Source organism: Lissotriton helveticus, chromosome 1_1, assembly GCF_964261635.1.
Source record: "Lissotriton helveticus chromosome 1_1, aLisHel1.1, whole genome shotgun sequence".
In the NCBI taxonomy this organism is placed as follows: Eukaryota; Metazoa; Chordata; class Amphibia; order Caudata; family Salamandridae; genus Lissotriton; species Lissotriton helveticus.
In genome coordinates, this window is record NC_136057.1 from 125,106,891 (window position 1) to 125,178,979 (window position 72,089).

At 46.7% G+C, this 72,089-nt stretch overlaps 1 protein-coding gene across 1 annotated transcript; it reads right to left on the bottom strand.

Annotated features, from left to right (window-relative positions):
- Positions 1-36,222: 36,222 nt before the first annotated feature.
- LOC144759789 (uncharacterized) lies at positions 36,223-46,205 on the bottom strand. Its single transcript, XM_078646501.1, has 3 exons — positions 45,622-46,205; positions 44,588-45,333; positions 36,223-37,747 (listed from the first exon to the last, which is right to left on the bottom strand). The coding sequence occupies exons 1-3, from the start codon at positions 46,203-46,205 to the stop codon at positions 36,660-36,662; spliced, it is 2,418 nt and encodes an 805-aa protein (XP_078502627.1). The 3' UTR covers positions 36,223-36,659.
- Between the last annotated feature and the right edge of the window lie 25,884 nt (positions 46,206-72,089).

Below are 72,089 nucleotides of genomic sequence, written 5' to 3' on the forward strand. Positions count from 1 at the left end.
TTTACAGTAATTGCATGTCCCTTTAACGGGAGCTGCAGAATGACTGGCTTGATTCGGACCCCTCTTCTGACTGCCTTGCGGAACAGACTGTGCAACTAGTACTTTCATTTTCGTGTCTTTCATACGTCTCCTTTCGTGTTCCTGCTCTTCCCTGATTCTGTTCTGGTGGTACTGTAGCATCTGGAGCATCTGTGACGGAGTATTAGCTTGCCAGGTACTTTTGACTTTCAGTACTCGATTTTTAACTTGTGGACTTGAATTCTCAACTAGTTTGGTGACAAAAAGATGGGGATACGATTCACTACTCGTTTTCATACCACTATTAATAATGAAACATTTCTCAAATCTAGAATAAAAATCACTAGTGTCTTCGTCTTGTTTCTGTTTACAGGCTGAGATGGCATCCCAATCTTCCTTTTTCGTGGCTAGTAATCTTGGCAAGACTTGTATTAATAACTCGGGCAATGCTTTAGCTTTATCCCCAAGACCGGTACCTGGAACTCGTGTGTTATCTTCAGTTTCTAATGCGGTCCAATCTATCTTTTTCTCTCCCACCTCCCATTCTTTTTCTTTGAGTTTTTCATATATGCCCGCAGGCAACAGGACCTTTAACATTTTAATGATATCAGGATACGTGTATTCTCCCATACGGAGCATGTCCTTTAATTCACGGTGGAACCCTGCTGGGTCTTTATCGTGACAGGGTATTAACTTCTTCATTTCCAAGAGTTCTATTTTTGTGATAGGGGTGTAAACAAATACTCGTTCTAGGCCACCCCCTCTACCTTAACTGGATGTACTTCTCATAACGGATTCTGTCTATCTATGTAGAATGATTTTCTTTCTGGGAGTGGAACAGGAACAAAATGTGAATTCAGGAACGTTCGGTATTTGTGGCGCTGTTCTAATATGACACTAATTAAATCGGTACCTAGACCTTTCCATCTGTTTAGGAGTAACTCGTTTAATACATCATGTAAAGGACCTGGATCAGAATGCTGATCCTCATACAGTGTAATGAGGTGCTGGATCATATATGTACCCACCAGACGCTGCTCGGCTGGGGGCAGTTTCAGAAACATTTGGGCCACTATTTCATCTGGAAACGTGGTAGAATCACTAGTCCATCGGACTGCTGATCGGGCTAGTTCTTGTTCATGCATTGTACTAAGCTCGCTATAACCTATTCGTGATTTCAGAATTTGATCGGTGGCCTGGAATATTTGTTCAAGAGAACACTGTTCTGGTACTGGAGGAGGAAAAGCTTTCTTGTAATCTAGGCGTGAATGTCGGTCGGAAAATCTAGTTCTACCTACATACGCTATTCTGGAGGGATTCTCACTGTCTACCTCTTCACTAGAAGAGTCATACTCTTTCTCGGTTGCTCTTTTTGCTTCCTCTTTCTGGTGTATACTTATGATTTCCTTACGAATTTTCTTGTACATACTTTCTACACTACCTTGTGTCTTGTGTTTTCCCTCGGCTATATTGTCACTCCACTTAGTCAGACCTTTCATCTCGTCTTTATCTTTATCAGGATAATCTTGTTCTCTTATTAAACAGTTAATCAAGAACTGTAAAATCATATGTTGAGTCTCGACTTTTCTGTGTGCCATAGCTTCGTGAATACTTCCTGGATTCTCTCCTGTACGGATAAAACGATATATTCTGTCTAGATGTTCCTTCATGTCGGGCAGGGTGGCCAGAAAGTTGGCAACCCGTCTTAAACGTAATGAATATATTACCATGTGATCTTCGCCTGGAACTGGATCATATATACAGTCAGTAAGAAGTCGCTTAAGGTCTGCGTGTGTAGCCAGTTTTGGCGTACGCTGTAACGCTGCGTCGTGCGGCGTCAGTCGTCTTACTTGAGGCGGGGTGATAGGAGCACTTCCCCCCACTGCTCCTGAACTAGAATCGTCAGTTAATACTGTACGTGCTGGTAAAGTGACGGGCAAAGCGGGTACATTTACTGTGGGCTGGTCCGGGGGTACTGGCACATTAACTTGACCCCCGGGACCAGTGGCTGGAAGAACAGGAATTACATTATTAATAGGGGCTGAGGGTGAGCGGGCGGAATAGGATTTGCATATGCTGGGACTGTGTCGTCCAAGTAGGACGAGAGAAAAATTTCAGCTGCGGTTGGTTTATGACGTAGCTTAATCGGGACCAATGGTGGCGGTAAATTACAGGATGCTTCCGGGGTTGCCTTCGGCAAGCCCTCGGCAAGAAGAGGATACATACCTTTAATAAGGGCATTTCTCTGTCTGTCTGACTGTTCTGCTCTAACTCGTTCACCTTCTTCGATTAACTCCCTTTCTTGGGCTTTTTCTGAGGATTCCCTACTTAATTCTGTTTTTCTGAATTCTTTTTCGGTTCTTTTATGAGATTCTTTGCGCCATAACTCGATGGCATCTTTCTGGGACTGTCTGGCTTTCTTTTTCCATAATGCTTCTTCTACTCGCATGATGCACTCGGCATCCCATGTACCTGATACAGGCCATCTATATTTCTCTTCAAGATCTTTCGTATAATCCGCCCATAAGTCTAGATATAATATGGCATCTAAGCCATGCTTGTGATACATGAAATGTCCAGGACTGTCCCTAGGGGGGACAGGAACTGCTTCTTCGAGTAACCCTTTTCTGGTTTTTATCTGACGTAATTTCGAGAACAGAGGCATGGCTGAGTTATACTTGGAACACAATACACAATAATCACAGTAATGAAATGGCAAACAAATCACTCATACCACGACATAGAAATACATTAATACCAGTTCGAACAGAATACTACCTGATACACTGAAAACATAACACTTGAATTTCTCGAGAACGGACTTACTAGAATTACTGGATGCACTGCTAAAACAGTACAGAACATACCGGTCTCATAAAGAGACACGTCATACCGTATCCACCTAGGTGAATACTTCGGACTGGATCTGTGTACCCAAACCCATCGGACCAGGAACAAACTAATGAACCTGTCTAGATACTTCCCCCGCAACGGTTCTCACCAGGAAGCAGAAACTGAAGGCCTCGGACTGGACCAGACTGCTACGACGTCTGGACTACGAACTTCGGACTTCAGAAACCGGTGGGCCTCCGGATACCTCGGACCTTGCTCTCTCGGCTTGGGCTCTGGTCGGGACGAACCGCATTCCACACCGCCTCGTCTGGATGCCGGACCGCAGTTCCCGTCTCCTCCGTGGGCCTGAGGGAGACTTGAAGCAGAAATATCTGCACGTGCACGGTAGAGTTCCGTCACGGCTGTAGAAGGGTCAGGGGGCCTGCGTTACATCGCCGGCGCGTGGGGAAAGAGCTCGTACCTATTCGGGCGCCATTTATGTGGTAAATAAATAATTAATTACCGGTACTATTTTTGAATACTTTAATAATAACAGATAGCTCAATAAATAAGAGGCAGGATCCGATGTATCCGAGTCGAACGGGCTTTATTCAGGCACAAGGGAAGGGACAGGATCGGGACAGCCTGAAATAAAATAGAGAGGCAGCTGCAACGTCTCATTAACAGTACAAGGTATATATAGTAAAACATCACAATTACATTACATACAGTAGGCGTAACAAGTGACAAGCGTAAGATAAGAACACATGGGCGGGAAAAGAAGGCGTGCACAGGGCGTGCACGTAGACATGTGATGAGAACGTCAAAGAAGTGTCATAAAGTGGGTGGAAACATGGAGGGGGCTACCTGAGCAGCTGGGACCTTTAACCTAGTGGTGCGCGCAAACGGGCAATGACGTGTTACCGGGGAGAACTGGGGGCTATGACTTCTGCACTAGGAGAAGAGACTAAAGTCTGCGGTGTCAGGACGACATGTACCTATAGCATATCTGGTATCTGGTGTTTGGAGTACATGTTGATAGAATCTAAAAGTTATCAGGGCAAAGGCTACTCGACACTAAGGCTGGTGCATGCATATATTCTACATGTATTGCGTGTGCTATGAATCTTCCATGAATATTAATACAGTAATTCTCTTGCATGGAGACAGAAAGACTAGACTATGACTGAAACTGTTTATACTGTTCGCTAACTTAGGAATGTGAAGACGGAGAGCTGAACTGATAACTAGAGGCATAACATATTCTTGGCAGACAGGCAGGCAGAGCCAGGCCGGGCACCGCGCTGCTTGGCAGGAAGTAAGTGAAGGGTCAGGGATGCAGGTGGGGGCTGCTTCGCTCCTCGGAGTGGGTTCAGGAGACTGGAGCTTGAATCTGGTGTCCGGGCCCTTTTGAGGCCTAGAAACGGGGACAATGCGGGGAATATAACGTGCACACTGTAAAACGTGGCAACATAGGCCTGATACTTGTTGCTTTCACGAGAACTGGATACTGGCATACTAGAGTTGGACACAACTATAATTGCGTCTTTAATCGATCATAGGGGGATATATGCATATCGATCATGCACATATAACATAGGATGGGGAACACGTAGGCACACATGACAAGGCAAAATTCAATTTTCCTCATCCTGATTAACTAGGATGTGCCAATGAATGGCATGGCATATGCAGGATTTGAAAACATAAATTAAGTTAATAAGCACCATAGACAAGGAGAAAAATGATTCTTTCCGCATAACATTCACATAATGCAGAAATGTAAAGTGCTACACATCACAGACACAGGACTGTTTTTCAGCAAAAATAATAGTAATAAACATAAATCAGTACCATACGAAAAATGTGGTCACATAAAAAGTAATACCACATAACAAACAATTGACAATATACAAGAAAAAAAATCACTTAATAGCCTGTCCATTTAGAACTCTTTAGTCTGTTCAAACTTATCCTAATTTCTTGGCAGTACATATGTACGGTTTTGGTATGGAACACCTATTTGTATCATTGACGTTTCGACCACCTGAAATAGGTTTGTTCATAAACATCACAACTGGTCATCCTCAGGACTAGAAAACATGAATACAACCTGGTCAAAGTACGAACATCGTGTTGCTTGATGTTCTCATCAAAGTATGAACTGGGAAGTATCCCTCCACTTAATGAAGAGGTGGACAAAGGATCAAGTGATACAAGTTCTGTAAGGGTCCTAAAAAGGAACCATTGAAGAAGAAATCGAATGAGGTCAGATTTATTGAGACAATACGTTTTTCTAAGTCTGTGGTGCTTATTAATTTCATTTGCTGTTTTTAAAAATCATTTTTCTGTCACACCATTATTTGGCACGTCCTAGTTAATCAGGACCAGAATACTCTAGCTTGAAATAAATTGTTCTCTTCCCTAAAGAACCAGTTGTTGTTGCATAGCAACTTTTTAAAAGTGGCATTTCCAGAATTATGTCTTATAATCTGACTTTACCACTACAGAGAGTTTTAAAATACAATTATTCACACACCAAACATGCCATTACTACCCTCTCCCAAACAAACCTTATCTCTTATTAAAGGTCAAAAGGTAATCCAATCTTATACTTTGTGAGAGGTAGGCCTCATTGTGGTGAAAAAATGAATTTGTGGGTTTTTTAATACCAGGAAATGTAAATCTTTAAAGAACATCTCCAACTATGTAAATACACTGCGCCCTGTCCTATGTTCTGTTCATGATTAGTTTGACAAGATAATACTGTATTGAGGTATTCCAATGGAATTAAGAGGTAATTGTATTGCATCCCATATCAGCATTCCAAAAGAGTTAGCGTTAGATAGTTAGTGTAAGAGTTAGCGTTAGATAATTAGTGTAATTGTTATCGTTAGATAGTGTAAGATTTAACATTAGATAGTTAGTGGAAGAGTTAGGGTTAGATAGTTAGTGTAAGAGTTAGGGTTAGACAGTTATTGTAAGTCGTTAGATAGTGTAAGAGTTAGGATGAGATAGTGTAAGAGTTAGGATTAGATAGTTAGTGTAAGAGTTAGGGTTAGATAGTTAGCGTAAGTTAGTGTTAGATAGTGTAAGAGTTAGGGTTAGATAGTTAGTGTTAGATTTAGGGTTAGATAGTTAGCGTAATAGTTTGCGTTAGATACATAGTCTAAGAGTTAGGGTTAGATAGTTAGCGTAAGTTAGTGTTAGATAGTGTACGAGTTAGGGTTAGATAGTTAGTGTTAGATTTAGGGTTAGACAGTTATTGTAAGTCGTTAGATAGTGTAAGAGTTAGGATGAGATAGTGTAAGAGTTAGGATTAGATAGTTAGTGTAAGAGTTAGGGTTAGATAGTTAGCGTAAGTTAGTGTTAGATAGTGTAAGAGTTAGGGTTAGATAGTTAGTGTTAGATTTAGGGTTAGATAGTTAGCGTAATAGTTTGCGTTAGATACATAGTCTAAGAGTTACCATTAGATAGTTAGTGTAAGAGTTAGGATGAGATAGTGTAAGAGTTAGGATTAGATAGTTAGTGTAAGAGTTAGGGTTAGATAGTTAGCGTAAGTTAGTGTTAGATAGTGTAAGAGTTAGGGTTAGATAGTTAGTGTTAGATTTAGGGTTAGATAGTTAGCGTAATAGTTTGCGTTAGATACATAGTCTAAGAGTTACCATTAGATAGTTAGTGTAAGAGTTAGGATGAGATAGTGTAAGAGTTAGGATTAGATAGTTAGTGTAAGAGTTAGGGTTAGATAGTTAGTGTAAGAGTTAGGGTTAGATAGTGTAAGAATTAGGGTTAGAGGGTGTAAGAGTTAGGGTTAGATAGTTAGTGTAAGATTTAGGGTTAGTGTAAGAGTTAGGGTCAGATAGTTAGTGTAAGAGTTAGGGTTAGATAGTTAGTGTAATAGTTTGCATAAGATACATAGTCTAAGAGTTACTATTAGATAGTTAGTGTAAGAGTTTACGTTAGATAGTTACTGTAAGTGTTAGCGTTAGATAATTAGTGTAAGTTTGCGCTAGATAGTTAGTGTAAGAGTGAGGGTTAGATAGTGTAAGAGATAATGTTAGATACTTAGTGTAAGGGTTAGGGTTAGATAGTTAGTGTAAGTTAGCGTTAATCAATCAATCAGGGTTTTGTAAAGCGTGCTACTCACCTGCGTAGGACTCTAGGCGCTGAGATGGAGGGGTGCAGCTCCGGATCAGTCGGAATGGCAGGTCTTGAGGCTCTTCCTGAAAGTGTGCAGAGTAGGGGACCACCTGATGTTGACTCAGAGCTCGTTCCAGGTTATTGCAGCGACGTAGGAGAAGGCTCTTCTACCTTCTCGAGTTCTGCGGATGCGTGGGTCACTGTTAGGGCAAGGTCATCGGAGTGGAGGTTCCTTTTGGGTACGTGGAAGGTGGCTCTCTCTTTGAGGTATTTGGTCCGATGTTGTGGAGGGATTTGTAAGCATGGGTGAGTAGTTTAAAGGTTACTCTCTTCTTCCCACAGAGCCAGTAGAGGTCTCGTTGGTGCTGGGTCATGTGCTCGTGTCGAGGGGTTCAGAGGACGAGTCTGGCTGCGGTGTTTTGGATGGTTTGGAGCTTGTGAAGCAGGTTTCCGTTTATTCCAGCCTAGAGGGCATTGCTGTAGTTCAGTCTGCTGGCTACAAGTGTATTGGAGATGGACTTTCTGCATTCAGGGGGGATTCACTTGAAGGTCTTGCGGAGTATGCGGAGGGAGTTGAAGCAGGTGGAGGTGACGGCGTTGATCTGACGGGTCATGGAGAGGGAGGAGTCTAGAATGATGCGTAGGTTACGGGCAAGGTCTGATGGAGTGGGTGGGTTTCCGAGGGCGGGAGGCCACCAGGTTTTGTCTGAGGCAGTGGAGGAGGGTGTACGATGTGAGTCCAGCAACTCACCTGAAAACCAGGTCCGTCTGCAAGGGTGATGACTATTCCTCAACCCACCATGAGCACCTCTCAGTGCTGCTGATAAAAACAGAATCCCTGGCAGGTGTCCAAAGAGGGAAGGGGATTTGGGATGAGAGACAAAGAGAGAGAGACTGCGACGCTTCGTGCTTCACCAAAAGGAGGATGTGCTGTCTGGGCCAGCCAGGTTCTGGAAGGTAACTCGGCAAGCATACTTGAGATATATCCTAAAAAATAAACAAAGCGCATAAGCATTGGATTCCCCAATTTCGTTGGACTACATGTAAAACATACACATGGATTAATGTTCACATTACCTTTCCTTGTGTGATGCCTTGTCAACTAGTTTGTCTCTCAGTAAAGACTATGGTATATACAGTTTGCTTCTATAACATAAACAGGCATTGTATTAGGTTGAGTAATCTAGATCATTACATGAGATTTTATGCAATACATTTATTTCACCCTATGATCTCACCTTAATGTATGCAAGAAGTTTCCTAATGTCAATCATATAATGCTTTGGCCAAAGTGTCCTTAATACGCTGCCAGGATTCTCCAACAACTTGGGGATGGCGCACCTTTAGAGGGGGTTACTTGCACCTTTAAATAATGTCACTTTTAAAACAAACAAAAAATATGTATGCCTAAATCAGGTGACCTGTACAAGGTCTGTTCTCTGCGCACACGCTGCCAAATACGTGTACAAACAGGGTTACACACTTTACAAGAAAAAGAATAATGATTGCCTATTCTCAGCCCAGTAACATGTGCTTTTACCTTAGGCAATAGTAATAAAAACTAAATCATTATTGTCCTCATAAAGGATAGTATTAACAAGATCAATATTGTCCCAAAATGTCCGCTCATCAAAAGTGCATGTAAAGTCCCAAGCAATTAACACAGAGATAACTGAAGTGGAAAGGAGACGAAGTTAAAATAAACAATGATTGAAAACGCAGCTCTTCTGAGTGATTCACGGGCTCTGCAATGTCCTTGAACTCTGCCTGAACTTGAAGTTGGGAGAAATACCTGCAGGCTGCGTCACAGTGCTTGCTGAAGAGGAGAAGGCTCTGGGGAATTCTTCCTTGAAGGCTTGAATGACGCAGGGCTCTGTGTAATCCTTTCACGACGTGCAGGAATCAAAAAAGCAGAGCAACCAGTGCTTTGAAGAGCAAGGCTCTTTATAGTCTGGATACTGGGCTTTGTCTGGGCGTGTTCTGGCAACGTGTCAATTCAGTTACCAAGCACATGTTTAAGCTGCAAAGAGCAGCTGTCTTATTTAAATGCACGTGCTCTCCTATCTCCTTACTTTCAACAAGCATTGGCAAAAACAAATGTTAAAATGGAAAGCAATATACAAATAAGCATTGGTCACAGAAAACAGCAACAAATGAATAATGAAAAAAACACTGGTCACAGTTAATTCATTGTTGGATTACTGCGACATGATTAATCTTTTGACTACATGTATGTTGGAAAATAACACATTGCGAGCCAAGGATAGTGTGACAGAATTTCCTGATAGAGGGTCCAAGGACGAGGACCTTTGTCTTCGCCAAGTTGAGCTTCAAGCAGCTGTTGTTCATCCAGGCTGCAACGTCCTTCATTCCTTCCTGGAAGCAGAGTCTGGTGTCTTAGGGGTTCTTCATGAGGGAGAGGATGAGCTGGGTGTCGTCGGGGTAAGATACTATGCTGAGTCCATGCTGTCTGACAATGGTGGTGTGGAGGGCCATGTAGATGTGGAAAAGCGTAGGGCTGAGCGAGGATCCTTGGGGTATTCTGCAGCTGACCTCTGTGGGTTCCGAGCGGACGGGTGGGAGTTTGATCCTTTGGGTTTTGCCACAGAGAAAGGAGCGGATGCAGTCCAGGGAGGTTCTTTGTATACTGGCGCCGTGGAGTCTGGTTGCGAGAGTGCGGTGAGAGACGGAGTCGAAGGCTACAGAGAGGTCTAGTAGGATGAGGGGCGCAGTGTGGCCTTGGTCGAGTAGCATGCGGATGTTGCCGGTGGTGCCAAAAGGGCGGTCTTGTGCTGTGGTTGCTGCAGATTCCAGACTGGGAGGGGTGGAGGATGGCGTTCTCTTCGATGAAGGTGGTCAGCTGGGCATTGATGGATCTCTCTGTGATTTTGGCTGCAAAGGGAAGGAGAGAGATAAGCCAGTAGTTCTTTAGGTCCGACGGGTCGTCCAAGGGTGTCTTGAGGAGGGGCTTGTCCTTTGCCCGATTCCAGATGTTTGGTAAGATGCTGGATTTGAAGGAGGCATTAATGGTCCGGCCTAGCTCGGGTGCCATGGTGGCGGCTGCTCTGTGGTAGATATACGGTGGGGAGAGGTCTGTGGAGCTCCTGAGTGAGTGTTCTTCATGGTCATGGCGGTGTCTTCGGTGGTGACAGGTTTCCAGGTGGTGATGGTGGGCTGTTTGTTGGTCGTGGGGAGCGGGGTGGTGTCTGGAGTCTGTTCGCTGATGTTGTCGTAGAGGGCCTTGATTTTAAGGTGGAATTAGGAGCTGAGCTTGTTGCAGAGGTCCTGGGGTGGTGAGACGTCCGTGGCTTCGCAGGGGGGTTTGGTAAACTGCTATATAATGTTGAAGAGTTCTTTTGCGTTACTTGCGTTGGTGTGGATTTTGTTCTTGATAAAGGTCCACTTGGTGGCTTTATATGCTGGTGGTATTCAGTCATGGCATTCCTGTAGGTGTTCTGATCTTTGGTGGTTTTCCTGTTCCTCCAGAGTTTTGTGGAAAAGTAAATTTTGCCATGTTCTGTGTCCCTACGTGTTCCCCATCTTATGTTGCATGTGCATGATTAATATGCATATGTATTCCCCATGTTCGATTAAAGACGCAATTACAGTTGTGTCCATCTCTAGTATGCCAGTTTCCAGTTCTCGTGAAAGCTACGAGTATCAGGCCTATGTAAAGTTACGTTGCCACGTTTCTCAGTGTGCACGTTATTTCATTGAAAAGTCCCCGTTTCTAGGCCTCAAAAGGGCCCGGACACCAGATTCAGCTCCTGTCTCCTGAGCCCTCGCTGAGGAGCGATACAGCCCCCACCTGTATTCCTGACCCTTCACTTACTTCCTGTCTCACAGTGCCCGGCTCGGCCTGGCTCTGCCTGCTAGTCTGCCAAGAGTATGTTATGATTCTAGTTATCAGTCCAGCCCTCCTTCTCTGCATTCCTAGGCTACTGAATCGCATCAATAGTTTCAGCCATCGTCTAGCCTTTACGTCTCCATGTAAGAGAAATACTGTATTAATGGTCATTTAATATTCTTCAACACGCACTACATGTAGAATAATGCATGCACCAGTCTTAGAATCTGTTAGCCTTTACCCCGATAACTTTTAGTTTATATCAACATGTTCTCTAAACATCAGATACTAGATAATGTCTAGGTACATGTCGCCCTGACTCTCCAGACTTCAGTCTCTGCTCCTAGCGCAGAAGTCATAGCCCCCAGCTTCTCCTAGTAACACGTCATTGTCAGTTTGCGCGCACCACTAGGTTAGAGGTCCCGGCTCCTTAGGTAGCCCCCTCCATGTTTCCGCCCCATTTATGACATATTCTGTTACGTTTACATCACATGTCTATGTATACGCCTCCTGTTACACCTACTTTCACCCTTATCTTTCGCGACTGTTACTGACCCCACCCACTGCTCCGCCTATCGTATGTATTGTAATGAAACTGTTTTAGTATATATACTTGTGTACTGTTATTAAAAGCTACGCCGTCGTCCCGATTCCGATCCTGCCCCCGGCAGCGCTGCCATCCTATTCCTGTGCAGGTTGTCTTGTTCCTGTCCTTATGCTGTATTAAACCTGCAAACTCCTACTACCTCGAATCTTGACTCCTATTTATTGAGCTATCTGTTATTACTATATCCAGTCAAAAATAGATCCGGTATTATTTATTTATATACCACATAATGGCGCCCGAATAGGGACTTGCCCTTTCCCCACGCGCCGGTGAAGCCACGTATGCCCCCTGACCCTCTGCAGCCGTGACGGAACCATACCGTGCACGTGCAGATATTTCTGCTTCAAGTATCCCTCAGGCCCACGGAGGAGACGGAGGTTGCGGTCCAGCATCCAGACGAGGCGGTGGAGGAACGCGGCGAGTCCCGACCAGAGCCCAAGCCGAGAGTCCAAGGTCCGAGGTATCCGGAGGCCCACCCGTAACAGAAGTCCGAAGTGTGTCCGTCCGGCGTCGAAGCAGTCCAGTCCGAGGCCTTCCGTTCTTGCTGCCCGGTGAGTACCGTTGCTGGGGTAGTATCTAGACAGGGTCAATCTAATTGACTCTGGTCCGTGGGTTTGGTGGTACACAGACCCAACACGAAGTGTCCACTCCGGTGGATGCGGGTCCTGACGTGTCTCTTTATGAGACCGGTAAGTTTCGTACTGTTTTAGCAGTGCATCTATTTCTGTTCTAGTCAGTTCTGTTCTCGAGAAAATTCATGTATTCTGTTTTCAGTATTCCAGGTAGTATTCTGTTCGAACTGTTATTTTAAATGTTCTTCATGTATTTTAATGTCGTGGTATGAAAGCGGTGTAATTATCGTGTTCATTGTGTATTGTATTGTGTCTAGATTACAGTTCAGTCATGCCTTTGTTTTCCAAACTACGTCAGTTAAGAACAAGAAAAGGTCTGTTAGAAGAAGCAGTTCCTGTCCCGCCTAGGGACAGTCCAGGTCATTTTATGTATCAGAAGCATGGCATAAGTGCCATATTATATCTAGATTTATGGGTGGAGTACACCAAAGAGTTAGAAGAAAAGTATAGATGGCCCGTATCAGGTACGTGGGATGCCGAGTGCATCATGCGAGTAGAAGAAGCATTATGGAAAAAGAAAGCCAGACAGTCACAGAAAGATGCCATCGAGTTATGGCGCAAAGAATCTCATAAAAGAACCGAAAAAGAAATCAGAAAGTCAGAATTAAGTAGAGAATCCTCAGAAAGAGTCCAAGAAAGGGAATTAATCGAGATAGGTGAACGAGTTAAAACCGAACAGTCAGACAGACAGAGGAATGCCCTCATTAAGGGTATGTATCCTCTTCTTGCCGAGGGCTTGCCAAAAGCGACCCCGGAGGCATCCAGTAATTTTCCGCCACCATTAGTTCCGACCAAGCTACGTCACAAACCGACCGCAGCTGATATTTTTCTCTCGTCCTATTTGGACGACACAGTCCCAGAATATGCAAATCCTGTTCCGCCAGTTCCTGTAAATCATATAATTCCTGCTCCTCCAGACACCGGGGCACCTTTTGCAGTACCTGCTACGGTACCCCCGGTCCAGCCCATAGTACAACTTCCCGCCACATCAGTCACTCTGCCAGCACGAAGAGTATCAGTCGACGATTCTAGTTTAGGGGCTGCAGGAGGAGGTCCTCCTGGTACCCCGCCGCCACACCAACGTGTAACGTTAGTCGAGTTACATGAACGTGCGTTACAGCGTACGCCCAAATATAAGTCCGTTGCAGACATCCGACGAGCTCTTACTGAATGCCGCTATGATCCAGTCACAGGCGATGATAGTACGGTTATATATTCCATACGTGTAAGACGGGTGACCGGGTATTTGGACACCCTACCGGATATGAAAGAAGATCTAGACAGAATATATCGTTTCATCCGTACAGGGGATGATCCAGAAAGTATTGGCGAAGCCATGTCTCAAAGGAAAGCTGAGATCCAGCTCATGATATTAAAGTTTCTGATTAATTGTTTAATAAGGGAACAAGATTATCCGACCAAAGATCCGGCCGAAATGAGAACTCTGACAAGGTGGAGTGATAATATAGCCGAGGGTAAGCACAGAACCATCAGTAGTATAGAGAGTATGTACAAGAAAATTCGTAAGGATATAATAAGGTTACACGAACAACGTAAAACAGCACAAGTAAGCGAGAAAGAGAATGACTCTTTTACTGAAGAGGTAGAGGACGAGAATACCGCCAGAATAGCGTATGTAGGTAGAACTAGACTTTCCGACCGACATTTACGCCTGGAACACAAGAAAATCTTTCATCATCCAGCACCGGAGCAAGGCTCTTTAGAACAAGTATTTCAAGCTACCGATCACATTTTGAAATCACGAATCGGTTATAGTGAATTAAGTACTATGCATGAACAAGAACTAGCCCGATCAGCAGTCCGATGGGCTACTGATTCTACCACTTTTCCAGACGAAATAGTGGCACAAATGTTTCTGAAACTGCCCCCAGCCGAGCAGCGACTGGTGGGTATGTATATGATCCAGCACCTCATTACACTCTATGAGGGTCAACATTCTGATCCAGGTCCGTTACATGATATCCTGAACGAGTTACTCCAGTATAGATGGAAAGGTTTAGGTACCGATTTAATTAGTGTCATTCTAGAACAGCGCCACAAATATAGAACGTTCCTGAACCCGCATTTTGTTCATGTCTCACCTCCAGAAAGTAAACCATTTTACATAGATAGACAGAATCCGCTACGAGAAGTGCACCCAGTCAGGACAGCAGATGGTGAAATGCAACGAGTATTTGTCTACACCCCGATTACAAAGATGGAACTCTTAGAGATGAAGAAATTAATTCCCTGTCACGACAAAGATCCCGCAGGGTTCCACCGAGAGTTAAAAGACATGCTCTGTATGGGAGAATATACGTATCCAGATATTATTAAAATGCTAAAGGTCCTGTTGCCCGCAGGGGTATACGAAAAACTCAAGGAAAAAGAATGGGAGGTGGGAGAGAAAAAGATCGATTGGGCAGTTCTAGAAGCTGAAGATAAGATACGAGTACCAGGTACCGGTCTTGGAGAGAAATGTAAAGAATTACCAGAACTGTTAATACAAGTTTTGCCCAGATTGTTAGCCACTAAAAAGGAAGACTGGGATGCAATCTCAGCCTGTAAACAGAAACAAGATGAAGACACTAGTGATTTTTATTCTAGGTTTGAGAAATGCTTCATTATAAACAGTGGATTGAAGACGAGTAGCGAGTCATACCCTCATCTTTTTGTTACTAAACTAGTCGAGAATTCAAGTCCACAAGTTAAGAATCGAGTTTTGAAAGTCGAAAGTACATGGCAAGCTAGTACCCCGTCCCAGATGTTACAGATGCTCCAGTACCACCAGAATAGAATCAGAGAAGAGCAAGAACACGAGAGAAGACGTATGAAAGACACGAAAATGAAAGTACTAGTTGCACAATCTATTCCTCAAGACAGTCAGAAGAGGGGTCCGAATCAAGCCAGTCATCCTGCAGCTCCCGTTAAAGGGACATGCAATTATTGTAAACAGCCAGGTCATTTCATAAACGAGTGTGCAGTTCTGAAACATAATATAGCTACCGGTAAGACTAAAGAAAGACCACGTCCGCCTAGACAAGAACAAGTTTCACAGACTTCTCAGTCACAGAATGCACAACAGACAGTTCCAGCACCGCAGCCTATTGCTGCAACACAGCATGTTACACAGCAGATGTATCAGTATGCTCAGACAGAGTATCCAGAGTACCAACAGTATTCATGAAACAGCCTAGAGAGGGAGGTGGGCTTGCCTCTCATCGAGATTCCTGTAGATCAAGAAGGTCCCTATGTTCATAGTCAAGTATTAGGGAAAGACAGAAAGTTTCTGATTGATACAGGGGCAAGTAGGACTACCATAAGTCACGCCGAAGTTCCAGGGGCTCCGCTCTCAGGATCTAGAAATGTTTCCCTTGGATTTTCAGGAAAGCCTATTGTAAACGAGATTTCAAAGCCAGTTACTCTAGAAGTAGGTCCATTGTCCCGCACTACTGATCTATTACTTACGAAGTCATGTCCAGAAAATTTGTTAGGCATTAAGACACTGAAAGAATTAGGTGCAGTTATTTGCTGTTCCCCAGAGGGAATACGTTTGTTTTTACGTGACTTCAAGGGTCACTATGTATTACGAGATTTTGATCCAAGATTGTCTAACGTTCCGCAGCATCTATGGGCGCAAGGTCCAACTGATGTTGGCTTCATGCAAATCACACCCCATCGTGTGACTCTCAAGCAAGGTATAGTCCTGCCACGAATCAGACAGTACAGATTACCACCTGAGGCTGTAACAGCCTTATCCAAAATAATTGACGAGCTCATGGCTCAAGGAGTAGTTGTAGAAACTGACTCCAATGTATGTAATTCTCCGATCATTCCAGTCATGAAACGTACTGATCCAAATGCACCCCCAGTATATCGATTAGTGATTGACCTTCGAGAACTCAATAAATGTATTATTCCCCAGTACCCAGTTGTCCCAGATATCTCTTCCCTATTGACAGCCATTGATTCCGAAGCCTCATTTTTCACAGTCATAGACCTCAAGAACGCGTTTTTCAGTGTCCCCATTCATCCAGACAGCCAGGTTCTTTTCGGATTTTGTTTAAATGGAAGGAGCTATAAATTCACACGAGCTCCTCAAGGTTTCACAGAAAGCCCTAGTATTTACAGTCAAGCACTTAAGAGACAACTAGACAACATTCACATGCCAACAGACACTGCCCTGCTCCAGTATGTCGATGATCTACTGATCACAGCCCGTTCTGAATGTGCTTGCGAGCGAGCATCACTTACAGTCTTGTATTTCCTTGCCGAGATGGGGCACAAGGTGTCCCCTTCGAAGCTTCAATTCTGTGTCCAGCAAGTGATCTACTTAGGCCACTTACTGTCCAAGTGGGGTAGGCAGTTGACACCTGACCGTATCCAGTTAATAGCGAGTCTTCCTCAGCCCAAGACCCAGAAGGAGGTACGTGCTTTTATCGGCCTTACTTCTTATTGCAGACAATGGATTCCTCAGTATGCATTTCTGGCCAAGCCACTGATACAGTTAACGACACAGGAGGCAGCCGTATCGACTGTTCTCCCTTGGACATCTGAACATACACTTAGTTTCAATGAGTTAAAGAAAGCTCTATGCCAAGCTCCTGTTCTAGCTACACCGAACTACAGTAAGCCTTTTACACTTTTTGTCACAGAACGTGATGGTACAGCATTATCTGTTCTCACACAAGATCAAGCAGGACAATACAAGCCCTGTGCTTATTTTTCGAGCACATTAGATCCTGTAGCCCAGGCTCTGCCTGCGTGCCTCAAGTCAGTTGCAGCCACAGCACTAGCTATTAGACAAAGTGATTCCATAGTATTAGGACATTCGTTGACAGTACAAGTTCCACACTCTGTGGAAGTTCTTTTAAACCGAACCCAGACTCAGCACTTGACAATCGCACGTTTGACAGGTTATGAACTGACACTGTTCCAGCCACACATAGAAATCAGACGCTGCAACGTTCTAAATCCCGCTACACTGTTACCGTCAGTTAATTCAAATCCTGCCACACACGACTGTGTGGAAGTAGTTAACACTATGACTACGCCAAGACAAGATCTGACAGATATTCCATTACCAGATCCTGACCTGACACTTTATGTGGACGGTTCATGTATGAGAACAAGTACAGGAGAACTTGTAGCCGCGTATGCAGTGACTACTGACACTGAAGTTATAGAAACACACCGTATTGACACCCTGTCTGCTCAAGCAGCAGAGCTAGTTGCTCTGACTCAAGCCTGCATACACGCCAAGAACCTGAAAGTCAATGTTTACACAGATTCACGCTACGCATTTGGAGTCGTACACGACTTTGGAGTGCTCTGGCAGGAGAGAGGTTTCATGACTTCTCATGGAACCAAGATTCAGCATGGTCTCCTTATTCAAGCTCTGTTAGATGCTATCCATTTACCGACATCTATTGCTATCATGAAATGCAAAGCACATACGAAAGTTACAGACATTGTTTCCCAAGGTAATGATCTAGCAGATCGCACAGCCAACCTTACAGCACAGACTCCAGACATGTCAGTTAATCCGACACAGACACATACTCCAGATCCGACTACTTGTACGACAGTTAAGGACCCTACTCAAGATGTCATAGATATCCAGTTACATGCTACTCCCGATGAAATTAAGAAATGGTCCGAACAAGGAGGGGTCCAGACAGATCAGGGATGGGTAACGAAGGGAAAAGCCATATGGTTTCTCCCCGACTCTATGGTTCAAGTCATTATCAATACCGCACATAGTCCAGCACACTTAGGAGAAAAAGCCATGTTAGACAGTATCCAGAACATTTGGTTTAACAAGCATTTACGAGCTGCAGCCAAGCAGAAAGTCCGTACCTGTATGATATGTTGCCAATTTAATCCAGGTAAAAGTGTCCCGGTGGAACAAGGTGGATTCCAGCCCCCTGACCACCCTTTTGAAGTCCTCCAGATGGATTATATTCAGATGGAGCGATGTCGAGGTTTCAAGTATGTCCTTGTAGTTGTATGCGCTTTGTCCAGGTGGACAGAAGCATATCCAGTCCCAGATTACACAGCCGCGACCACTGCCAAGCAGTTGGTTCGTGAATACTTCCCCCGCTACGGACTCCCTAGGGTCGTATATTCTGATAACGGCCAGCCATTCTCATCTGAACTGATGAAACACGTTTCCCTGTTGTTAGGATACCAGTGGAAGTTCCATTGTGTACGCCATCCTGAAGCAGCCGGTCTAGTAGAGAGACATAATCAAACCCTGAAAATCCGTATTGCTAAAATCTGTCAAGAAAAAGGTATAGACTGGTTAGTAGCTCTGCCAGTCGCTCTGTTTTATATGCGCATGGTCGCACATTCCAGATCAGGTCTGTCCCCGTATGAGGTCGTTTTTGGCCGCCCCCCCAATATGTGGGGTACACCTAGACCCCGAAGTATTACAGATGTTTCAAGTAATATGCTGACAGATTACCTAGCTTCCTTGATGTCTGCCCTACACTCTTGTCGTTCACAGGTTGCCGCCGCATTTCCAGACAATACCGAGGTGGCACCGCATGAAATCGTTCCCGGAAGTCTGGTCCTCGTAAGGAACTTTGATCGTTCAAGTCCGCTGGAACCCCGCTGGAAGGAGCCCAAGCAAGTTCTCCTGGCCACCCGTACTGCCGTCAAGCTGGAAGGCAGGAAGGGCTGGGTGCATTTGTCGCATGTGAAAAAGTTTTATGGACTAAAGACTGTTTCCAAGAACATTTCCGAGGATTTTAAAGACTGCCAAAATACTATTCTCAAGGACTGTCCCGCAAAAGACATTAAACCCTCCCTGTTAGAGGAAACTCCGCAGCAGGAGTATAAGTTAAAATTAAGGTCTAGTAAAATAAGTCAGCCAGTTTGATTGTCTAAGTCCTCCCCTAGGTGAAACGGTTAGACCGGTTTCTGACATGTATAAAATAGACCCCCATAGAGAGAGAGTTAGTGAGAACTCTAAAAGTTGCATTATTATTTTATGTTTTCTGCTATATCTCAGCCTTATGATTACCTGCACGAGTTATGCATTGCATTTATGTTTTCCAGTTTCTCATGTAAATAAGTCTTCTAATACTACAGTAGAGCATACGTTTAGTGATCTGCCTCCTCATGAACTATCTTATCGTCTTGCTATGCGAAATAATTCCTTTATCCGCATGTTACATTATTCACACCAGACCAGCAATGCCACTAATTGTTGGGTGTGTGGTCGACTCCCCCCTTTCCAGACACCGAAGGGAGTTCTGCCACTCTTTCCTTATCCATTTTCACATAACGGTTCGTGTGGAGCATGGTCCACGTTAACGTCATCCTCAAATGATATGTCCTTTCTTAACAGTACATGTTTTCCAGACATGCAAGGTCTTCCCCAACAGAACAGGGTTAGATCTAGAAAATGAAGTTTATAATTTGGGTAATTATTCTTCGAATTTTATGGTCCTGAATGTTCAGTCTGATTCTACTCCAGACTTACCTGCTATGTCAGTATTACCAGTCAAAGGCGAATTATGTGTCAGAAATAATGGTTCCGTACATGTAGGACATAGTGATTGTACTACTATTGTCAAGTATAGTGACAGTGGGAAATCTATTTTCAAAGCTTCACGTCATTCTTATTTTGTTTGTGGTCAGACCGCATATGTTCGTCTGCCCCTCGATTGGGAGGGAACCTGTTACATTGCATTCCTACTGCCACCAGTTTTTCTAGCCCCACCTGACTATCATAGGAACTCCCACCTAGTACATACTAGACACAAGAGAGACCTCCCGATTGTCGATTATACTGAAACTGCTCTAGAACAATACATAGACATCAATAAAGGTGTCTTTCCCTACTTAGGTACTGTCGTGAATAGTAAACTGATACGTAGATTAACCAGAACACTTGAAGCAGTAGTGATTGAGACTACCTCTGCTCTAGGTAACTTAACCGAAGAGCAATCTTTTATGAGAATTGTCGTGCTCCAGAATCGTCTTGTCCTTGACGTCATACTGGCTGATAGGGGCGGGGCATGTAGAGTCATCGGATCTAGTTGCTGCATTTTCATTCCTAATAACGTGCCGTCTGTTTATTCAGCTATAACCAGACTCCATAAAATTGCCCATCTGTTACACCAAAATCCAGGCACCTGGACATGGTCCGGTTGGTTCTGGAATATAATTTCCGCCTGGGGATGGAAAGTATTGTTCTTCTTAGGTATTGCAGTAGCGATCATATTCAGTTGCTGCCTCTGTATACAATGTGGCCCTGCGATTTGCGGCATTTGTGCTACCTCTTGTATTCCTAGTCCCAAGTCCCGTTCTAAATCCAGTTCCAAGACAATTCGAGACGAGCAAATGATACTGTATGACATGATAGATGGTATCATGAATATTGATGTTTCCTGATGGAAACGTAGTGACAAGGAGGGAATGTGGAAAAGTAAATTTTGCCATGTTCTGTGTCCCTACGTGTTCCCCATCTTATGTTGCATGTGCATGATTAATATGCATATGTATTCCCCATGTTCGATTAAAGACGCAATTACAGTTGTGTCCATCTCTAGTATGCCAGTTTCCAGTTCTCGTGAAAGCTACGAGTATCAGGCCTATGTAAAGTTACGTTGCCACGTTTCTCAGTGTGCACGTTATTTCATTGAAAAGTCCCCGTTTCTAGGCCTCAAAAGGGCCCGGACACCAGATTCAGCTCCTGTCTCCTGAGCCCTCGCTGAGGAGCGATACAGCCCCCACCTGTATTCCTGACCCTTCACTTACTTCCTGTCTCACAGTGCCCGGCTCGGCCTGGCTCTGCCTGCTAGTCTGCCAAGAGTATGTTATGATTCTAGTTATCAGTCCAGCCCTCCTTCTCTGCATTCCTAAGCTACTGAATCGCATCAATAGTTTCAGTCATCGTCTAGCCTTTACGTCTCCATGTAAGAGAAATACTGTATTAATGGTCATTTAATATTCTTCAACACGCACTACATGTAGAATAATGCATGCACCAGTCTTAGAATCTGTTAGCCTTTACCCCGATAACTTTTAGTTTATATCAACATGTTCTCTAAACATCAGATACTAGATAATGTCTAGGTACATGTCGCCCTGACTCTCCAGACTTCAGTCTCTGCTCCTAGCGCAGAAGTCATAGCCCCCAGCTTCTCCTAGTAACACGTCATTGTCAGTTTGCGCGCACCACTAGGTTAGAGGTCCCGGCTCCTTAGGTAGCCCCCTCCATGTTTCCGCCCCATTTATGACATATTCTGTTACGTTTACATCACATGTCTATGTATACGCCTCCTGTTACACCTACTTTCACCCTTATCTTTCGCGACTGTTACTGACCCCACCCACTGCTCCGCCTATCGTATGTATTGTAATGAAACTGTTTTAGTATATATACTTGTGTACTGTTATTAAAAGCTACGCCGTCGTCCCGATTCCGATCCTGCCCCCGGCAGCGCTGCCATCCTATTCCTGTGCAGGTTGTCTTGTTCCTGTCCTTATGCTGTATTAAACCTGCAAACTCCTACTACCTCGAATCTTGACTCTTATTTATTGAGCTATCTGTTATTACTATATCCAGTCAAAAATAGATCCGGTATTATTTATTTATATACCACAGTTTCTCGAGGCATCTGCAGGAGTGCCTGGCTTTTTGGTGGTCAGAGGTGAACCAGGCGATCTTCAGGGGGCATTCTTTGACAGGGTGGCGGTGGGGTGCGAGCTTGTCTGCGCAGCTTGAGATCCAGCGGTGTAGTTATTTGACTGCGGAGTTGGCGTTGGTTGTGGCGAGGGGGGTCGTGGAGGAGGTTGGTGCTGAGGTGTTCCTCTGTGATCTTACTCCAGTTCCTGCGTGGCAGGCACAGGGCGGGTTTGGTGGCGGTGGTGGTGTTGAAGGTTAAGTGTATACAGTAGTGGTCTGCCTGGAGGGGCTGTGTGGTGTGGCTGAAGTGGATGTTTGTCCCTCCTGCGAAGATGGGGTTGAGGATGTGTCCGGCTCTGTGGGTGGGCGTGTTGACCAGCTGCTTCAGTCCGAGGTTGGCGATGTTGTCAAGGAGGGTGGTGGAATCGTGGTCGCTGTGGTTGTCGACTTGGAAGTTCAGGTCTCCGATGAGCATGTAGTCCATGTAGGCGATGGTGTGGGGTGCGAGGAGGTCAGCAGTAGTGGTGGTAGAAGAGGCATGAGACCCGGGCGGTCTGTAGACGAGGGTCCCGTTCAGCGTGGTTCTGGGGCTGTTCTGGATCTCTTGTGTGCGATGGCGAGTCCTCCGTCTGGGCGTTGGGGGAGGTCCTTTCTCTGATTCTTCAATCCGTCAGGGATGCCGGTGGCGATGTCAGGGGCAGAGGAGGCATTGGTCAGTGTTTCTGTGAAGAAGGCGACTTCTGGCGAGAGGGTGGTGAGCAGGTCCCTGATCTCTATGGTGTGTCTGTGTATAGAGCACAGTTAGTGTAAGAGTTAGGGTTAGATAGTTAGTGTAAGTTAATGTTAGATAATGTAAGAGTTAGGGTCAGATAGTTAGTGTAAGAGTTAGTGTTTGAAATGTTCTAAAATGATAATTTTGAACCTGAGAGCAATATTGTATGTGAGGCCCGGGGCTCAGATTATGCTTCTTTTTTTTTTACTGAATTTTCACAGCTACCAATCATAAAGGAGTAATCTCAAAAACAAGATTTATCCATACTAATATTATAAAGAGAGAGCCCAAACCTTTGAGGTGGGTAATCTCAGTAACCACAGCACCAATCACAACACCCAATACAGCGTTGGAAAGGGCAGTTGCAGCAGAAGGACATAGGCTATGTAGACGGCCACCATATACATTTTTTTTAAATTGTTTTTATTAACTTTTCAAGAAACAGTGGTGTTCATCACAATTATACAGTGCAAGACATACAATTGTACCGTAGGACACCATATACATTTAAAAGGTAAAAGAACCGTGCCAGCAAAGTAGTCCCTTGTGGGCGTGTCTGCATTGTGCTGTGGGCGTGGGCTGGGGGCGTGACTAACGCTGGGGGCGTGTGGCATGGCCATCACATTGTGGGCTGTGGGCGTGTGCTGGGGGCGTGACAAACGCTGGGGCCGTGACAAATGCTGGTGGCGTGTGTCCGCCCTTCATGCCATGTGAGTCGTAAATACAAGAGCCAATTACGTTGCTGCGCAGCATCAAGGGGCACGCTGGGGGCGTGACATGCTGGGGGTGTGAGAAACGCTGGGGGCGTGTGTCCGGCCTTCATGCCATGTGAACGCAATTGCGCCGCATCAAGGGGCACGCTGGGGGCGTGAGAAACGCTGGGGGCGTGTGCTACGTTCCGCCCTTCATGCCATGTGGGTCGTACATTAATCAGAAGATCTTCTGCTGTGGCCGTGTGCTGGGGGCATGACAAATGCGTTCAGCTGGAGGCCTGGTAAGTAACATTACTGCAGCCTCTCCTGCGCACTGTTACTGAACTCTCTCATTCAACGAAATTAGAGGTGCCAGCTACCATCAACCAGGGCTCTAGCCGGGCTCAGGCGGAAGATCAGTACACTAATTACACGTGCCTGATAACATCAACCAGGGCTGCAGCTAGGCCTCAAGCGGGGGAACACGCGCCTGCTAACATCAAACAGGCGTGCATCTGTGCCTCAAGCGGGGGAACACACAAATGAGCGTGTCTGCGGGGACAATTACTGCAGGCTCTCCTACTCGCTGTCACTGAACTCTCTCATTAAAAGGATTTACCCGCGGCTGATAACTCTCTCATTCAACGACATTACACGCGCCTGCTAACATCAACTAGGGCTGTAGCCAGGCTCAGGCGGCGGATCACTACACCAATTACACGCGCCTGCTAAAATCAACCAGGGCTGCAGCTGGCCCTTCTCCGTCCCTATTCTAATGAAACAAAAAATGTTGTCTACCGCGAGATTTTAAAATAAATTGCCCTTGCCAAATACACACATTCCATTTCATACCCGGACAACGTCGGGACGGGCTGCTATTATACTATATATCACTAACCACTGCCTACCAATCACTGCCCTTTATTCTTCTCAAATATGGCCGGCATCATCTTGACTACCTCTTTTTTTGCTGCTCAGCAGCCAAAATAAATGTGGAATTATTTGAGTGCAGAAGTTATTGAAGGAATGAGAGCCTTTTTGACATGGTCACCCCTACTTTATCTAGTATTTGATGCGATTTTGACTGGAAGTGCATTGGGTTCCTGCTAACCAGGTTCCCATTGCCAGATCCCTTTCCCAAACTGTTCTATTGGTTCCACAAATGGCAATACCTTTAGCACCTTCTGTAAGTCCTTAGTAAATGGTACCCCTGGTACCTAGGGCAAGGAGGCTAAAGAGGGTACCCAAGGGCTGCAGCATATATTGTGCACCCTAAGGGACCCCTCAGCAAAAACATATGCACTGCCACTGCAGGCTGCATGTCTTGGTGCAGACAAAAGTGAAAACACCACATCGCTCACCTCCCTGCCTGCCATGCCAGCATACCCTGCATGCAGTGTGGGCAAGTCACCCCTACAGCGGGACTTAGAGCCCTAAGGCAGGGTGCACTATGCTACACGTGTGGACATATCTGCATGAGCAGATATGGCACTATGTTGGTCAGTTCAATTACTGCCTCTAAAAGTGAACAGGGAAGCCGTTTAAGTGCATGTGCAGAACACTGGTGAAAACGAGTTCCCCAACTACATGATAGTATCAAACATCTCGTAGTAATACGCCCACACTGATTCCAGTGGTGATTTTTTAATACATGCACCCAGAGGGCACCTTAGAAAACCTACCAACTACTAGTGTGCTACGCTGACTGGTCCTAGCCAGCCTGCCACCGCAGACAAGGTTCTGGCACCCAAGAGTGACGGCCTTTCTCTCAGGAGGTCCGACACACAGCCCGCTCAGGCAGAGGGTGTTTGAAACCCCTCCCACAGGATGACCTGTGAATTAGCATTCCAAGGCAGGGAGCTTCAAAGAGCCCACCGCCTTTGCGAACCTGGCTTCGCTCACAGGAGAGGATGCTGATCCCTCTTGGCCAGGGTCTGCTCAGCGCCTGGACAAGGTGGAACCATTAGTAGTCAGAAAGGTACGTTCACCTTCAGGATAGTTCCGCCCCTAAGATAGGCTACCTGAGTGAACGTGAAATTGCAGAGTTCTCTTTGTGATGACAGAATTAGGAACTCTGGGACAGAGTAATGCCCACTTCCCTCAGGACTCTTTGGCTACTACCCTTCACTCCCCTAAAGCCCCTAAATCTAGTATTTAGGGGAGCTCGTGGCTCCATTTATCAGAGGCCTGCATCACCCGAGCTTTAAAAGAAAAGTGATGCTCCAGCTGGGCAGGCCTCTTGTAAATGAGGCCCTGAGTTTGCACCAGCAAGATCAAAACTATTTCTCTACAGAGAGTAAGGGCATCAGGGTACTCAGCCCCAGATGCCCTTACCACTGAGGACTACAATAATTCAATTAAGGGGGGACCACCCTGAGCGAGACATCCCTCCATGCCTATTTTTCGGGGTATAGATCATTCCATGTCAAACATTTGGGAGGGAGGCAGAGTGATATTTTTCTTTAAAAACTGGGACATGTTGTCTAAAGTCACCTGGATACTAGACAAGGTAACAGACTTCAAGTTGGAGTTTGACAGCATCCAACTTCAAGTTAGCAGACCTCACCCTCACTGGTTTTCACAAGCGGAGCAGAATTTTATAGATGCAGGAATTCTGCATATTTCGGGAAAAGATATCTCAGTCCCGCCAACACTCCAGAGGGTTTTGTAGTTCCATTTTCTTGATGAAAAAGAAGGGTCAGATTATTGTGTAGTCTTGAACTTTTGGGAGTTCAATTATTTCATCGTCTACAGGCACTTCAAAATGGAAGGGATACACTTGTTGCGAGATCACCTTCAGGCCGGTAATTTGATGGTCGGAGTGAATTTAAAGATGCAGATCGGATTATTCCAGTCTTCATCCCACACCATCGTTTTCTTCAGTTTCAATGGGGAAACGAGTGATTTGAATTCAAACTTCTTCCTTTTGGGATCATTGGTGTTTCACAAAAAACCAAGGCTATGTGGAACGTCTAGGGTTATACAGTGTGTCTTATTGTATATCTAGATGACATTATCATACTGACTTGGTAGGCAATCAAAATGATGCAACATTATGTCCTGGGTGATTTGCTTGTTTCAGTACATAGTGTTTGTCATAATGTCAAAGAAATTGATTCTGTCCTCAGTACAATTCACAGGGGCAGATTTACAAGCCCCTTGCGCCTCTTTTCCCCGCCGTTGCTTCACTTTTGTGACGCAGCGGCATATTGGTGCGGGTATTTACAACGTGATGCATCTGGGAGATGCGTCAAGTTGGAAAGCCCTGCACCAGAAGTAGGCATTCCTGCGCAGGGGGGGTGGGGCGTTCCAGGTAAGGAACACCTCCTGAAAGAGGCTGAGTGAAATCTACAAGATTTCACCTAGTCACTTTTGGGCCCATGCTGCTTCAAAACCCTGCACCTGCTTGAAGCAGGGGAAGGATTGACGCAGCATTCTTCAGATAGGGCCCCCCAGAGCATTGCTGGATCTGCATCGCGCATCTTTACAGCACAGATGTGTCACGCATCTGTGCCGTTTTTGCCGCCGGGTGCGCTACATTGTAAACGCGGTGGCGGAGCCGCAGCGCCGCGGTGCACAATAACTGGCACATCCCTGCTGATATGCAGGGATGCGCCCAATATTGTAAGGCTGCCCCACAGAGTTTTGGGGCTTTTATGTGGATTCACTAATGGCCCAATTACCCCTTCACACCCACAAACTAAAATCTAAGAGGGAACTTCAGTTTGCACTGAGCAGACAGGCAATATCCCTGCATTTAGTGGCCAGGCATACTCCAATCATGTCCCATTATTGATTGAATCTAGGACGAAACTGACATAGTTGCGTGGGCACTTGGAAGCGTGGTTTGGCAGGGAGATCATTGGATGCCTTCCAAAGGTCAAGATAGAGTCTGATGTCAGATGCTGGGGAAGAGGAGCCCGCTGTGGGATACTATCCACAGGGGGCTGGTGGACAACAGAGGAATTAAAAATGCATATCAGCTCCCTGGTACTGTTGGCGGGCTCCTTTGCGATCAAGAAGTTGCACCAAACAAAGTGAGTTGCTACATTTTATTAAGGGTGGACGACGTTTCAGCTTTCTATTATATCAACAAATTGGGCGGCACGAAATTGTGAACGTTTGTAGAGATAGCCAAGGTGTTATGGCGCTTCTGCCTTCAGCAAAGCATTTTAGTGATAGAGGAACATCTGGACACGCCGCCAGAAGACAGTGGGTGCTTGGAATTCCAGGCATCTGATGGACTTCAGCGACTGGATGTTGGATGCCGAAATTTTCCAGGGGCTCCATTACCACTGAGGTCCATGTCTCATGGACGTGTGTGCATCAAGATTGAATCAACAACTGAAAGAATTTTTCAGATGGAGGCTGGATCCAGACGCCCTAGCGACACATTGGGGGGAATGTTATGCTTTCCTTCCATTGATGAGGATTCTGAGGGTATTCTCTGAGGAGGCAGGGTTAATTCTGGTGACAACTGCTTGGAAGACTTCGGTATCTTTCCCATTCCTTTTACAGCTGTCCTGCGACTCGCTAGTTATTCTTCCCCTTTGTCCGATGTTGCTCCAGGACCCATTAGGCTCTATCCCATCCACTGGCGCAGTCCATTCGTCTGTGGCTTGGAGAATTTCAGGACTAGATTGCAAGTGGCAGGACATTCTGAACAGTCTTCTGTCTTCATCCAGTGTGCCCAGAAGATATCCTTCAGCCTAGTCTAGATGGTTAACTTGGTGTGTCCAGTGGAAGCACCTATAACCATGGTGGTAAATTTCCAACCTGAACTGGCGACTTGTGGTCTCCCTTATCAGACTGTTAGCACCTCTCAGTCTGTCGTTTCTGCCGGAGGAGGGTCATCGGTGGGGAAAATCCTTCAGTCAGTAAACTGTTAAGGGTAATTAGATTTCCTATCCCTCTTGACCACGATGTTAATTTATGTGGGATGGGTACGTGGTTTTAAAGTTCTTGGATGAATTGACTGACAACTCTGATCTTTCAGGCAAACAAGTACTGGCCGAGTTGACCATGTTGTTATGTCTCATCTCATGCCAGAAGGGGTAGACTGTTCAAAAATTGGATATTACAAGTGGAGTGATTTTTTACGTGTCTGAACTTATTAAGACTAATATCTGAACTATTGAATATCCTGCATTTCCTAGAAACTAGAATTTGTGTGTGGTTGGTTGTCTCAAGTAATATATGAAGATATTGCCAGAACGAATAGACCGGATTCTGCAGGGCAGCTGCTGATTGCATTTCAGAGACCCTTTGACCCGTCTCTTCCACCAGGTTGCCAGATGGCAGAAGTGGCTGCCTTTGGACTCTGGAATAGATGTTTCTGTGTTTGGAGCTCCTTCAGTGCCAGGAGCTACAGCTTCTTTAGGTTCACGGTTGTAAGAGATCACAAAAGCGGCAGATTTGTCTGCAGAGTCTACTTTTTGTACCTTTTATCATGAGGCTTCTGAAATAGTTGGACAGCTTTGAGCAAGCATAATCTCAGCCTCTGGTCCCGACATAAAATGAAAAACCTTTTAACTATTGTGTCAAGAACTTTAAGTTCTATTAAGGACATGGAGGCGAGGATTATCCCACTTCATAAGGTACATTTTATATATTATGTAGTGTATTTTGTCCTCTTGATTGTGTTTGCACACTTGCTGTTGACGCTTAGTAATATTTTGCTCCCTTGCTTTGTCTTCGGGACACAGAGTTTACCAAATGTTTTTCTTTTCTATCTGGAGAACAGAAGCAAGAGTGAGCAGTCCTACTTCTGGTGGATTCGGACTTTGTGGAATGCAATTCTGTTCATCTGTGTGACATTTTATACAACTAAGGCAGTGTTCCAGGTTAGACAAAGAAGGTAATCCCATCTAGGACCCGGATATTGTGGATGAATTGTTTGAAACTGAGCATACTCAAAGACGAGGCAGTAAGATGGTGCTGGCCATACCTGAGCATAATGGGTAGTGATTTGTGGACTGTGGTTACTGACATCATGGGAAATGTAGTTTTTAAGTTTACTGTTGATTGGTTACTGTGCAAATTCAGTAAAAGAAACAGAAGCATTATTCCCACCAATATGTGCTTAATAAAAATTTTAATTCTTGACGTGATAGCTCAAAAAAATATTCTCTCAACAATTATATACAGATACATAAACATTAGGCCTGGGCGGTGAACTCCGCTCCGTTCATGGACTTTGTGGAGTTTTCCGCACTTCACAGAGCACTCGGAGTTCTGAAAAACATTTCCTTGCTCGAGCTCACCAACGTTAAATTTAAGAGCCTGAGCAAGGCAAATCCAGCACTAGACCATCTCCCAGCCAGATTTCTCAATGCAGGGTCTCGGGGATGGGCACCAGCACTCGTGTTGAGAAACCTTCCATTCGCGATGAGGAAGCTGCCGCTCTAGTAGAACTTCTACTCAAGCGGCGGAAAGACGCAGTGCCCTCTTGCACTGTGTGTGGTGCCGTTCACACTGATTTTACTGCGGGACAAACATCTGGCGCAAAACAATCAGTGTGAAAGGCGCAACGTATTGCACTCCACCACTTGCGGATCTCCACATAGCTCGGTGGAGATTTTGTCACTTCTCAGAGTCCTGCATAGCAGAACTCGACGAACTCCGCCTGGGCCAAATATACATTAGGCAATACAACAATAAAAATGTAAAATGTAGACACGGACATCCCTGGGAGGATCTGCAATGAAATCCTCACTTACATCAGCACAATGAAAGTAAATAAGTGAAGCGGCCGCCAATCCCTTGCACCGCAGCTACCACCAGTGTGTAAATAAGTTATGCCTACAAAAAAAATAAAAATAAAGGCCTAGAAGTTCATTTGCTTCAAAGAAATTGGATTTCCCAAGGGGAGGCACTTGCACTATCCTGACACTTCTTTATGCGGATGACGCAGTCCTATTACCAGCCCCTGGATACCCTCAGGGTGAGAAGCCGTACTCTACAAATCTGAGAATTATTATGAATATTATTAACTAGGACAGCAATTAGCCTTCAAAAAGCCCTGGATACCTTTGTGGAGTTTGTCATCCCTAGATTTGCAGATCAATCAGCAGAAGTCATTTGTAATGCTCTGTGGGACAAGGAAATGTAAAACTGTTATCATTGAGGGACCTCCAGTTGCCAAAGTAGAGAGTTTTTAGGTCGAGACTAGAGTCAGCGCACAAGAGCAGCTCTGGGGATGATCTGTGGTAGTTCAGTTCAGGAGAGAAGCCCCGCCCATATTTGTCATTGGCTTGTGTCTTCGTCCTTTGTAAATGAGGTCTTCTGATTCATTATGAGGCTTGTTAGTCCCTCCTTAGTATGGCCATGTTGTCATTTGTAACCTCCCATGGCTACTGGCCCCTTTACATGGTTGTTACATATATGTGTACTTTTTTATTTATTGTGTTTCTTCTACATTAGGCAACATGACCTGCTTGCTTACATTCAGCAGGCCATGCCCGCTTTCACTTTTGCAGCAACCAGCCTGGCCCGCCGCTCTTTCCTGGACTTGGAGCTGGAGCTGTAGCCTCTGAAGACAGGCAGGAGTCGCGGCTGCAGGCGGGCAGGATCAGGCCGCACTACTGCAACACTTTGCCCGGATCTCTCCTGTTTTCTTTCCCTGGCTCTGGCTGGGGGCTCGGGCTAGCCTCACAGGCCGGTGCCTGGGTTGCGTGCAATGGTAAGCTGTGGCATAAAAGTGACTGTGTGCTTCGGGAGGACCTGGGGGGTGGTGCCCTGCGGGGATGGTAACCTACAGGTCTCTAGCCTCATCCAGCAGGCGGTGACCCACTACAGGAAGGCCATTGCGAAGGTGAGTCCGGGAGCGCTGGGGAGTACAACATGGCGCTGCCCGGGGGTGGGTGAGGGAGAGGGCCGGCAGATCACTTTGGGGAGGGCAGCGAAGCCCCAGGACATGCACGCTGCTACTGTCCTGGTATTCAAGGAGGGGCAGGGGCGCTTGGAAGCCCCCACAATGTTTACTTTATGATAGAGGTCAACAAAAACACACAATAAAAGGTCAATACTGTTGATCAGTATTTGATAAGACTTTAGAATAATGTTAATTTATTTTTCCCGTAGAGCACATATGCAACACGATACAGGATCCCAGTATATTTATGCTTCGAATCTACATGTGCACTTTATGTGCCAGTTAATCTGCTCACACTGGCAAGCAGTGGGTTATCAGGGACAAGATGTCATGAAAGATGTTGAAAACCTACAAAATTGCTTGCTTGTTGGTATTCACAAATGTTTGCAAGGAACATTCCCACCTTCTATGTGACAGTAGAAATGCGCGCCCGGGGGCTGACAATTCATGGTTGCAGTGTTTAAAAGTTAATATTCTAACTGCGATCATGAGTGTAATGGGGCAGTGTCAAAGGCATGGCTACAAACATCACAACATCCTGTAAATATCGTGCAGACCTCTCATCTACATGTAACTGGAGATAAAATATTTCTTCCAACTACACACTTAAGGATCATATCTTATGTGATTTCTAAAGAATAGACGGTTGACATTCAAAGGGAATATTTTAGGGGATTGCTAAAGAATAGATTGTTGACCTTGAAAGGCATCCTCAATATGGGTGAAGGTAGTCATTTCCGTTCACCTGTCACAGTTTGTTCGGCTGTCGGGCCTCTGCTGTGAGAGATATCGTAGCAGGATCGGAATTTGTGACCTAGTGGTAAGGCAAACATCTCTGCTCTTTGTGCATAGCCCAACTAATCTGTCTCTCTATGATTGGAGCCTGAGGCCGATATGCAGAGGCGATGGAATTACGTGGCAGGAGAGCACCACACTATGCGGCGGTGTTGAGTAAATTATGCAGCAAGAAAAGGCGAATTATGGTGCATCATTATTTCCTCATTTTTAGATCGAGCCTAGGCAGCGCATGCGCTTCTCTGCGGCATGCTGTATTGGGGCATGGAATTGAAGCCCTGTCCATATTTGTCATTGGCTTGTGTCATTGCCCTTCGTAAATGCTGGCTTCTGATTCGTTAATAGGCTTGTTAGTCCCTCCTTAGTACGACCTTGTCTTCATTTGTAACCTTTCAGGAGAACTTGCCCTTTTACTTTGGTTGTTACACAGTACGTCTTTTTTTAGTCTGTAAGCACTATTTTCTTTAATGAGTTTCTCCTACTGCAGGCACAACATGCTTTCCTGCAATATTCAGTGTGCCACGCACGCTTTCACTTTCCAAGCAGCCCGGGACAATGGCTGCTGCTTCTTTGAAATGAAATAGGTCTTGCATTTACAAGAGTTTGAGCTATTGGCATCATAAATGACAATGTCTTTTATTTCTGTGTTAATTAGCAAAACAAATAAATAAAATTCATTGTCATTTACGATGCCAATAGCTTAAACCCTAGCGAATGTGAGACCTATTGCATTGCAAATGCTTGTTGTTATTTGGGGTTGCCTTTCAATCGACAAGTTGTGTGATAACTCTAGACTCAAAACAGCAGAGAACAGTTTTCTCCAAAGACTCTTGATGATGCCACAGGGCGCACCAATTTTATTCTGTCACTAGGGAGTGGGCTTACATTTTGTGTGCCATAGCCTGGGTCTGGCCACACTGTTATTATGGTTAAGAATTTAGCAAACTCCGGCGCTAGGATTCTCTAAATGCATTCTTCAGAGATGCCTGACCTTGGATAATTCTGGTTATTCCTTAACTAGGGTATTTTAAGCACTCTTTTAGTAGGCTGGGAGCTTTAGAGCTTTTTAATAACCCCAACCAATTTGCCCGCTCAGCTAGAGATCCGATAAAGCGGGCATTTTACAACTAGGCGCAGCGCGTATGCGCAGCAGCAAGCCGCTCAGCTTCCCTCTCTGGCAAATTACCTTGTTTTAACATCTGGCAACAAGCTGGAATTTTACTTCTCTTGTATTGAAAGGTCCAAACTAGGTTTTATTTGAGCAGGCTTCGATTGTGGTCCCTGCATTTTCTCTTTGCTTTCCCACATCAAGGGGCTTGGTTTGAGAACCTTCCTCCTGCCCTTAGTTACGGCAACGTTTCAAAAAGACAAGGGAACCCGCAAGGTAGGAAGGACCCTGGGTATCAGCTAATTATTGAGAACAGTGGGTCCTTCAATGAATTATACTAACAAACAATAAATATAGACCAGAATCAGTGCTATATTGGTTCATTCATGTCCAGCCGGACATGGTATGATTTAATAGATACAAACAATCAGTGCTAAAGTTCGAGACATAGAGTAGGACACAATCCTGTATCCTTCAAGGTTCAAAACAAAGAGACAATAACACTTACACAAAACATTTTCAGGCACGAAAAAGAGCTTATCGCCAATACATGAATCATGAGGGCAAGCTTTGTAAAGACGTAGACAAAAATTCACAAGTTTTAACGAATGTGTTTAACATGCAATCAGTCTAAAAGAGTCGACAACGTTTCGATCTATAACGAGGTACATAGATCATCATCAGGACGGAAATTTACATACGCCTGAAAATTAACAATGCCTTGAGGGTGAATACGAGGGCTGATGTCGCCAAGGTCTAGGGATTCCAGGCGGAATTGCTATAAGGATACCGCTCGGTCACTACACAATGATTGAGGATTAACAGGATTCCAATTGGTCATGACTGCATGAGTTGGACGGGTCGGGGGTTAAGATAAGCCGGCCACGAGGGAATCGTGAGATGTGCGCTGGACCGCTAATGCCCGGATCGGCTGGTTGAGGAGCGGAAGGTTGGCTGCCAGGATCGGGAAAGCACATCACCCTTTCTGCTTTTCTGAGCACTTTATAAATCAGTGAGAACTCGTTTGTTTATTTCCTCATGGTTTTAATTCTTTTCAGGGAGGTTTTAGATTTCTGCAGCACCTCGACGCACCTGAGATTTGCTTTTCTGAGATCAGTTTCATTAGAGGGTCACTTATAATTAGGAAAAGATACTGCTAATGGTTGGGCTTTGGTCTTGGTCGTGGGATTTAAGTTATCGACATTTTATTCCATGTTTATATTTGTTGAGATCTTGAATGTGTTTATGTATGTGTTTTATTAAATGGATTTTGAGTCTAATAGGCTGGTAACTTGTACTTTTATGGCCTATGTAAGCAGAATAAAGTTTTATGTCTGGCTGATATGCCGTAATTGTGCAAACGCAGCTGTTACAATCTTGTGACGCACTGACTTGCTCTTGACAATAATCCAGTATCACAGCTTCAGCTGAGGCCCCCAATTCCTGGTCTCATCATTCACTTAGCACCCAGGGCGTCTCATCATTGCACACACATACATGCCACCATTACCACTTAGTACATTCCTGGAGACACACATGTCACTGCAGATCCAGGGCTTGCCACCAGCCACAGCAAGCTCCAGCACATGCCCAAATGTGGTTGTTGATCTGGGCACTGGAGTCTGAGTGACCCCAGAGCAGCCCCGCACAAAGCCTAGCACCAGGCATCAGTCTGTCTTTTGCTGCATGGTCACATGCAGTGTGGCTAAAATGAGGGAGAGCTCAGTGGGCCCTAAAAGGAACTCATCACACATGGTCACTGATGACCACAGGTGGATGTTGTGGGGGACACAGCGTTCACCAGGATGCTTCATGACTCCATACACTAGCGATGTTGCTTCGATATAATGGTTTGGAGGCAAGCCTTGTGCGCTCACAGATGGCACAGAGTCCAGAGTAATCATCTATTTTAAACCAACCAATACGCTCAGTGAAGGAGAAGGTCCAAGAGACAAAGGTGTTCCCAAAGCAATTACACTATTAAACGTCAAAAGTTGTCTTTGGAAACATCAACAGTGCAAATTGTACTTGTAACGCTTGCACTACTCTAATAAACACAGTGATGGAGCGAACTACACACTGCAATGCCTCCCATCTGAGGGGCTGGTGGTGGGAGGGCTGCAGGGGGGCATAAGTTCCTACCCACCCTCTTCCGGGACAGAGTAATCACCAAGATGGAAAACAGACACTCTGAACGCACTGATGAGTTTGAAGTACCTCCCGTCTCATCGCCACATGAAACAGGCAGGCAGATTAGTTTATTAGCAAAGTTTTATTGCATAAAATAAGACATTCTTGGCAAACAGCTCACTGCGGCAGTGTCCTTTGTCTAGTTGTCAATCTCACCCCTCACATTAGAACAGGACAACAACTGACCTCACAAAACACACAACAGCATGCGATGAAATACTCCTTACAATGTCTTCACCAGACAATCTGCTTTGTTTTGTAATGTATGTGAAAGTTAGTTTTTGGGTATTTAATTCTCACCAGAATAGCGGCCAACTTCTACTATATGGTTTGCTTTGCCCAGGCCTTGACCCATTCTGGTCCGAGGTGGAATCTGAGCTCACACAGGCCTTGGGTTGGCAGGTTCCACACGATCCCTTACGTCTTCTCTTGGGTGTATTTGATGGTTTGCACGGCTCTAGAGCAGACAAACATTTTCTGTGAACGGCGGTCGCTGTGGCTAAATGAGATATTGCAGCGGCCTGGGCCCAGCCCAACCCCCCTACCTTGCGAAAGTGGTGCTGGGGGGGGGGGGTGGATTGCTGCGCGGCGCAGGAGGAACCCCTCTTTGAGACACATGGTTGTCCCGCGAGGTTCAATAGGATTTGGGGCAAATGGCTGAACCTACTGTTTTAAATTGCCAGCTTTGGCTCTCCGTGTTACGGGGTGCTGCTTTCCAGCTTGGGTGGCTTGCGTAAATACTCCTACCCACATAGTGGGGTTTTTTACTGTCTGTTGGAGATGGAATTGGCTTTACTGTGTAAGATGTATGCTGTCTTTTTGTTTGTTTGTTTTTCAAAATGATAATAAAATTGATTATCAAAAAAAATTCTCACCAGAATGAACCATCTCAAAACATTGTGAATTGTGTAGCAGTCTCGGCAGTTGAAACTGCAGAATTATATGGGTGGTGACACCTTTGTGAGTTGTTAGACTCTGGACAGCCATGAATCCTCTTTTGATCTCTCAGCCTGGATGGGTTGTACAGAATATTCAAAGCCGTTCTGAAGATACTGATAGGGAGTAGATGTTCCTGCTTTAGTGATGAAAGGAGTTTATATTTTTTGTCCTCAAGTGGTTTTTGATTCCTATTTCTTCTCCTAGTTTCTTTTTCCCATGTGCTCAGATCTTTCAAAATCAGTGAAGCAGCCTCTGTGAAGTTCGTTGCTTGGTGAAGTGACGTTAGTGACGTTGAAGAACCTACATTCTGTTTGGAGACGCTGCGAACGTTAGAGTTTGTCCTTTAACTTCTGACTATCAGAGGAAAGGGAGGACCTCACCCCGGAAGGATCGTTAGATGTCATGGGAGGTCTAACTTTAGCTGTAGATTCTTAGATGATGTAAAAGATCAGATTTCTTTTTCTAAATGAAGGTTTTTTGGCAGTGCTTTGAGAAGGCTTCCATCTTGTATGTGTTACTTGAGGCTGCTGAGCACCACGTTTTGTTTACAGCAGTTTCCATTGCCCGTGCGGCGTCAAGGCCGTCGCCTGTGTGTTCTTTGATGGCGTACAAGGCTTGTCTTAAGATCAAAGCTCTTGCTACACAAAGTGCAGTGATAAAGCCTCTGTCCTGTGTGTACGCTTTGATGCCGTACAAGGGTCCCTTTCCGAGAAAACCTCTTCTCACACACAGTGCAGTGATAAGGTCTCTCTCCTGTGTGAGTTCTTTGATGCAGCACAAGGTTTGTCTGATTAGCAAAGCACTTGGAACACACTGGGCAGTGATAAGGCCTCTCTCCTGTGTGTATGTTTTGATGGCGTACAAGGGTCCCCTTCTGAGAAAACCTCTTGGAACACACAGTGCAGTGATAAGGCCTCTCTCCTGTGTGTATGTTTTGATGGCGTACAAGGGTCCCCTTCTGAGAAAACCTCTTGGAACACACAGTGCAGTGATAAGGCCTCTCTCCTGTGTGTATGTTTTGATGGCGTACAAGGGGCCCCTTCTGAGAAAACCTCTTGGAACACACTGGGCAATGATAAGGCCTCTCTCCTGTGTGAGTTCTTTGATGGAGTACAAGGGATACCTTATAAGGAAAGCGCTTGGAACACTCAGTGCAGTGATAAGGCTTCTCTCCGGTGTGTGTTCTTTGATGGAGTACAAGGGTCGCCTTCTGAGAAAAGGCTTTGGAACACAAAGTGCAGTGATAAGGTCTCTCTCCTGTGTGTATTCTTTGATGTTGTAGAAGATTTCTCTTCTGAGTAAAACTTTTCTCACAGATATTGCAGTGAAAGGGCCGCTCTCCTTTGTGAGTTTTTTCATGTGTTGCCTTATCAGCAACCCTCATTTCATGCTCAGTGTAGGGATACCGATCTGTGTGTGTTTGTTTGTGCAGTAAAAGACGCGTCTTTGCAGTAAATGTCTTCTTACACTCAGCACAGGCATAAGCTCTTACGCTGGTGCGTATTCTTTTCGCCCTTGCAAGTAGTGTTTTATTGTTAAAAGTCTCCCTCCTGTGTATTCCTTGGTGTTTTCTTTCATTCATTTTATAAGCAAAATTCTTCCTTCCTCCAGAAGTTTTACGTTTCTCTTTCCCATTCATACTTTCTGTCGTCTGCTGATGTGCTGCAGAATGAAATGAGCACTGAGAATTATACATGGAAAATATTTCTTGAAAGAAATGCACGGTTATAATATGATAAAGGTGGACAGTAATAGCTAGGAAGGAAGGAAAATGTTACTACCTGTAAACAATCATTTGCTGCTTGTAGTTCTACAGTTCACATGTGGTGATCTCTCATGGGTAGGGTTCTGACTACTAAAAAAAAAAAAAAATTAAAGATTGAGTTTTGATCTGGAGAACGACTCATAATCCCATACCAGAAAGGCATAATGCATCAGCGTGCAGACTCCAATTTAAATCATTGTGTTGTTTCCTCCATCGGAGTACATTTGACTGCTTACATGTGTAAAATCAAAATAATAAACTGCTTAATCTGAGCAACCTATATACTTTCCAACCATACAGCAAGTGGGTGATGCACGTGAGCCTGCAACATGACAAGCTGATAGTATTTACAAGTGAGTAACATTTTCCATTTGCAGCAAGCTGTGGCACATCACAGGTTGTGCAATAACTTAAAAGAATCGGTAAGGTCCAGAACACGGCAGCCAGGCTCATTCTAGGGACACCACGCCACAAACATATGACCCAACACCTACGAAGCCTCCACTTGCTCCACGTCGAGAAGAGGATCACCTTCAAACTCCTCAACCACGCCTACAAACCCCTCAACAACATCGGACCCACATACCTCAACGACCGAGTATGTTGTACCCAAGAGGAACCTCTGCTCCACTGACCTCGCCCTGGCAGAGGTCCCCCGCATCCGCAGAAACAGAACCGGCAGAAAGCCTTTTCCTACATCGCAGCCAAATCCTGGAACGAGCTCCCGGTCAACATCAGACGCTCCCCAACCCTCCACATGCTCAGGAAGTTACCTCAAGACCTGGCTTTTCGACTGACCCGGAGCTGCCCCCATCCCCCCCCCCAGCGCCTTAAGTCCCTCGCGGGTGAGTAGCACGTTCTATAAACCGCCGATTGATTGATTGATTGAAAGGAAAGAATTGCTAATTGAGTTACTAATATGCTTAGAACAATTAAGCACTTCTGGGCTTTCCTCCTTGCATTGATGTCACCAGAGAAATATTTTATGAAAGGATGCACAGAACCACAGGTTTCTGCTTTACAAATATCTACTAGAGGTATGTTGGGTAGAAAAGCCATGGTTGCATCTTTACCCCACGTGGACTCAGCCTGTGGTATTTCTATGTGGTGTCTCCGCTAGGCCTGGGCGGTAAATTCAGTTCCGCTTGAGGAATTTGTGTAATTTCGCTTTCCGCGGACAACGTGGAATTGCCAAAACTTCCGCGATCCACGGGTTCCCTGAATTTTTTGCTTGTTCACGCTTTCAAAATGTGTGTTCGCGAGATATTTCCCCCCCGAGCACGCAAACAGCGTTCGCGAACAGGAAAAAAGCATTGTGAACGGGCGGAAGAAGCAATTCCGCGTATTCGCAGAATTCTGCATGCTCGCAAAGATTTTTTTCACTGAGCTTTGTGTAACACGACTACGTAAATTCTGCCCACCCCTAGTCTCCGCACGAGTAGAAAACCATATGCCAAATTGTGCCGGTGCAAAAAACGGTCTTATTTTTCATACAGTTTCAATTCTGATAATGTAGAGCATGAGTGCATGTTTAACACTGGATGCATATTTAACTTTGTCTTTGTAAACTTGCAGGAACTGTTCATCTACTTATGGGGCGTGTCGTTTGCTAACTGTTTGAGGAAGTGACTGCTACTAGGTAGACAACTATCTAAATTAAGGCTTGCAGTGACGTAGTGGCTTAAAAGGTGGACTTGTTACTCTTGATAAAACAACATTAAAATCTTAACTGGATGCCAGGGGTGCTCTGGTGGGATAACCATTCTCACCTCTCCCATGAACATTTTCACAAGAGTTTTTTCAAAAGTATTCAAACGTTAGTGTAGGCTAGGCCAGCTTCTTTATGTATGTATCTATATGTTATTTCTATACTACAAACCTAGCCTAAAGCTAGGGCCAAAGATGAGCATAAATTATTTTTAAAGAAGGGAGTCCTCAACTCTTTCCTAAACAGGAGCAATGTCGGGCGGTCCTGATGGATACAGGGATGTTGTTCCAGATCATGAGTTCATAGATGGAAAAGGCCTGCTAACTTGTTTTTTTTTGTTACAGTTCTAAGTCTGCAGTCTGATGGAGTTCTCCAACCTCACATTTGTTGCACTTGAAAATAAGAGGTGAACTTAAGGACAACAAGAATGATGAACAAGTGATAAGAAAAAAGGTAATAGCTACAAAAGAGGAAATTCAAAAGGAAAAAGCAAGACTACTGTACTGGAAGAGTCTTAAACTTAGTAAGATGATACGAATAAGTAAGGAGAGCAGTCAAAATTCCATTGACACAAAGACGACAGGAACTTCTGACGGGGTCATCAAGCTCAGAAGGTGACTCAGACGACACTGCTAGCAACTACCTAGAAAAAAAACCTACTTGCCACTTGTTTTGCTGAGTACGGGTTACTGAGACAAGGAGAACAATGGAATATCATAAAAAAAGGAAAAACAAAAGCAAGAGGCACAAACAGAGGAAGAGAATGACAGGAAAGAGCAAATGGAAGACAAAAAGATAACTCACCCCATAGGAAGAGAAAGATGAGATATGATTATTAAATCATCCCAACATTAACTGACAATGGATGAACTAAATATCCATAACCTTGGCTTATATTTCTGCCCCCAGTACATTTATTGCTGATTCTTGTGGAGAGCCTCCCATCATATTGTATAGATAGAGAGAATTTTCCACAAAAGATATACACAGGAAAGATATACACAGGAGACAATCATATTTGACAATTACCTAGGATGTGATCTTGCTACTTATGTGTACAACACACGCAAGGTCTAAGAGCCTATGAACATGCTTTTTGCAATAGACCAATATCTCCATATGGCTATACATGGATGCTTGGGACCATGACTTTTGCCAAAATAACAATATTTTCATATTTAAAGATAGATATTACAGACAAATCTCAGGGACAGCAATGGGCACCTGCTCTCCCAGCTCTGCAAATGTATTCGTGGTCTGGTGGAAGGAACAGGTGCGTCGTGTAGTTTCCACTAATCCGTAGGACCTGCGCGTTTGTTGGACAACATAAACTTTGGATTAGTGCCTAGACTGGCTCCGGGCACCTCCGCAGGATGAGTTGGCCTAGAGACCAGCTAGCTCACAGTGCCACCATAAGACTCCCTAACCTTACCAGGAAGCCAATGGTTTCTGGCAACCACTGAACGTGCCAACCCTGACCCCTCAGGGATCTTGGAAACAGAACAGAACCTTTCGCTCAGACACTCAAGCTTACTTGCTCTCAGAGAAATATACAGAGAATACACAGTGGGACGTTTTCAATATATTTATTGAACCAACGTTATTCTTGTATAGAATACATAAGCTGAAGTAATCTGTAGACCGAAGCAGCTGAAAGTGATTACAAGCACGTAAATAGTAGATATAGTTCTACCATGGTGCTAAAACAGTGTATATATGCAGGCATATAAGCAAGGCAGCAATATAATGTAATAATTTGTAAAGCGCACAATCACCCATAAGGGTCTCTAGGCGCTGGGGGCCGTCGGGAAGATTAAGCAAGCTATTGCCCAGAATCACATGGTGCTGGGCTAATCTGCCGCTGGTGCCGGGAATCGAACCGTGATCCCCAGATTCCGGAGGCAGTCGCCCTAGCTACGGCGTACTCCTACTATGCACTCCCTACTCTGCGTGTACCTAGAGTGTGTGTGGGTGTGAAGCCAAGAATCCCCACCAAGGGACATGACAGGAGAGAATGCAGGCCCCAAATTGGTTACAAACTGATCTCCCCCTCACGGAGATGCCAGCCCGCTCCATAGTGAAGTCTCAGCCCGCACGGACCCTGGGTGTCAGCTGTAGCGCCTCCTCCACTAATCTATTGTGATGCTCATTATTTATAATAGAAAGCATCTTGTGCTGTACGTACATGTTAGACAATGTTATAGATATGTAGATAGCCCTGTCACCCTGTGGATGAAGATACGACATCTGTACATAGTGCGTCAAGAGGCCTTGTACTTAGTGTTCAAGGCATCGTGACAATGTTGTGCGAAGCTAGATGTGTAAACAAAGTAGTTTCAGAGATACGAATCCAACATTGTCGTGCATGCAAATATGTGCAAAAGGTCACAGCAGAAATTATCCTGTAAAACATTGGACAATGTATGAAATGAGCCACTTCGATACATGGGCCTAACCCGGGCACATAACGGGTGGTCTGGACATCACAAAATGAAAACATGACAAACCATGCGCTGATTTGGATCCGGTATATAGATGACCTTTCCCTGCTGTGGGACGGAAGTAGGGAAATGTCTAAAAGATTAATCCAGAGACAGACAAAAACTGATCTCAACCAAAAATTCACTCATTTGATCAGAAATAAATCTATAAATGACCTGGATAAGTCATCCTTATGTGGGACCAAGTTCAGAATATGAACTGTTAATCAACCTTTTTTGAATGGTAATAATGTGAAGACCAGCAGGCTACTGCCAGGTTGGTGAGGTTAAGTTTGAAACTTTTGAAACATAATTTTGAGGTTGAACACACTGCAGGAGAGAGGAACAAAAATACTGATTTCTTGCCTTGACTGCCCTGAGGGCAGGAAGATGTGGAACATGAGAACAAGGAGAATGACTGTGAAGATGTGGAATGTACTGCAGCAAGTATTTATTGGCCGGGGAGAGGGAGAGGGAGAGGGAGAGGGAGAGGGAGAGGGAGAGGGAAAGGGAGAGTGAGAGTGAGAGTGAGAGTGAGAGTGAGAGTGAGAGTGAGAGTGAGAGGGAGAGGGAGAGGGAGAGGGAGAGGGAGAGGGAGAGGGAGAGGGAGAGTGAGAGGGAGTGAGAGAGAGAGAGAGAGAGTGTGTGTGTGTGTGTGTGTGTAAAAGTAGAGAAAGACATTGGATGAAGATTCTATTTTATTGAAAGTGATTCATTTCATGAGGAAAGAATGGCCAAAAGAAAAACGATTTGTTGTGTGAACTGCAGACGATAGCCAAGTTCATTCTGTCAGAGGTGAGCCGTGAAGGACATTTAGGTGTGATATCTAACAACAAACAACTGACAATGCAATACTGGTCGCCTGCCATAGACAGGGATGTGGAAGAACTCATTAGAGAGAGTAACCAGTTGTTTGCAAAATGATAAAGGGATGATATACAGAGTTCTGCTTATGACAGAAGTGAGTTTTCCTGACAGAGAGCGGGGCAATGAATGTAATGATTTTTTAGGTCTCTTTCAGATGCTTCCTGTGCATCAGATATTTGCCATTGTGCTTGTGGAGTACATGTAAAATTGGTTGAAAGTATGATTTGTACATGGAAGTGAGGGTTTTCTGTGTGAATTGGTATCGGATAATGGTGAACAATTTGGCAAACATCCTTTACAACGCAACTTTTACCACGCAGTGCTTTTACATCGCAACTTTTACAAAGCAAACCATTACAACGCATTGCGCTGGGGGGGCGCTCTAGGATAGGGAATAGATTTAATTTACTATCCAACACCTTCCCTACTATCCACGGGGACTGGAGTTGGAATAGTAAATTAAACTATTCACTATCCAGCACCCCAAAGCGCTATGCGTTGTAATGGTATGCGTTGTAAAATGTAAAAACTGCGATGTAAAAGCATGCGTGGTAAAAGCATGCTTTGTAATGTCATACATCCGAACAATTTATCTTGAGGGAAATAAAGCAGTATTTGGATGGAACCGGTTACAAGATAAATGTGCTAGTCATCATCACCCACAGAGTAATGGCCAAGCACAGAGGATGAAAAGATTGGTCAATTAGGATTTTTCATGCCAGTATCAAAGTGGAAGATGCTGCAAGGGCTATGCTTTCAGCTTATTGCAACACACTGCATTGCACCATTTTGTGCAGAGAGGCAGACATTTGCATGATTTGGTCCTTGTAATGTGCACTGAAATGTCTAAAGAGGGCCTCAGACACAATAGCTATATAAAGAAGGAAGAAAGATGAATTGGGCTTCAAAAGATACATATGATATTGTAAAGCTATTGTTCGCACAGCCATGATCACAGAGCCAATAATCTTATGTAATCATAGTACTCTGGAATTACTGGGGGAATCAGATGCCAAATCTCCACAGTAATTCCACATATCTCAGAGCAATCACCATTTACTTCACCCACCCTCCAGCAGAGTTTCTTTAAATGCTAATATTGCTGACTTAGAGGGAGAAAAAATTGAGGGAAATGTAACAGGAGACATTATGGAGACACAGCTGAGGCCTTATATTCTGAACACTCGAACATCACATAGACCCAGTCAAATCTCTAAAGTGCTTTAGTTTGCACTAGCAACAAAAAAGGGCAATGTTACTCTCGGTGAATAACACCTCACTTTCACCTCACACTTAGGGGGTGGTGAGTATCGCGGTGCTTGGATTGAAATCACAGATTCTGCCACATAATTCCTCAGAGGTCCTGAGCCTGGAATGCGGTGTCTCATGCACGGACCAGAATTCAGGTCATTTTTCATGTGCAGAGTCCCAATTCTTAGCCTATCACATAACGGGAAGGAGAAACTCCTTTGCGAAAATAAAAGAGATACTAGGTACATGACCGCTTCTGGTGTACTCAAGGCCCCCACAAAGATGCCACTCCACACAACTCAGATTAGGCCCCCTGCAGGTCTTATTAAAAATCTGGAAACATCCACTTTGGAAATATTTTATGCTGCATTCCCTCAGAACTGTACACGTTACTCGCCATTCTGGATGTTAATTCAGTACGAAACAAATACCTGGGATGGCTTTGAGCAGCAATCCATCTGCGTCTGTATTTCCTCTCTCCAGTGGGTCTCTAGCGATAGCTCCATCAGTATCAGCAGCATTCTGTGGCAGGAAGGATGACGCTTCAGATGGGCCCTGCGCATCAGCACATGTGGGTTGTAGGTCAGAGTTCTCATCTTGGTTCTCAGGGTGCAGTGGTTCTTGCTTGTAGTTCTGATCGTAGTCCTCAGGACTAAGTGGTTCTAGCTTAAAGCCGCGATCTGGACTGAGTGTCTCAAGGTGCATTGGTTCGGTCTTGCAGTTCTGATGTGGTTCATGTGCATCAGAAAGAACCTGCTGCAGGCATGTGTTGAGCTGCAGACTCTGGTCTTTTTGAAATGCTGGTTGTCTGCAGAGGTTTTGCCATTGACCCTCACCATCAAACCACAACAACTCTTGCTTTAGGAGTTCACTTGTTCCTTCCCCATCTGGGAGCATTGGTTGACTGCAGTGGATTTGCTGTGGCTCATGTCCCTCGTGAAACAGTGGCTGCGGGCAGACGTTCTGTTGTGCGCCCCAACTATCTGCATACAGTGGATCTTTCTTCACGTGCTCCTCTTGTTCCTGTTCAACTGGGGAAACTAGTTGTATGCACTGGTCCTGCTGTGGTTCCTGTCCATCATCAAACACTGGTGGAAGACGAAGGCTTGGCTCACCTGGGATGACTTGAACATCTGGAGGAGGACACCTGGAGACAGTACCGTCCAGCCGTGGTCCAGAGCCAGCCGGAGACAGAGGCTGGGGGCACTGGCTCTGCTTTGGTTCATGCCGATGAGAAGACAGATGTTGGGGGCACTGGCTCTGCTTTGGTTCATGCCCATGAGAAGACAGAGGTTGGGGGCACTGGCTCTGCTTTGGTTCATGCCCATGCGGAGACAGAGGTTGGCAGCACTGGCTCTGCTTTGGTTCATGCCCATGCGGAGACAGAGGTTGGGGGCACTGGCTCTGCTTTGGTTCATGCTGATGAGAAGACAGATTTTGGGGGCACTGGCTCTGCTTTGGTTCATGCCCATGCGGAGACAGAGGTTGGGGGCACTGGCTCTGCTTTGGTTCATGCCCATGAGGAGACAGAGGTTGAGGGCACTGGCTCTGCTTTGCTTCATGCCCATGAGGAGACAGAGGTTGAAGACACTGATTCGGCTGTGGATCACGACCAGGTGGAGATGTAGATTCAAGGCATTGGTTCACCTCCTTGACCCTGACTGAAAGATTGATTGGAGGGGACCTGCTGATAGGACAATCTCTAACCACCACCGGACTGACCCTCTCCAAAGACACCCCCCCATTTTCAAGGTGATCTAGACCCTTTGCTGTCCAGATTTGCTCCATGAGCCCAGCGACTCTTGACGGCACGTCCTCTAGGGTATTCTGCAAGTTATCCAGTTTGGCTTCCAACTGCTCCAACATAGATAAAAGGATCATGTTAGGCAGGTTTCCCGATAGCGGTTCCATTTCACAGTCCCTCTGAGCATCAGTTTGGGATTTTGAAGAAGGCCCATTATGGATAGGAGAAGATGGGAGTGTGGATCTTACGGGTTCAGGTGAACTCTGCACTTCTCCTTTTTGTCTTGGAACCTGCCTTTTCTCCATTCTGAAATTCTGATGTTCAAGTCCTCAGGTGTCTGTGAAGGGGAAGAAAATAGACACATTATCACAGGACAATTTGGGCAAAATAGTCCTTCCTGTCTCACCACACGTTGTTTAAGCTTTAAATAGAAATTATTTAGTCCAGCTAATGACTCGAAAGAACTAAATTGTCTCGAGAGCTGGAGAGGATCTACTCTGCTCAAGGTCAGGATGTCCCAGAGGACATCAGGAGTTACCCTGCTACACATCTAAACCCCGCTCAGTGCTGCCCTTACGTGATATGGTGAGATTTCCTCCAGTTCCGCTCTGCCCTGCCGGAGAGGACTACCTATCCAGAGCTGATCTGTTAAGCTTCAAAATGTTTCAGTATGCCCGCATCAAACCTAACCCTATAATTTAACGGACTTATTACGTTTTTGTAATTCTTAAATTTTTTATTAATGAAAATTCGGTAAGCATTACCATAATTGATATTTCCTATGAAGTTGAGCATTGGGGAATAATAGATTTTAATAAACAGAAAATTATAAAATTTGCTGGTAAGGAATTGAGCTACCTAGGTCACGTAATCTCTGCTGATGGGGTCTGCCCCAAAGATGAATCAATTAAAGCCACACAGGAGTAGTGGAGTAGTGTGGCTCACTGGTTAGAGGAGGCAGGCCAAAGAGCAGAAGTCGGCCCGGGACCAGGGTCCAATTCCCGACGCGGCAGGGTCGTGGACCTTGGTCAGCGGACTCGATAATTCTCGCTTCGGTGCTTACTCTAATCAGGGGTTCCACTCGGCAACTCTGGGCATTAGCTTGCCTAATCTCCACAACGGCCCCACCAATTCCGGGGATGCTTGGCTCCACCTTGGGGACTCCCAGTAAGGGACCATCCCACAGGGAAAGCCAGGACGGGTTCCCCAGAGTTATACATCACCAGGAGACCTATGGACGGGTAGCAGTGCGCTTTACAAGCTCAAAAACATTTACATTTACAGGAAATACCTAGACCCATTAAGAAAGAAGAGACACACACGTTTTTGGTGAGAAACATTCTATTCTCAGTTTGTACCTAATTTACTTGTGCCTTGTGAGACCTGCTGAGGAAGGGTGCAGAATACGCGTGGAGTAGGGAATACGAGAAGGATTTTCAGATGTTAAGGAGTCTTGTGAATGCTCCCAGTCTGCATAGTTTTGCCCCATTGTGTTGTTACAGATGCCAGAGACAAGGGCCCAAGAGTGGAACTGAAACAGCGGCATGATCGGAAAGCAAGTCATTATTGCATTTGCATCTAGGGCTTTTCCGGAGGATGAATGTAGACATTCCACTACTGAGAAGGAGGCATTGGCCATGTTTTGGGCTCTCAAAATAAACATTCTTGTGGAGTGTAGGAAACTGTAAGTAGAGGATGTTGTACTAGTCCAAACTGGACTCAATCTATGCAGCTGCTACAAGGTTCCTGCTTTCTAGTGTCAAATAAGGGGCAATCTCTTTCTGGCGTTTAATATGATACATGCACAATGACACGACTCACAGACCTTGCCAGACCGAGAAAGCACTGTTGATCTTTACTTTCAAGCTCTACACATTTTGAGCAAAGAGTGGAAGAGTGCCCATCTCCGAAGGCTAGTAGGCATCAAGCCATTAGTCATTATGACAATTAATAAGCAGAACTTCGGTCTTCTCAGCGTTTCACTTCAGTTTATTGCAACCCAGCCACTGCCATAGGACAGGCATTGTGTGGTGGAATGTGAGGTGAGGGGAGAGTTAACTGTCTAAACACAGCAAGATCTGGGTGTCGTCAGAATACATAAATGCTCTAACACCTTTCTCAGTAAAACTTCAGTCAGCAAACGGGATTACATAGCTGGTGAACAAATGGGGCGAGATTGAGGACCCACAAGTCACTCTGAAATTGCATGCAATGTGTTGGACGAAAAGTTTCCCAATCTGGCGATAAGTGTTCAGCCTGTAAATAATGATATGAAGCTCTTTAAGGCCTAGCACCCGATTCCCAAAGCCTTAACATGGATCACCAAGTTGGAGATCTCAACTGTGGGACGACAGCAGAGAGATCTAATGAGATCAAAGCATTGGCTCCTGCTCCCATTTCAGCTCATCCATAATAGGGAGAAGCACTGCCTCTGTATTGTGTAATGGCCAAAATCATGCCCTAGTGTCCTTGGGAAAGTGGTTTTGCTACAAACCTTTCCACCAGCTAAGAGCAAAAGAAAGTAACGATATTGGTAATAACTTTTTTAAAACCAAGGAATCTGCTCCTGGCTTCCAGAACAAGGGATTTGCTGTGGTGTCTTTAAGAGCAGCAGGAACCATACCATTAACAACTGAATGGGGAGTAATGGCAGAGCTACTGGTCCAACTTAGAGATTCAGTTGTTTGAAATCTGTTACAGGATTGATGTTGTTCAGCTAACCAGATCTAGTCACCCCAAAAGGAAGGTGCAGAAGTCTCAGGGAAGAAAGTGGAGAGCTCCCTGTGTCAAATAATACCAGGTGCTGAAGTGGTCTCTACTGGGGGAAGGTACGTATATCAATCACCTCCATTAAGGTTTTAATTTTGTTGTGTCACACAGTGGATGCAACAGTGTGAGAGTGAATTATAAATTGAAAGTTTCTGTGAAGCTGACATACAAAGGGACACGGATGAGTTGGATGACAAGATGAAGTCATTGTAGGAGGCGACAAAGATTCTCTGAGCTAGAGCAATAACCCCGCCACATAACTTAGTTGGGGAAAACAAATATAATATTTCAGTAAAGGAGGAGGACTTAGAGAAGAGGTCCTGAAGGAATAACATCAGGATAGAGGAGTATATATGCGCGAAGAAGGGGAAGACACATGTAAACATGTTAGAGAAATGTTGCTTACAATCCTCGACTAGAGATGAAAAGTCCTGGGAATGACCAGGCTATTACATTATGAACGGCTGGAGACAACTGCTTATCATCATGGGGAAAGGACCTTTTAACGGAACCCTAATAGAAAGAGCTGTGATTTCTTAGCTATTGTGCAGAAAGGTTTCTATCCTATTAAGGACACAGATGTAAGGAGTACGCATTTCTCTCTTCGTATTATGCAATGAGTCCCATACTCAGAAAAAAATAGCCCTTGCTTTCCACGTAAACCAGGCACAAGGCGAAGCACTTCCTCTTTATTTGTGCAAAATGCCCTCTCCTTTGTCATTCCTCCACTGGTAATAATGTTTCTGGTCAGAGCTTGAAAGGAAAAGCTCTTGTGAGTCACGTCATTCGTTGAACCTGTGCCACCCTAGAATCGTCCACATTGCTCAAAGTATTTCTTACAATCATCAATCGAATGGGAGCAGATTTGTCAAGATCGTTCAATACTAAAAATGGCCTATCCTCAACGAGCTTCCATTCTCCTTCTTGAGTGGCTGCAGTATTAGTTGTACCTAGGGTGGGAAAATCCTCGCCTCAGTGACATTAATAGAGTTTAATTTTCTTTCATGACAGCTCGGAAATATGGTTATGTTACCACAACTTGTGAAGTGCAACAGCTGCCCCAGCGAAGGGGCATCCCGGCGCTGACAGCAGAGCAACTGACATGTATGGGTGGAACTGAGGTAAGGACTATGGTGCCGGGAAGAGGTGAGTTTTAATGGCCTTCCTGAATTCTAGATAGTTGTTAAGGCCACGCATGTGAGCTGGAAGTGCATTCGAGAGGAGGGACGCTCTGCTGCGAAAAGAGCAGCCTCCAGCGCAGACTTTCTCTGTTCGGGGGACCACTACCAGGTGTTGACTCTGTGAGCGACGATGGCGTGAGGGAACATAAGGCAAGAGGAGGCTGGCCAAGATGTTAGGGGAAGACAGTTTCAAGGCTTTGAAGGCAATGCATAAAGCCTTGAATGTAATTCGCCTGGCTACAGGCAACCAGTGAAGGCGCCAGATGGCGTTGGAAACCGGGCAGGACCTGTGCAGATCTAGCAGGGTCCCTGCTGCCGCGTTCTGTGCCCTTTGTAGCCTCAGAATTGCAGCCTTATTAGACCCTAGATACAGAGAGCATGCATAGGCCAGTCTTGACGTTACAGACGCCTGAATGATGATCTGTCGTGTGGGTGCATCGAAGAAACCCAATAGGGGTCGAAGCCCCTGAAGTAGTCCAAAGCAGACACCTGCCACTTTTTTTGGTTTGGGCTCGGAAGTTGAGAGATGAGTCTATCCACACCTCTAGATTTTTCACAACCTGCTTGGTGGGGGGGGGGGCACTATCAAGGCTTGTGGGCTACCAGCGTTCACTCGACTGACCATGGTCCTTGCCCACCAGCAGTACCTCCGACTTGCTGCCATTCGGCTGGAGCCAGTTGGTGGTCATCCATTCAGCAACTGCTGCTAGGTCGTCCTGAAACTTGAGGGCATCCTGTTCGGTGTTATCCGAGAGCGCCATCACCAACTGTGTATCATCGGCGTAGGAGACCATGGTCAGTCCTCTGCTCTTAGCTACTGCGGCCAGGAGTTGGAAGTAAAGATTGAATAGCAAGGGGCTGAGGGAGGAACCCTGTGGCACCCCTTGTTTGATGGGGTGTTCACCCGAGGCATATGGAGGTTACCACGAACGACCTCTCATGAAGAAAAGAGGCAAGCGACTCCAGTGCCGGACCAGTGATTCCTGGCTCCTCCAGGCGGCGCAGCAGTATGGCATGGGACACCATGTCAAACGCGGCGCTCAGATCCAGCAGGATCAGCGCCGACGTTAGACCAGCATCTAGTGTGGACTAGAGATGTTCTGTCACAGCCAGCAGAGCAGACTCCATGCTCTGACCTGGTCGGAAGCCGTTCTGGGAGGGGTCCAGCATGTTATTCCTGGTCAGAAAGTCAAATAGGAGGGAGTTAACATAGGCCTCAGTAATCTTTGCCACCCAGGGGAGCAAGGAAATAGGACGATAGTTCTCTGGCTTGGCAGTGTCGAGGGAAGTTTTTTTAAGCAGGGGTATCACTTTGGCCTGTTTCCATGCCCTGGGCACAGTGGTCGTGGCAAGTGACCCGTTTATCACCTGACGCATGGAGGATAAGATAGTAGGAAGCACTTTCCTGAATTGGTCTGGTTTGAGCGGGTCTGCTGGAGATCCAGACTTGACTTTATTACACAGTGTTCGCAGCTGGTCGGCAGGGATAGGCGGAAAGATGTCTAAGGTATTTGCCTTTTGAGGGCCCCGTGCAGCTTGCTCGCTACTATGTGTTGTTGGGAAGGACCTACAGATGTTATCCACCTTCCTAACGAAGAAGGTGGCAAGGTCCTCACACAGCTCATTGGACTTGATAGTTGGCCCAGCGGAGTCTGCTGGGATTGAAGGTCAGAGAGTATTGAGAACACGCTCTTTGCAGGGTTATCACTTTCGCGGATTTTATTGGCGTAAAATGCCGCTCAGGCCAATTGAATGGTCTTGTGGTACCTCTTAATCGCCGCCCGGTAAATGCCCTTCGCGGCGGGATTGAAATCCCTTCTCCAAATACGCTCCAGCCGCTTGCAGCTCTTGCGCATATTAGCCAAGTCGCCTTTGTACCATGGTCTAGTTCTAGATTTGCGGTTAATAAACCATTTCCCAGGGATTAGGCTGTCTAACGGAGAATACCCTGTATGCCTTGTTGGCGTCAACCGGCAGCCTCAGGCAGGTAATCGAAAGGTATGCGTCGAATTATTCCCAATTTGGGGATGGGCATGTGCACTGTAAGTGAGGGTATGTTCGTGAAGATTGGGTCTAACAGGTGGCCGGCAATGTGCGTCGGACCCGATACCAATTGCACAAGCTAACAAGCCGCCAGATCAGCTACAAAGTTAGCTATGTCTATGTCATCATAATTATCCAGATGGAGGTTCAAATCCCCAGTGACGGTAAAGTTAGTGGCGTTAACTGCTAATACTCTAACAGTCTCCATGAGGGTAGTCCTAAAGTCAGTGGATGGCCCAGGGGGCCGGGATACCAGGAGCCCCGACATCGTGTAGTTGGGGCTCAGTGAGATCTTAAAGTGTGCACATTCGCATCCGGCGACGACCTGTTTTACAGACGTACATGTATAGCAAGATTTAAAAATGATCGCAATGCCTCCACCTCTGGACTCCCTATTTAAAGTAAGGATGCAGTAGCCAGAAGGCAGCGCAATGCCTGGCTCGGCTATCATGGCATCAGAGAGCCACTTCAGGGGAGGTGTCCTCTAATAGGTCATGGACATCAGCGAAGTGTTTGGCTAAGGAGCGACAGTTCAGATTGAGGATGCTAAGATGCTTACTGGGATGGGGGAGGTAGCAGCGCCGGGACCGGGCTAGTACAGTACTGAGGCCGCACTGTATACAGCAGAACGGGCCCTCAATGGCGTCCCCATAGGACTGTCTACAATTGCTCACAGACTATCTGATTTTTAGGAGGTCATTCTGAGCGTAGAAGAGCCTATCTCTAGTGGGGGAGGCAGCATGTCTGGCTTGGACGGGCGCAGACAGCCTTGCCTTTGGCGTGCCTTTGGGGCGCCTGCTCTGTGCTTCTGCGCCATCGGCCCCTTTTTACTGGGCTGGTGCCGAGTTTTGAGCAACTAGACCGTCGCCTCAACCAAAATGGCAGAGGAGTGCCGCAACTCTCAACTCCCTCCACACACACAGCCCGCTAAAGGGGGATTGGCGGATTTTAAGTCCCAGATACGGTGAGTGCAGATAAAGAGTAACCCGCGAGTAATTTGTGCAATTTGCGTACGTTTTTAAAAGACAGATTATGGCAGCGAGAAAATACAGGTCAAGCACAGACTCTGATGCCAAAGATTTAAAAAGCGCTCAAGGTCACACACACACACACACACACACACACACACACACAAGTTAAAACAACACAGCTTCCTGCAACCGGGCAGTCCTGCACGTCATTTACATGCTGCGAGCAATAATTACATTCCTTGTTAGGACCGTAGACTCTGATTATGCAAGTTTCATTAACCACCATCACTAGTTTGAAGCAGAATTCCTTTAAGGTGGAGTCCAAGGACCAGGCTGCCGCCCTCAAACTATCCTCAAGACGGCTACCCAAGGTATAGGCCTTTGATGCTCACCGAGTGCAACCAAAAGATGGAGACACCGATTCCATCCTTGGCCATAATCCACCGAAACAATTGTGCATTTGTTGCTGGGGGAACCCGCATACATGGTTTCTTGATTGCAGTGAGCAGCTGTTTTGTCCCAGGGAGTCTCACCTCCAGTGTTAAGGTCTCATACCCGCGTAAACAACTTACTCTGCACAAGTTACGCACAATTTAGGATTGCCTGGCAATGCCAGATATTCAACTATCCTAGTGTGCGATTTGGAATTTCTTGACACTGTGAAGGTAACCACTTCCAGTGTGTACACTCTGAAAGAAATATCCAGGGCTCTGACATCAGAGACCCATTTACCTACTATAAGACATGACAAACTTGATATATTACTCAACAATTCCTTTCTGGAAAGAAACGGTTTGTCCTGCCAAGATTCCAAGAAGTGCAGAACCACATTCATGTCCTACAATTGTGAATATCAAGGTTAGGGGAGGAATTGAAAGTCTGATTTCTCCGAGAAGTCTACATACCAGAGGATGCGTTCCCTGTAACCTTCCTGGTGGCAGTTTCCTTGGACATCCCTTAGAATGTTTTGAGCCTGGGGAACACGGATTGGAGAACCCAAAGAAAGGTCAAGAAGAATTGGAAACCAAGGTTGCAATCTCCAAACCAGTGTCCATAACAACAGGTTCATCTTCTGTCTCCTGACCTGTGCCATAAGCTTCACGATCATTGAGAACAGGGGACATGCATAATTGAGCGCCTGCCTCCAGTCTTGACAGAACACATCAGTTGCCTCTGCTAAAGGGTCCGGTCTGCAGCTTAAAAACCAAGGAGCAGGTGATCCAGTCTTGATGTAAACAGGCCTATGTGGCATGGTCTCCACCTGGTCATTATCAAGTGATCGAAAAACAAAGGGGCCTCGATCAACAACGGATGCAGCGGCCTCACCGGGCCCTGGCAGTGCCGCGATCTAACGTTGGACCAAATCCACTGGAACCCCTTTACAGTAGGAGCAAATGAAGAGAACTGTGAGTGTGGAGTGCACCCTGGGCTCCGGGTCTCTCTGCTCTGGTGCCAGGTGGGCAGACTGAACTCGAACAAGCATGCAGACCCGATCCCTAGAGGCCTGGGAGAGCCCTGGAGTCGGACTACCAGCGGGCCCTGAACAAGCAAAGAGTGCCACTCATCACCTGCCCCTCATCAGACCCCCGATAAGCAGCGAGAGCAGCGCGTCTGTAAGGCTGTGTATTGCGCTGGGAGCCCATACCTAGAACTGCATCTGCCCAATAAAATACGGGTACAAATAAAAGGAACCCCCTGGGCATACACCTCAGAACTGGCACCAGTGCACTCCAAAAGTAGTGGTGACTCGTGAGTAAGGCTCCACCACCCTATAGAGACCTTGTTGCTTTTTTCTGGGGACTATCCGGCAAGTTACCTTACACTGCTTGCAAGGTACAAAGACGCTGAGAACTACATGTGAAAGAAGGTGACACTGACCTAAAAGATAATCACCTTTTCAATCAAGCCCTTGCATAACCAAAGATGGGCCGTACAGGGGAAAATAACCAGACCCACTCTCATCGGGGGAGCAGAACATAACGAGCAGGACGGCGCAGTCCAAGTGCCTGCTCCAGACTGCCTTCCGCCAACAGCCACCGAAGACCCTGAAGATAAACTAGATATTATCCTACCGCTTTCCCTCTTTCATTCTTTGTCTACTTCCCCATCTCCTATCCCTTCCCCCCTTAATCTCTCCCCGTGCCTGCTATGCCGCCTAGCCCCAGTCCCTTGTGCCCTTTAACTAAGCACTCCTTCTCCCCTTGTTGGGGAAAGATCCAATTACTTATACTCTGGAGTCTCATTGACCCCTCTGAGAGACTCCACAGCGCCAAGGGAGCCACTCACAGTTGAGGTATGGTGTGGCGCACCTTGCCAAATCACTCCATCTCCCCTTTTCGGGGAAGGATCCAGTAGATAGGCCTTGGAGTCTCAGAGACCCCTCTGTGAGAGTCCACTGTGTTAAGGGAGCCTCTCACAACGGAGTTGGGGGAATGATACCACTTCCCCTGGGATCCCAGCTTACTGGATTTTGGACGTAACTATTACTCGTCTACCGGTTTGTGCCCAGTCACCCTTCCCCTCTACTTTCATGCTGTGTCCCTCACCCGCCACCTCCTCTTTCCCTCCTACATTTTCTGTCTACTTCCCCTCCTCCTAACCCCTCTCCCCTGAATCTTTCCCCTTGCCTGCTTTTTCCCTTACGCATATGTCCTTATTGTTTGTCTCGACCTAATATGTAACCATGTAGCTATGCTCTAATAACAGGTGTAACCTTTGTAACGATGTAACCTGCAACTTTGATCTGATACTCATGTAAAGTGCTCTGATACCTCCGGGTCTAGCCAGCGCTATATAAAACCTTTCAAATAAAATAAGGAAGGTGATCGAGCAACAAATGAGCACACTAACAGGCTTCACGCTCCTAATGGCCGATCATGACAAAACGGCTACGACTGTGAAAAACAATAAAATGTTCCTCACTGAAATGGTACCACAACACAAAGCCCGCGCAGAACAGATAGAACAACTGCGGTGCCAGGTGTCCAGCCTGCAAGAAAGGGTGGACGACGCCGAAGGCCGTTCACAGGAGAATAATGTGAGAATAGTGGGGCTTCCAGAACGAAGCAAAGGAACAAACACAATGCAATTCGTGGAAAAGTGGCTACAAAACACAATCACCCGGAGCGACTAAACGAATCCTTCAGCGTGGAAAGGGCACACAGAATCCCCAAGAGACCACCGACAGCCGGGGCACCACCCAGGCCAATAATTGTGTGAATACTTAATTATAAAAATCGTGACACTTTAATTAGAGCTGCCAGGGAGAAGGCCTCAATTCAATTTGAGAAAAAACAAATCTTGCTATATCCAGACTTTACGTTGGCAGTTCAGCACCAAAGAGCCTCCTTCAAGGAGGTCAAAAAGACGGCCCGTTTAAAAGTGATATACGAACAGAATTCTTATTTCTTTGAAAACCCAGAGGAGGCTGTGGAATGGACGTAGGTCACATTGGCTCCCGACACATTGCAGGGGTCGGCACAGTCCCCCAAACAGAAATGACAAAAGTCGCATAAATCATGTTAAGAAAGATCAGGCCTCAGAAAACCATTTCATACATACAAAAGCCAAGCCAATCTCCAGAACAAGTAATAAAAATCCTAAAATCAGCACTAATAGCAGCACTTGACGTCCAAGATACTCTCTCCCTGGCTGAGTCAATCGAATCATCCGAAGATACTAACCTGCATTTAGACTCTGAGAACAGTATGGGTCTTTTCCTGTCCATCACCCCACAATTAGTAAACAATTACCTTGGATGAATACCTTGACTCGAGGTCAATCAGGCCTTAGAAAAATACCCTAAGGTAGATGAGACACTGAGCTATATGCCCTCTTGGCCTTGCAATATATTCACAACATTACAAAAGGCCTGCGCCCGGCCAGCTGTATGGCAGCTGGGAGAACTCCGCCCATAGAAACATGGCAGACTATGGAACCCATCTCCCCCATTGTGACTGCACCAAAGTTCAAGTTTAATTATAGTCACCCTTGTTTTGTACTTTGGTCCACCATAGTTCTTCGGACAGACCTTGTATTAGGTAATGTTAAGGGTACTAATACAGTTGACTCACTCCTAGGTAAGTCCACCGTGTAGACAAGCTGTCAACGAATGACAAGTCATAAGACAAAACATAAACAAACGTATGGCTACGTTAGGAAAGTACACAATAACAACCTGGAATGTTAGATGAAAGGGATCTGTGCATAAGCCACCACACACTACAAACACGCTTCCACGATGCCGGAATCCAAGAGAAGGCCCTGGACTGGACCACCTCCTTCCTCTCCAGCAGAACACAGAGCTTCCGCCTGCCCCCCCTTCCGCTCCGAAGCCACCAAGATCATCTGCGGCGTACCCCAATGCTCATCCCTCAGCCCAACACTGTTTAACGTCTACATGGTACCACTCGCCCACGTCGCATGACGGCACGACCTCAACATCATCTCCTACGCCGACGACACCCAGCTGATCCTCTCCCTCACCCAAGACCCCCACACCGCCAAAACCAACCTCCACGAAGGAATGAAGGCCGTCGCCGACTGGATGAGAAAAAGCCGACTGAAGCTGAACTCAGACAAGATGGAGGTCCTCATCCTCGGATCCACCCTCTCGGCCTGGGACGACTCCTGGTGGCAGACTGCACTAGGAGAAACCCCCACACCCACCAACCACGCACGCAACCTAGGGGTCATCTTCGACTCCACCCTCTCCATGACTAAACAGGTCAACGCCGTCTCCTCCTCCAGCTTCAACACCCTCCGCATGCTCCGCAGGATCTTGAATTGGATCGCCACCGAAACTAGAAGGACGGTCACCCAGGCCCTCGTCAGCAGTAGACTGGACTACGGCAACACACTCTACGCAGGAGACCCGGCCAAACTCCTGAAATGGCTCCAACGCATCCAGAATGACTCCGCACGCCTGATCCTGAACATCCCACGCCACAGCCACATCACACCCCACCTGAGAGACCTGCACTGGCTTGCCATCAGCAAAAGGATAACCTTCAGACTCCTCATCCACGCACACAAGGCACTCCACAACACCGGACCAGCGTAACTCAACAGCTGACTCAGCCTCTACACTCCAACCCGCCAGCTCCGCATGCAGACTGCTTCCTTGCCACCATCCCCTGCATCCGAAGAGTGACCACCGGCAGCAGATCATTCTCCCACCTAGCCGCCAAGACATGGAACACCCTCCCCACCCGCCTGCGGCAGACCAAAGACCTGGCTCTTCGAACAGTAGCAGTGCCCCCCCCCCCCCTCCCCCCCAGCGCCTTGAGACCCTCACAGGTATGTAGTGCGCTTTATAAATGCCATGATTGATTGATTGATTGATTGATTAAGCGTGACAGAATATATTCCCAAGTGAATAGGTGGAAGTCGCATACTCAGGAGACACACCTCACAAACTCAGAGGCCACCAAGCTACAGAGAAAATGGAGGGGTCAAATATACCATACAACATACTCTGCCTTTGCAAGAGGAGCTGTTATATGGATCAGAAACGGTACTCCCTCTGTTGCATTAGACCAAAGAGTGGCTGTGAACTGTAGATATGTATTGATCCACGGTACACTAGACAATATGCATATAGCGATTGGCAGCATATGCGCCCCAAATACAGAGCAGGATACATTCTTAGGTACACATAACAATATCGGAGCTGATTGGGTAGAATCCCCCTGGCTTCTGGGAGGGGATTACAATGCAGTCCATGATATAGACCTCGATCGCTCTCACCCTCCATTGCAGGGAACAGGCGCCAAGAAACAAGCAGCCTCTCTGAATAGATGGGTGAAGGGATGGACACTAACTGATGCTTGGCGCACTAAAAACCAGAGCGGCTGGGAGTATTCATTTTACTCTCCCCCGGTATACAACCTTTACAACGAATCTTTTACCACGCACTACCATTACAACGCGGTCATTACAACGCAAACCATTACAACGCATTGCACTGGGGGGCGCTCTAGGATAGGGAATAGGTTAATTTACTATCCAATAACCTTCCCTAGTGTCCACGGGGACTGGAGTTGGAATAGTAAATTAAACTATTCACTATCCAGCACCCCAAAGCGCTATGCGTTGTAATGGTATGCATGGTAAAAACCGCGTTGTAATGGTATGCGTGGTAAAAGTATGCGTTGTAACGTCATACATCCCTCTCCCCCACATATGTTACATACACGAATAGATAGGATATTTTGCTCTTTGCCCCTGGTTGCATAAATTGCCCAAACTGCATACTTCGGGAAAACTCTATTGGACCACAACCCCCTAGAGGTAACATTTTCCTGGGGGAAAATTCCTACTCCAATCCCAACATGGAGACTGCAGCCCCAACACTAGAAGACTCTGTATTTCGCAACACCCTCGCCACAGCTGTTTCGAATTATTTCTCCGAAAATGTAGATACTACAGAATCACGACAAGTAGAATGGGAAGCCATTTGAGACAGTTATTAGAGGTCTTGCTATCAGCACAATATTGGGAGTCCGGCGAACGATTAATAGAGAGCTAAAAGAAACAGAGAGTAGACTGGAGCAGACAGCAATCACTGAGACCTCAAAGGAACCGCCGTACAAGAGGCTTTCAAAATTTGTTATCCCGCTGGAGTTTGTGAGATGGGTTAACTTAATATAAACGGCACCTACTGCATGAGCCCGCACGGGTGCCCACTTTTCACAGTCCTACCCGGTAGCCCATGGCTCGCATTAGTGATGCCCACTGTCTCCGATTTTGTTCGTATTAGCACTCGAACCATTAGCCATCAAACTACGTTCTGTTGCAACAGAAAAGGGTATTAAGATCAGAAACACCACCCATATTCTCTCATCATATGCAGATGATATTATACTTTATTTAAACAACCTACAGGGTGATCTCGAGCCCATCCCAAGTATATTTGTTCCCTTCCAAAGTCTTTCAGGCTGTTACATGAATGAGTTCAAATTGTATGCCTGCTATTTCAATGACACAGCAAGGGTAGAGCCAACCCGCTTTGGCCCCTGGGCATTCCCAGTTGAGCCTACTACTTTCAAATACCTCGGCATACAAATATATAGTGGAACGCAGGAACTACTGGACGGTAACCCCTATTATGTGCAACCAAGGCACTTAAAATCAGATCGCATTCTGGACCTCATTACCACTTTCGGTGGCGGGGAGAGCTGCCATTTCAAAAATGGTTATGATACGTAGACTGCTATGTTATTTCACAAATCTGCCCATAGTAGTAGTACCAAAAACTACTTCAAAACCTTGAACACGCTGCTTTCAGAATTAATATGGGGTGGGGGCTGCAGGAGAGTGGGGCTCTTGAAAAGTACTGACCAGGGAGGCTTGGGGGTCCTGGACTTTGAGGCACACTGCTATGCGAGTCAACTTTAAAGGCTATCATACCGGACTGCAGGTCATAACCTCCATGAGACAGGGATGACGCAACAGACACCAGACCAGAGGACCCTCCATACTCTGTTATTGCCTGGAAGAAGGACCCCAATAGCACCTCTCCCTTTGCTGAAAACAGCCCTCAGGTATTGAAAAAAAACAATCCGAGACACTAAGAGGTTACTCCCCTACGCCCCTAATGTTCCATGGTTAGGGATCCCCACACAAACAAGAGTAATAAAAACTAGAAGCATCTCCAGATGGACATGGGATGGACATGAGAAGGTGTGAACACTGTTGGGATGCTGTTCGCTGACAGTGTTTTATTATACCAGGCGAACTTTGTTAGAAAGCAAGGGGTACCAAATTCAGTTTACATTCTACGTGCGAGAATCAGTAGGTACATTAGACGGAACTGGGCACCAGGTAGGAGAGAGCCCCCACACACAATTTAATACATACATTACACCTTATGGGCAATGGAAGGCATTTAACCCTATGGCTGTACAAGGGAATTCACTCCCACACAGCAGTTTCACGGGAGGCACTCAGAGAAAAGTGGAGCACTGAAATAGGTAAAGAAACAATTGACAAAGAATGGGACATCATATTCGAATACTCCAAAAAAGTAGCCTGCAATGCCAAATTAAAACGTATTCAACACATGGTGTTTCTTAGGGCCTAGCTTACACCGCACCGATTAAAAAAAGATGTACCCGGAGGTGGGAGATCACTGTCCACAATGCTTTGCACAGACTGCTGATCTGCTACATATGTTATGGGCTTGTCCTCAATTGGTCCCCTTCTGGGCAAATGTGATGAAGGTCTAAGGAACTGTTACGAACATAATAGGGACACACACCGCAGAATACTGTATACTAGGACTGCGCCGTAAACGCAAGAAACAAACAGGGCAACCCGATTTGAAAACTTATGCCTAATATTGGAAAAACCCTCAATTACTATGAGGGGGAAATCCGCATTGCGCCATGCAATGCTGACCTTGCATTGAGAAGGAGTCAGATGGGGAAGGGCCGAAAGCATGGCAATAAGGAGGGAGGAAACCAGGGGATTGTGAAAGACCCCTATTTCACTAGAATGGGACGCAGTGCTTGAACTCTTTATATCCTCTGAAGCTTCATTACATTCAGACCAAGAGGTGTGAATACAGCCTGAGGTGCACTGACCTCACACCATCATCAGGGGTGCAAGGGGCCGGTGTACTGACCTCACACCATCATGAGGGGGGAGGGGGCAGGTGTACTGACCTCACGCCATCATCAGGCGGCAGGTGTACTGGCCTCACACCATTATCAGGGGAGGGGGGCAGGTGTACTGACCTCACACCATCATCAAGGGGTGCAGGGGGCAGGTGTACTAGCCTCACACCATCATCAGGGGATGCAGCCTGCAGGTGTATGTTTAATGTTTAATACTTGTGAGACTACATGGCCCACTGTTATATATGAATCCCTTCATTTAGCCATGGCTCTTTAAAGAACATTGCATTATGAAATTTAAACACCCATATTAACAGTGTCTAGATCCAAGCTACATGTCCCAGAATGCTATGTATCCTTGCTGAAATTCAGGACTTGAGGTGTACTGTGCAAGGGGGTCACTTTGTCACCTTGTTATAATACATCAAAGATTTAGTGTGGCCTCAGTGTGTGGTCTTAACTCCTTTATACACTTACAAAGCAGGCATTACATCGCAACATCCTTTACAAGGCGTGACACTACAACGCAGGCATTACAACACATACCAATACAACGCATACCATTGGAGTTAGAATAGTAATTTTTACCCATACACTATCCAACACTTACCCTACTATTGCACCCCCTGGAGTTCGAATAGTATTTTTTACCCCTACACTATCCAACACTTACCCCACTGATGCACCCCCTGTAGTTAGATTAGTAATTTGTATCCCCATACTATCCAATACTTACCTTAAATGCAATGTGATGGTATGCATTGTAATGGTATGCGTTGTAAAGGTAGTATGCGATGTAATGTAATGCGCTGTAAAGGTAGTTTTTTAAATGCGATGTAGTGTCATGCGATGTAATGGAATGTGTTGTAGTTGATGTTGTGATGTAAAAACTGCGTTGTAAGTGCATGCGTTGTAAATATATGCGTTGTAACATCATACATTCGTCCAGATTGGGTCCGTTTGGAGTTGTTAGTCATTTTCACGAATACCTGCTCAGACCTTGTTTTTTGATGTTTGTATTCAGTGGGAGGTTGTCTCTGCAATGGATTAAGAGGTATGCTAGGAGGAAACAAAAGCATATTTTTACAGAACATTATTAGTTTCTTCTCTCAGAGTACACGTCTTTATTAAGCACCTTTGTCCACAGTTCTGTACATTGAACCCTTTGATATCCGCACTTGATCCCCTAAAGTAAGGTGGTTGTTTTATTCATAACTAGCATATGAAGCTGACTTCTAGTTCATTGATATACTTAATGATTTGTGGGGTCCGGGCAACACATATTTGGGGCTCCCTATTTGGAACACATTTGAATTTATTACCGCTTTTAGGGTCATTGAAGTCCATGTGATGTCCCAAAAATATTTAATCTTGTAAAACCTTCAGAAACTGGGGCCGGCAAAAGCATCTAAAAGCCCAAGCTGGCTATAGTCCACCAGCCCAGTACAATCAAAGAAGCTTGAACAGACATTGATAAATATTCTTTTTGCGTTTGAGTCTAGATTTCTTCATGCTAAACGGTTTTATGTGGCTGTCCAGTCAGCTTGTTACTCCCATTGCAGGAAATCCTGTTATGCGTTATGTGTTCTAAGTTTAGTGGACTAGTGCATAATATTACAATAAAAAGACATACATAGAGCACTTGAAAGTGTAGCTTTAGTTGCTGAATATTTGTAATTACAAATAAATCCCCTTTCACCATTGGCATTCCTTATGCAGCAACGAAAAATCAAAGCACTGCTCTGAGGATTTTCACCATCGCATTTGTGAAAATCGAATAACTTTCTCTTTATTTCTCTTCCCCTGCCTTGTCCATCTCAACTTCTATATATGTGTAAACCTACAGCTAAATGTTCGCGCAGAAACCCGAGCCGCTTTCAGTGGCGGGCCTTGGCGGGGTCGCGTACCCCTAATCTCAACAACAATCATTTCACCGGTTTCCCACAAACGATGCCAGGGCACAAGTATTCCTTTTCAGCGTGTTTTTATTTTAAGCCAAGTCACTCGGCGTGTTTCGGAGGCAACCTCCTTGTTCACGAGTACGAGTGCAAATCACAGTGTTTATACAATATCATGTGACACACCTCTACGTAATAGACAGTGACAACAGATTGAAGGTGTTTGAACGTCCTCGGAGCTGGGAAAACAGACTTGTTTAGTCAATGTTGGGAGATACATCGTGAGACATTGCATTAAAATCATCATGCAGTATGTAAATTAAACATTAGGTCATTGCTGTAAACCTAGACATTTTTCTTCAGTTTTTTACGTGCCGTTGCGAAAAGCATTAATTCCGCATCATCATGTGCGGCACCTTGTCATTTCCAACTAAATAAGTGCTGGCGAAAGCTCACTGTGATTATAAGATAAACTACGTCATCTGTAATTCTACGCGCTTGGTATTAAACACATTCAATCATTAGTGCTGATGGCCAAGCATGAGAATTACAGATAACGTGGTTTATCTTGTAATCACACAGAACTCAACTCTGAGTTGAGGCTGGGTAGGCCAAGCATACACAGTTGAATGTGAGGGTTGAGACTGGGCACACCAAGCATGCACAAGAGAATTTGAGGGTTGAGACTGGGCACAACAAGCATGTACAAGAGAATGTGAAGGTTGAGGATGGGCAGACCAAGAATGCACAAGAGAATTTGAGGGTTGCGGATGGACAGACCAAGCATGCACAAGAGAATGTGAGGGTTGAGACTGGGCAGACCAAGCATGCACAAGAGAATGTGAGGGTTGAGACTGGGCGGACCAAGCATGCACAAGAGAATTTGAGGGTTGAGGCTGAGCAGACCAAGCATGCACAAGACAGTGTGAGGGTTTAGGCTGGCAGACCAAGCATGCACAAGAGAATGTGAGGGTTGAGGCTGGGCAAACCAAGCATGCGCAAGAAAATGTGAGGGTTGAGGCTGGCCAGACCAAGCATGCACAGGAGAATGTGAGGGTTAACTCTGGGCACACTACGTGTGCACAAGAGAATGTGAGGGTTGAGGTTGTGCAGACAATGCATGCACACTACGGAGCAGATTTATTATTTTTTAGTGCAACATAGTTCAGCAGTCAGGTGCAACGCTGTGATGTGCGAGGCGGAGAGAGCCGCGCTGAGCCAGATTTATGAAATACAGCACGCTGCTGCTCACTACCCCTGCACTAGTACACAGTCTGCCTAGTGCCACACAAAACCTTTACACCATAGGCCAGAGGTGTGTTTGCTGTCTAGCATAGGATTTGTACTGGAAGCACACAATTCAAGTATAAAATCCTATACATAGAGTAATTCTTAAACACTCCAGAGTTTGTGTTTGTGCTGTAAAGTGCCGCACAGGTTGTGTTTGTGTTGTAAAGTTCAGGGCAGGTTGTGTTTGTGCTGTAAAGTGCAGGGCAGGTTGTGTTTGTGCTGTGAAATGCAGGGCAGGTTGTGTTTGTGCTGTAAAGTGCAGGGCAGGTTGTGTTTATGCTGTGGAGTGCAGGGCAGGTTGTGTTTGTGCTGTAAAGTTCAGCGCACATGCAATGTGTGGAGTGTTTGAAGAAGTGACATTCCTCTGTGTTATCACCTGATTCAAGGTTTTTTTTAACCTAAAATTCACAGATCCTCAGTACTCTCACAATGCGATATTGCAGCGTTGTACATTTTTCCATATTTCCGCGTGTCGCTAATATATGAAGTATCGCGTGTCCATGGAGGGGATAGAAAGGAGGAGTTTATTTCTTACAGAATGCTCCATCCATAGATCTGCTTCCTCCTCAGATACTGACACCTTCCAACTACCTCAACAGCATTCCACATGCAGTGTTGCCTCAGAGACTCTGGGATGTCACAGCTCTGTTGAAGAGACTGCAAGAACTTTGTGTGAAGAGTGAGCCGTGATTATTTGAGGTGTTACATGTGATTGTGCAGATCTGTGCCCACCCTGTGTGTAGGTCTCTTGGAGTAGTTGATGCCCGTGAATGGCTTGGATGAAGCTTAACCTTTCACTACAAAATGTATGGAAGTGATTTGTGTGTGCGAGACAGTGTGTTTGTGCTTGTTTGTGATTGGTCGTCTTGGGTGGATACATCATATATGAGCCTGTAAGCGACTGATCCGTCTGATTACTCATTTCCAGTGTGTAGGTCTTTGTGCCTGGAGATGAATTGTGTTTCATTTGTATGTTAGAAGGGGCAAGCTCAGAGGGCCAGGTTATGCTCACCCGACCACCCGACCACCCCAAGACCCACCTCTCCCACAGATATTGCCGAGTCTTATCGTGAGGTCCCCACCGGGGAGGACTTCGAGTCTAGGATCGTACACCCTGAGCTCACACCACACTTATGAACGGACGCTACACCGTGGATTTCAATAAGCAAGTTCTTTATAAGCAGTAAAAGAAAGAAGCACTCTTATGTACACAATGATCGAGGGATCATAAAGTCTTTGAGGATTCGGGAAGGGGGAAGCGGGACAGTCTTTAGTCTCTGGGTTAGTACGAGGCGTACCCTGCGCACAGCTCTCAATCCTCGAGCCGGGGGGTACGGAAGATGATGGTTGTACTGGCTGCTTCACTTCTGTCGAGTCGGCTCAGGTCGTGATGGTGGTCTCGATGGTCCAGCCGGACCAGAGTACTCCTCGAGCCGCGACGAGGTCAGCAGGGCTCGATCTGGAGAAGTTCGTGAGGAGCCGCGACAGCGTAAGCAGGGCTCGGAGGGTTGCAGGTTCAAGCTTGAGCCGCGACAGCGTCAGCAGGGCTCAGGTGGTATTAGAGAGGACGAGCCGCGACAGCGTCAGCAGGGCTCCGAGGTCTTAGAGAGGACGAGCCGCGACAGCGTCAGCAGGGCTCCGGTGGTCTTAGAGAGGACGAGCCGCGACAGCGTCAGCAGGGCTCAGGTGGTTCAGTTCCGTGTTGCGAAGAAGGAGCCGCGACAGCGTCAGCAGGGCTCAGCGATGCGAGGCTGAGTTCGTCTCAGGGTCAGCCGCTATCAGATCAGCAGGGCTTCAGGTCCAAGATACAACTGCCCACTAGTTGTCGGGCGGGCCCAGATATAGTCCATTTTCCCTTTGATGTCCGGACCCTCGCCGGCGGAGGTCTCATGCCCTGGGGGCTGGTCGTTGGCGAGGTCCGGCGGTTGGCTCTTTGATCCTTTGAAAAGATGGGTCCGGGAATTCCCAGACACCCAGCGGGTCTGGAGCCAGCACTCGGGGAGGCCAGAGGTTCGATCGAAACTGGCCCACAGGGGGAGGCCAAAGGTGTGACAGATACCAGTCTCTCAGGGGAGGCCGGAGGTGCCATCGAAACTCCCTGGCTTATCTCACTTGGGGAGCCCTTTACCCTCCAGCCGGGACTGGCGCGCCTTTGGAGTCTGGGTTTCGCTGGGGCCGGGGTCACGCTAGGCCCAGGGAGACAGGGATCTCAGGAAGGGAAAATGGCTGCCGGGCCTTGTGGGGCATGCAAGGTTAGGCGCTCGGAGCCGGAAGTGGAACGGGATAGGCAGGCCTGGTCGGGGGGTTACGGGGATCTGGGCTTAACGGGAGTAGGACGACCAGGCTCGGGGTGCAGGCTACACTAACGGGGATGCTGCGCAGGGGACTCAGGGTGCAGGCCTACGCTCACAGGGTGTGGAGGGACAGAGGTGAACCACGCCACGAGGCCGGGTCCAACACGCGTCCCCCCCAGCTGAAGGCGCGGGAGAACTACCCATCCTCTTGGGGTTCTCTTCGCTGAGGCGGAAGAAGAATCGGGACAGGCCGTCTGCGTTGGCGTGGTCAGCACCAGGCCGGTGCTCAACAGTGAAGTCCATCCCCTGGAGGGAGATGGACCAGCGCAGCAATTTGGGATTCTCTCCTCTCATCTGCATTAGCCACCGGAGAGGTCGGTGGTCGGTTTGGACCCGGAAGTGAGTACCGAACAGGTAGGGCCTCAGCTTCTTCAGGGCCCAAACCACCGCGAAGGCCTCCCACTCGATGGTGCTCCACCTTTGTTCTCGAGGGAGTAGCCTCCGGCTAATGAAGGCCACTGGTTGGTCTAGGCCACTCTCGTTCACCTGGGACAGAACTGCTCCGATGCCATGCTCGGACGCGTCCGTCTGGACTACAAACTCTCGGGAGTAGTCGGGGGCCTGTAGGACGGGGGCCGTACACATGGCGTCTTTCAAAGTCTCGAACGCCTCTTGGCAGGCGGGGGTCCAGCTGACTTCCTTCGGCTGGTTTTTGGAGGTTAACTCCGTGAGAGGTGCTACGATGCTGCCGTACCCTTTGATAAACCTTCGATACTACCCCGTGAGCCCTAGGAACGCCCGCACTTCCGTCTGGGTCGTGGGGGCTTCCCTGGCTACGATCGCATCGATCTTGGGCTGTAGGGGGGCTACGAGGCCGCTTCCGACCTGGTGTCCGAGGTAGACTACGGACCCTTGTCCGATCTGGCACTTGCTTGCCTTAATGGTGAGACTGGCCCTCCTCAGGGCCGTCAGCACCGCCCAGAGGTGCTGGAGGTGCTCGGACCAGTGGGAACTGTAAACTGCGATATCGTCCAGATACGCAGTACTGAACTCTTCCAACCCAGCCAGTACCTGGTTCACCAGCCTCTGGAAGGTGGCGGGGGCGTTTTTCATCCCGAAGGGCATCACCCGGAAATGGTAGTGACCATCCGGGGTCGAAAAAGCGGATCTCTCCCTAGCTCCTTCGGTAAGGGCGATCTGCCAGTATCCGCTGGTCAGGTCGAATGTGCTAAGGAAGCGAGCAGCCCTTAGGCGATCAGTAAGCTCGTCTGCTCGGGGGATGGGATGCGCATCGGTTCTGGTGACTGCGTTGAGCCCGCGGTAGTCAACGCAGAACCTCAGCTCGGGAACAGCACCGGGGGCGGCTGCCTTCTGAACCAGGACCACGGGGCTAGCCCATGGGCTGTCAGAGGCTTCGACCACTCCTAGGGCTACCATCTTTGATACTTCGGCCTTGATGCAGGCCCGGAATCGGTCAGGGACGCGGTAGGCTCTGTGCCGTACCGGTGGGCTGTCCCCGGTGTCCACGTCATGGACGCACCAGCTTGTGACGCCGGGGGTGAGGGAGAAAAGGTCCGAGAACTGTCCCAGTAACTGGCGACAGTCCTCGCGCTGCTCGGGAGAGAGGGAGGAGGAGAGACTCACTCCCTCTACGGAGCCATCTTTTTCTTTGGCTTGCAGGAGATCGGGGAGGGGCTCCGTTTCTTCTTCTTCTCCATCGTCCGTGGCGAGGAGCAAACTCAACTCGGACCGGGCAAAGTGGGGCTTGAGGCGGTTCACGTGGAGGACCCTCAAGGGGTTCCTGGGGGACTGCACATCGATGAGATAGGTCACCTGGCTCTTGAGCTCCACCACCTTGAAGGGCCCTGTCCACTTGTCTTGCAGGGCACAGGGCTCCACGGGGGCCATCACCCAGACCTGCTGTCCGGTTTGAAACTCGACCAGAGTGGCATTCTGGTCATACCACCGTTTCATTTCTTCTTGACTGGCCTCGAGGTTGGCCTCGGCCAGTTCTCGGAACTTCCTAGTCTGGTTCCGGAGGGCCAGAATGTATCGAAACACATCTGGAGGGGGCTCTGGGGCCGCCGTCTCCCAACCTTCCTTGACCAGGCTGAGGGGTCCTCAGATGGGGTGCCCGTAGAGGAGCTCGAAAGGGCTGAACCCCAGGGACTTCTGGGGGACTTCGCGGTACGCGAAGAGGCGACAGGGAAGGAGGACGTCCCACTTACGCCTCAGGGGCTCTTCGAGACCCATGATCATTCCTTTAAGGGTCCGGTTGAATCGCTCCACCAGACCATTACCCTGGGGGTGATAGGGGGTGGTGAACTTGTAAGTCACCCCACATTGTTGCCAGAGGGACTTCATGTATTTCGAGATGAAGTTGGTCCCTCGGTCGCTGACGACTTCTCGGGGGAATCCCACCCAAGATAAAATCCCCATGAGGGCCCGCCCCACTACGGGGGCCGTCACCGTTCGGAGGGGAATGGCTTCGGGGTAGCGGGTGGCATGGTCCACCAAGACAAGGATAAAGCGGTGACCCAAGGAGGTCCTGGGGTCGAGGGGGCCCACAATGTCGATTCCCACCCTCTCAAAGGGGGTACTGACCATGGGGAAGGGTTGGAGGGGGGCCTTGCGCTTCCCTCCGCTCTTTCCCCTGGACTGACAAGTGGGGCAGGACTTACAGTGGGCCTCCTCATCGGAGTGCATGCCCGGCCAGTAGAAGTGGGTGACCAGGCGATGATACGTTTTGTCTTGGCCCAAGTGTCCTGCCAGGGGCACGTCATGGGCCAAGTTTAGAAGAAAGCCGCGGAAGCGTAGGGGTACCACCAGCACTCGGGCTGACCCTAGCTCGGCAGACTTTTGTTCGCTGTACAAGAGGCCGTTTTCCCAATAGACAAAGTGGGAGCCGGACTGGTCACCGGCGGCCTGGGCGGCGGCCTGCTTCCGCGGCCCAACCAAGGATGGACAGGAGGTCTGTTCTAGGCAGAATTCTTCTCGGGACGGTCCTCCTTCCTGGCGCCACTGGGCCAGCTCAGGAAGGTCGTCCAAGCTCGGGGTCGGTTCGGTGTCAGGGCCAAGAGGGGACCTGCGCCGGGGGGGGAAGCTCTCTCCGGGGAACAGCTCAGGGGTCTCAGAGGATTCGGGGACCTCGGGGTGCTTGGGGGTTCGCGGTGCGGTCTCATGATTCACCCCTTCAGGGGTAGCCACTCGGGCGGTCATCGACCAGGTGCTCACACAGGCCCACCATCTCTAGGTGGGTCCTTTTCTCAACCCGCTTCCATGGGGAGCTCTCTAGATCGTTGCCGAGCAGGCATGTCTGAGCGGCCCGCCACTCGTAACTCTCCGGAGACGCCCCCCCCACTCGAAACGGGACTTGAGCTATCCGGCAGGTGCGGACGGAGTTGTCAGCTGCGATCACCCGGCAGGAGATGTGGGGAACAATTTGGGCTTCGGTGACTAGGTGACGTTTGACTGCGGTGATACTGGCCCCGGTGTCTCGGAGCGCCCCTATGTGGTGGCCATTGACGGTCACCTGCTGTCGGTACTTTTCCGTGTTGTCGGGCAGGGCGGCTCCTGGGACCATCTCTCAATCTCCCAGGGAGACTAACATCATGGCTAAAGCCATAAATGAGGCCCATCAAAAACAAAAGACTATCTTTAAGATAGTTAAGTCCTTCACCCATCCTAAAACTCTCACGCTCGAAATCCCTTCCTCTGCAAGCCTGTGCAATCAAATCGCAGACTTTTTCGTTGAGAAAATTGTTAATATCCAGAAAGACTTCCCCTCCCCCCTGAATATATCTCACGTGGAAACAGACAACTATCTCCCTCTCTCTAACTTCAAACCTGTTTCCATTCAACAAACACGCAAGGCAATTCTGGCATGCAAATCAGGAGCCCCTACTGACCCCTGCCCTCCCAGCATCCTGCACCACTTGATTGATACTGTTAACCCTTATATCAACATCATCATCAATGAATCTCTTGAGTCCGGGATAGTGCCTAATGACTGGAAGAAGGCCATAGTGAAGCCTCTGATGAAGAAGCCGAACAAATCCCCCACCGACCTGACCAACATGCGCCCCATTTCATTACTTCCCTTTCTTGGTAAGATTACGGAACAACTAGTATATGAAGAGCTAAAAACTTTCGTCCAGATTGGTAACATCTTACATCCGCAGCAGTCGGGTTTTCGTTCCGGTCATTCTACCGAAACAGCCCTTATAGAACTTGCTGACTCCATCAAGTTCCTGCAGGATGAGGGCAGGCAGGCCGTCCTCATCCTGCTTGACCTAACAGCAGCGTTCGACACCATCTCGCACGTCATTCTTATCAACAGACTGCGAGAGATTGGCGTGACAGACACAGTTTTGGCTTGGGTTACATCTTTCCTATCTAACAGGTCCCAAACTGTGTCCCTTGGCCCCTATCTATCCAGCGAGAAACCCATAACATCAGGAGTCCCTCAGGGGTCCATATTAAGTCCTCTCTTCTTCAACATCTATATGGCACCCCTCCTCGCTGTGATAGAATCTCATGGGATCCTTGTCACGTCATACGCTGACGACACACAACTTGTCGTCACGATTGACAAAAAGTGTACGAACGCAGAGTTGCGTTTTCAAAATTGTCTTTCTGATGTTTTCCAGTGGCTAAATAAAAATCATTTAAAATGTAATAGCGCCAAAACTGAAATTATACCGCTGAGTAAAGATCTATCCTTCTGCCCAAAGGACTGGTGGCCCATAGGATCTGAGGCCCCTCCCAGCGCCGTATCTTCAGCACGGAACCTGGGCGTGCAATTCGACTCATCCCTCTCTTTTGACGAACACGTCAGGATCACGGCTGGACGCTGTTTTGGACTTATTAAGTCCCTAAAGAAATTCTTTGACCTCCTCCCCATTGCAGCCCGAAAATCAGTCGCGGTAGCTTTGATACTCTCCAGACTTGATTACTGTAATGGTTTAATGGCGGGAGTGAAAAAGTCCACCCTCAAAAAGCTGCAGAGCATACAACACGCAGCTGCTCGATTAGTGTTGGGACTTCCTAGAAGGTCATCAGCTTCAATGGCGCTAAACACCCTCCACTGGCTACCTTTACACAAAAGGATCTTCTTTAAACTTCT

Excerpts from the sequence above, each read along its gene's own strand:
- LOC144759789 (XM_078646501.1), bottom strand. The coding sequence starts at position 46,205 with ATGGAGAAAAGGCAGGTTCCAAGACAAAAAGGAGAAGTGCAGAGTTCA. Across the intron at positions 45,334-45,621 it reads CCTCTGTCTCCGCATGGGCA|TGGACCACGGCTGGACGGTA; the intron begins TGAACCAAAGCA and ends TCCGGCTGGCTC. Across the intron at positions 37,748-44,587 it reads GCTGCTCAAAGCCATCCCAG|CACATCAGCAGACGACAGAA; the intron begins GTATTTGTTTCG and ends TTCATTCTGCAG.